Below are 72,089 nucleotides of genomic sequence, written 5' to 3' on the forward strand. Positions count from 1 at the left end.
AGTACTAAAATATCATAAAAATATATAAAACTTGAAATTTTCAAAAAGTGGACATCTGAGGTTTTACCCGTGTGGTCTTCATATATATATATGTATATATATGTATATATATATATATATATATATATATATATATATATATATATATATATATATATATATATATATATATATATATATATATATATATGTATATGTATATATATATATATATATATATATATATATATATATAAATATGTATATATATATATATATATATATATATATATATATATATATATATATATATATATATATATATATATATATATACATAATATATATATATATATATATATATATATATATATATATATATATATATATATATATATATATATATATATATATATATATATATATATATATATATATATGTAAATTATGTTAGTGTATTTTACAAATAGAGTGCTCAACATTCTTAAAGAACAGAGCAATAATAAATTAGTAAAAAACACTTATCTAACTTTCTCTTCTACTTGAAGTTTCACCATTGCTGGATCATCAGGAAGAGTTACTAAATCTCAAAAAAAATTCAATTTATAGAAAAAAATGTATTACAGGAAGTTATAAATTATTATAAAAAAAATTTTAATTACTATATTTTTTTAGTTAACGGGAAGTTACAGAAAGTAATTATTAAATAAATTTCTTTGGAATGGGGATAGTTTAATTTGGTCATTTGTTTTTATAATTTTTTAAGAGGTATTTATTTTCGTGCCTACATTTAGAAATTAATTCAGATTTTTTATTTAATAAATTTTCCGGATTTAAATGAGTAACTATTTCAAACTTTTCTTGCAAACATAGCATACATTTTTTGGAAATGTTATTATAGGCAGGGGCAGATTTTAGAATAGACCATTGTAAATTAAAATTTTTATTTTTTTCTTTTAAATCCCAAATATATTTTGACAGCATAGTCTCTTTTGAATATTTTTTGTGTTTAAACGATTGTTTGTGGTTGGCATAACGTTACATAACAATTACTCATTTAAATCCGGATCAAAACCACGCATGCGGTTAACTATTTAAAAAGATTAGAAAACTCTTCCCCTGTAATGAAATACATAAATGTGTTAAATATATCAAAACCTAATTCGCTTCAAATATTAATATTTATGTATAAATATAAGAATAACTTGCTGCCAAAAGTATTTTCTGATATTTTTACATTGGCGTTTTCACAAAAATACAATCTTCCGTCAAATAGCAACCATAACTATCAATTGAGCAGAGTAAAATCGCAAGTGTCAAAATTCTCAATTTTTAACCAAAGTCCGTCATTATGGAATCAATCAAAAAATAACGATATAAAAGATTTGAAAAGCTCTTCCTCTTTTAAACGAAAAATGAAATTGCATCTCCTAAACTTCTGATATATATGCGAGAATGTTTATATATGTGTGTGTAACTATGTTTGTATATGTGTTTGTGTATGTGTATATGTACATATGAGGATGTATATATGAATTTTTATTCTTCACCTAGTATTTTTTAGAAAAAATATTTTAAAATGTCTTATTAATTTAGTTTTGTGTGTGTTAGCCCAAACAATATTAGCGTAAGAGAGATGACAATGAACAAACCTGAAGTAAAGTATTTTGCATATAACAATGCAGCATTCAAATAGACCAGAATAATTGACTCCTTGTTAATTATTCCAGGTTTGTTAAAAAACCTCCATCTTTTCATGAACCTGTTATGGTGTTTTTACAATCCCTCTTCAATTTTTGAGGGCTCATAAGTTGCCCTTCTAATTCTAAATTCTAACTATAAACCATTAATTCTAATTTTAATTGTAATAATAATTATAATTAACATCTAATTATAAATAATTATTATAGTTATATTGTCTGAACTTTAAATGGATTCATTCATACAATGAAAGTCATAGTGTTTTAAATTTCTATGTCTTTTATTTTTCACACTTTTATTATAATCTTATTTCACACTTTACCCCACTAATATATTTATTTTTCAAAAAAAAATTATTCACGTTTTGTAGCATATGGTAAACTATAAAAAAAGTATAAAAAGTTTCAGGTTTCAATAATTTAAAAATTGTAAACCCTCTCGCATTTACATAAAAAATTTAAAAGTTTTAAAAACACGAAAAAGTAATCTCTTATTTAAAAGTATAATATGGAGAAATATCGACAATAAACTTTATTTGTATGTTTCCATCAGATTTCATTCACCTAGTTTGTTTAGAAATACAATTAGAGTATTTTATTTTTTAAATGGTATACTAATGGATTAAGCATGGGAAAGCATGAGTCTAATGCCATGATTAATACGATTATGGATAAATTACTTTATCTGAACGATAAATTACCACGTAATTTTACAAGACAACCAAGAGATCTTTAAATAGGTGTAAAGCGACTGAGCTCCCAGGAAAAAAATTTTATAGAATTTCTATAAACTTTTGGAACATATGGTCTATAGAAATTCTATAAAATTTCTATAGAACCTCTGTTAATTTTTATAGAAATTCCAATAGAACTTTTTTTTCTACTTTTTATTTTATAGAAAATAAAGTTTTGTAGCAATTTCTATAGAAATTAATAGACATTTAATAGAAATTTTATAGAATTCTATAGAACTTCTATAGACCATATGTTTCTAAAGTTTATAGAAATTCTATAGAACTTTTTTTCCTGGGCTGCGTTCTGTCTTACTCTTACTGCGTTCTGTCTTACTTTCTTCCTTACTGGTGTTATTAAACCTTTTATCTAAAATCTCAAAATACTAAATATTTATATAAGCCCAAGTGATGTGTTTTTTTTATCGATTGATTAATATTACAATTGTTATTAAATGAGCAAACAAAAATTAAAGATTGAAAAAATTTAGTTAAATAACATGGTATGAAGGTTTTAGATGATTATTTGACTAAATCGATTTTCAGGAAGTTGGAAATCCTTAGTCGAATAATTCAACTATTCGATTTTTCAAAGTCAACTTTTAGCCAAAGTCGATAATAATACTAATTATGCGTTCTGTGGATTGTGTCATGATTAGGGTTGTTTGCCGTAAACAAATTCGTACGAAAATTTTGCATTTTTATCTTCCGTATTTCAAGTTGCTATTGCAAAAAAACTGAAAATTTGTGTTAGCTTTGAGGGAAAGGACAACGCTCCCACCGCAACATGTCTCTATGCCAGTGTTTTTATATATTTATATTTATCAAGTACCGACTTTGGTTAACTTCCGACTCGGTTGTTTATTGCCTTCGGTTAGGCAGAAATGGAGTTTTACTATTTATATTCTTATATATAAAAACTTAGTAAAATATTTGGTTCCATTACAAATTTTAATTGAATTTTAAGTGTTGTTTGGCCGTTGTCAGTTCTTACTTAATCTTGCAACTAATTTATTACTACCTCTCAGACTAGCTAAAGCTCTGAATCTCTCAGCGCTTGTATAGTCCTGGTGAGCTTCTACGTTAAAATTTTTTCCAGGGGTAAAGACCCGGGGAAGGGTCGTATTGTACGTGCCCGTTTTTTTGCTATAAAAATCTTGCAACTAATTTTTTACTTCTCTTCGAAACAGCTAGAGATTTAAAACTTTCAGCAGTTGTAAAGTCTTAATAACGTTCGGAATAATGTTGAAAATCAAAGCATTTTCCTGGGCCAATGGTAGAAAGGGCAACAAATGCCCTTAAAAACCTCCCACCCAGACTTTTTTTATTTATTAAGGAAAACATTTAAGAAAAAATTATTGAAAAGGATGTGTTTAATTTTTTTTTTAATTTACTTGTTGTTATTCAGGTAATAAAAGCAAAGGAGCATATAACAGAGCACCATAAAAAAATTGACTAAACATAAAATTATTCCATTTGAAAACAAGTAAGAGCTATTCAGGCATTTTATTATATAATTAAGTTTTAGCATTCATCACTTAAATTAGGTCTTTTTTTGATTTCAACAAAGGAATTGTTTCCCAATTTCGCAATTGCATCCGTATGTTAACGTCGTCCAAGTCTCTACATTATTTAATCCTCATTCATCAAACGACATTCCATAAAGTATATTTTATGAAAGTCTTGATTCCTTCATAGAAGTTTATAACTGAAACTTATGAATATCATATAAGAAATTAGATTTTTAATTACTTAGTTATTTACTTAGTTATTTACTATATACTTAGTAAGTATATAGTAAATAAATAGTAAGTTTCGTTTCGAAAGAAATATGGTTTTTTATCATTATTTTAAAAAATGAAACCTTAAAATGTTCATATGTTGCAATACTGAAAATAAAATTTTATTAAAAACATTTCGGTATATAAAAATTTTCTTTTTTACAATTATATCCGTTTGACCAACAAAATTTTTTTATAGACTTCAAAACGTCGTTTAGCGAAAGAGCTCGTTTCGCAAGTGCGACTTACGTAAGTGCTACTTTCGCATGTAGCAAAATAGTTTTATTTCATAATTCGACTTGCGAAAGGCTGTATTTCGTAAGTTGCATTTACGAAATGAACATTGACGGGTTTTTTTTAGTTTCGTAAAACTCGGTACGAAAAAAAAAATTCCTGGATCTCAATATCCTTCCATAAGAATTTTATTTTTCCAGAATTGTACGAAATCTTCCGGTTAACAACTCTAGTCATGATATCGTTCGATTTAGTGAGGAGTAAAAACTTGTCAACTTATTCTTGTTATCTTGAATAGATTGTTAGTTTCGTTTAAAGAAACCAGGTTTGACAATATAAAAACTTTGTTCTATTTTGTTGGATATTTTAATTTATATTTTTACTAAATATTTTTATTTTAAATTTTTTATTTAATATGTTGTTACTTATTAATTTTTATACTGTTTTGTCATGGTTTTCACCAAAGAAATAATTATGATAAGGTATTATTATTAAGATATTATTAACTTCAACAACAAGGTAATAATTTAAGAAACAAGTTATTAACTTGAGAAACACAGTATTAACTTAGGAAAAACATTGTACATAAGTTCAAAGTGAGTTTAAAGTTAAAAAATACACACAAAAAAAAAATAGAAAAAATTTAATAGGATTTTAGGTTTCAAACTCTATAAGAAAACTTTTAGATAAATAAAAACTTTTGATATTAATGAATTGAACTATTCAAAAGCGTTAAAGTACCTATTATAACAATCCAAATTAAAAAAAAATCATTTGAAGTTATTAAAAAAAATCAGTGCAATATTTTAAAGTCTTTTTATTGTTTCATTTAATGCACATTAATCCGCACATTAATCGGCACATTAATCGGCACGTTAATCGGTAAAAAGATCTGACTACTCTTAATTAATATAGATAACTATAAATGCAAAATATGTGTGCTGGAAACTCACTAAAAATCCTCGGTTTGTGAGGTGATTGCGTGGTCATAAATCAATAGCATCAATCCAGCTAAATGCTGTGGAAGATTAAGAATTACCATTCCGAAAACCGACATGATGCGCCGTTTAGCTGTGAAGGATATTCAGAATTCAAGTTAACAAACACTAACTCAACTACTTCCTAGCGTGAATAGTAGTGCCTGTACATTTCAAAGACATCTTACTGAGAACTTTTATTTTTGATACAATCTTGCTGCATTTAAGTCACCTTTTTTTAAAATAATACATTTCGATTCCCATCAAGAGGTTTATACGCTTATTTACATGCTACTTAAATAATAAGTGGTCAATTACAATGTAAATGGTAAATGTATAATATAAATATTGTATATTATATTTATAATCATAATACAAAATATTAACTTACGGAGTTATTCACACTTGTTTGTTTCATTTCATGACTCTTAATTCCATGTTACAACTTTGCTAAAAAGGATAAAGTTAAAGCTATAATGAGATTATAACTAATAAAATTTAAAACACGTTATTTAACCAACCAAATTAAAATATATATTATTAGATTATTCAAAGCGAATAAGAATCTTTGTATTTTAATAAATTGTTGTTCTTACTACTCATTACTGCTCTTTGTTTCAAGATCATGTAAATATTTTATTAATGGACATTTAATAGCAAAATTTTTAAGGTCTTTTTTTTTATTTTTTTTTTATAAAGCACATCTTGTCGAAATATTTACAATTTGTAACTAAAAAGGCACGTTCTGAACAAAAAAAGATTACAGGGTTTACAAAAGTGTATACATCTTACACGTTTAAATTATTAACATATTTCAAATAAATAAAACACTTTAAAGCCCAATTACTCCTCACTTTTTTCTTATTTCACAGTAAAAGCCTATTAATTCTAATAGTCTAGTATAACAAAAAATGCATTTAACAAATTGAATACATCAGGAGTCGGCTGTTTTAATATAATGTACCATTTTATGAAAATGTAATACCATATAAGATAAGCATATATATATATATATATATATATATATATATATATATATATATATATATATATATGTATATATATATATATTTATATATAATATATATATATATATATATAATATATATATATATATATATATATAAATATATATATATATATATATATATATATATGTATATATATGTATATATTTATATATATATATGTGTATATATATGTATATATATATATATATATATATATATATATATATATATATATATATATATATATATGTATATATATGTATATATTTATATATATATATGTATATATATATATATATATAATATATATATATATACATATATATATATATATATGTATTTATATATATATGTATATATATATATATATATATATATTATATATATATATATATATAAATATATATATATATATGTATATATATATAATATATATATATGTATATATATATATATTTATATATATATGTATATATATATATATATATATATATAATATATATATATATATATATATATATATATATATATATATATATATATATATATATATATATATATATATATATATATATATGTATATATATATATATGTATATATATATATATAATATATATATATATATGTATATATATATATATATATATATATATATATATATATATTTAAACAACTTTAAAAAGTATTCTACACAATAGAGTGCTCAATGTTCTTAAAAGAACAGAGCAATTATATTAGTAGTAGAAAATCACTTAACAAAAATTTTTTCCATTTAACACTGTGTTTCATCAACAAAGATTCATCAGAAATGGATGATCAAATTAATAAAACTTCAATTTATACCAAAAATTAAAATTACAGGAAGTTGCAAATGTCTTAACTACTGTAAATTTTCACACATTTGTGGAATTTGCTGACACTATTATAAAAAGAATTCTTTGGAAATGATTACTTATGCTATTTTTTTAAAATGTTTTTTTAAAAAGGGTAGTTAATGTAAATATTATTTGAACTTATTTATTTTTATAGTTTTTTAAGAGAAACTTATTTTCGTGCCTACATTTAGAAATTAATTCTGATCTTTTGTTTAATAAGCATTCTTGATTTGTATGTGTAATTATTTCAAATTTTTCTTGTAGGCATAGTATGCATTTTTTGGAAATATTGTTATATGCAGGCGCTGTTTTAAGGATAGACCAATTCAGTATAAAATCATCAATATTTTTTTCTTTTAATTCCCATATATATTTTGACAGCATGGTGTCTTTTGAATACTTTTTATTCTTGAAAGATTGCTTATGATTGGCAAAACGTTTTTTCCATTCACCCTCTCACCCTCTGTTGTTTCCTCTAAGAATGTACCTGATAAACAATATATTGGCATAACAGAGGGTGAATGGAAAAAACGTTTTGTTCCAAACCGCATTTCAAGACCCAACAAGTTATATAGGGAAGAACCTTAATGAATGCGACGAGATATATAATAAATCAGCACAATTTTAATATTTATATTTAAAACCAATTCTTATAGTTCCAATTTTAACATATTTATAGTTGCAAGTTTTCGATGTATGTTAAAATCATAATTACCTCTTTGATTATTGGTTATTCGGATGTCTAAAAAATTTTATTTAATCTTCCAATTCAATTGTTTGATGGCAAAAAAAACTTATGAAAACGAAATGACATTTAAAAACTACAAAAATGTATTCGAAAAAACAAAAAGAATCTCTAAAAAGCTTTGTTATGCAAAACTATTAGACAAAGCAAGCGGAAACACCAAAAAACTTGGAATGTAATTTAAGAAGTAATTGGCAAAAATAATTATGCGAGAAACACTCTGTCAAAAAAAATAACAGTTGATGAAAAAAATATTTATGATAAATCAATTATTGCTGAAAAAATAAACAGTTTTTTTATTAATGCTGGTCCAAATTTGTCATCAAAAATCTCTCTGAATTCAACTTCATTTGAGTCTTATTTAAAAAATTACGATAAAGTTATGGATGAACCTAATCTTAAATTAATTGAATTGCGAACCGCCTTTTATAATCTTAAAACTAACAAAAGTCCTGGATTTGATAAAACTAACGTTAATGTTGTAAAATCATATAACTCTTCATATAATCGAACCTTTTTTGTTTCACATTTTTATTCTTTCTTTTAAAACAGGTATTGTCCCGTAAAAATTAAAAACTGCACGAATCACTCCAGTTTTTAAGACTGGCGATGACGATGATTTTTATTTCTAATTATAGACCTATATCTATATTGCCGTGTTTCTCAAAATTGCTTGAAAGAATAATGTACAACAGGCTATTTAATTATTTATCAGAAAACAATATGTTGTACTCAAAACAGTTTGATTTTAAGAAAAAATGTTCCACTGAACATGCAGTGATTGATATAGTCAATCAAATAACAAACGAATTTAGTACTAACTACTTTACATTAGGAGTTTTCATTGATCTGTCAAAGGCTTTTGATACTGTAAACCATAACATACTAATAAAAAAACTTGAATATTATGGTGTAAAAAATAATAACTTACTTTGGTTCAAAAGCTATTTGACCGATAGAATGCAATTCATCCAATATGCGCAAAAATAAACAATTCCATATGCTTTAACTTGTGGTGTCCCTAAGGGCTCCATTTTAGGACCCTTATTATTCTTAGTATATATAAATGAGTTAAACTTAGCAACACACTTCTTAAATTGTATTCTTTTTGCAGATGACTCCAATCTTTTTTATTCCCACAGAGATATTAAAAGACTTTTTGAAACAGTTAACGAAGAGTTGGATAAGGTTAATGAATGGTTTATAAGTAATAAACTGTCTCTAAATGTGGATAAAACCAAATTTATTTTATTTCACAAAGTAAATAAATTAGAAAATATTCCCATTAAACTGCCAAATCTAATAATCAATAACGCTAAAATTAAAAGTGAATCTTCAGTTAACTTTTTGGGAGTAATATTAGATAAACATTTACGTTGGAGTGATCATATAAAAAGCATTGAGAAAAAGTTATCAAAAAATATTGCCATGATATATAGGGCTAAACCATTTCTAAATAATAAATCTTTAAAAAGTTTATACTTTTCTTTCATTCATTCTTATTTGGTTTATTGTAATATTGCATGGGCAAGTACAAATCATACAAAATTAAAAAAATTGTACAGTAAACAAAAACATGCCTGCAGAATATTATTTGGAACTGATAAAATTGTACCATGCGAGCCTCTTCTGCGTATACTGGGCACATTAAATGTTTATAAAAATAACTTACATCAATTTTTAATGTTTATGTATAAAACAAAAATGGGACTATCTCCTAAAATATTTCAGTCCTATTTTGAAAAATAGTGCATAAATACCCGACAAAATTTTCAAATAATAACTGCATTGTCCCTAAATATAATCTATAACAAATTACATATTCAATTCAATATCGTGGACCCTATTAGTGGAAAAAATTTCCTAATATTGCAAATACGAAAAAAAGTTAGTATACATCAGTTTAAGAATGAATCGAAACAGGTGTTTTTACTTATTGATTTTAACATATCCGATTTTAAATGCCTCTTTTAAACTAAAATTCAATTATATAAAATATGTCTCATAATTTATCAACTTTTTTTTTTTGTTTGTTTGTTTTTTCATTATTTCAATTATGGTGTTTCCTCTAATCTTAAAAGTTATTGCTGAAATCTTAGTTCTTCATTATTTTACTTTTTAACTATTAATGAGTTGCTATTTATTTTACTTTTAATTAAAGTCAAGCTTAAGCTTGACTTGAGCTTGAGTTTGACCACAGCTTGAATTGAGCTTAAGCTTGACTTGACTTGAGCTTGAGTTTGACCACAGCTTGAATACAATTAACATTTGAATATCTAGTAAAGTATTTGTGCTGTATTAAATAATACTTTGAAAATATTTAAGATTGTTTGTTATTAATTTTGTACATAAAAATTAAAAAGTTATAAATACTTGTTTTGTAAACTAACTAGCTTAAATACGAGACCTGTGAATTGGCTGGAACTTCAATTCAAGCCACAAATCACCCATTTTTTGCGATAAATGTTAACTTTTTATTGCTTTAGTTATAGTAGTTGGAAGATTTTAAAGTGTTATAAAATTGGAGACAGAAAGCCTATAATAAGTCATCTTGCCCTGTTCACCTTACCAGATAACTAATTTATGATTTTTACATTTTATATTTTATAAGAAGTTGTTCTACTTTCAAACTAATAACTCACCCAGGCAATTATTCTTTATGATAGAACAAAACTACCGAATAAATATTATTGCTTCATGATTGACAGTTTTGCAAAAACTCTGTATTTTTAAAACGTTAGCCATCTTGCCACATCTCCCCCTCTCTCTTCTTTCTCTCTCATTCTCTCTCTCTCTCTCTCTCTCTCTCTCTCTCTCTCTCTCTCTCTCTCTCTCACTCTCTCTCACTCTCTCTCTCACACACACTCTCTCTCTCTCTCTCTCTCTGTATATATATATATATATATATATATATATATATATATATATATATATATATATATATATATATATATGTATTTAAAAACAAGACAAATTTTTTAATTTGTAAAACCATTTTATTAATAAAAAGCAATACATGTTTCGACTAACACTAGTCATCTTTAGTTAAAATTAAATATTTAAAATATGTTAAAATTCCTATAAAGGTGTTTAAAAAAAACAATACAAAATATAATTATTCTCGTTCAAACTAATAATAATATAATTACAAAAATAAAAAAAATCAATTAAAAAGTTTATCATGTCATACTAAAGAAATAGGAAATAACAATAGAATAAGTTAACAAGATACGCAATATGTACAAAAAATTGAAGCTGAACAGAAAGTGTCATTTGTACATGGTTAACCTGTTTATTCATACCAGGTTTTAAACATTCAATGAACATACTTTCTTTAAGATTTAACTCAAACTTGTTATATGCCGAATCTAAAACAGAAAAACACTTATCACTTATTTGCATGAAACAATTTTCATTAGCATGGAGATGTTTATAGATATGAGACTTTTTATCCCTCTTGTAATGTCCAGATATATTTCTTGAGATGACGAGTAGTTTCGCCTATATAACAGAAGTTACATCCTGCACACACGAGTTAATACACCACAAACGATTTAAACTCTAGGGGATTAGGATCTTTAGAAGAAAAGAATTTTGAAATTTTCAGTAAGGTAAATACTAATTTAATATTTGCTGAACGGCAATATATATATATATATTTTTTTTAACTAACTAGAGTCACCTGCAGCTGATACCAGGCTTACAAAGGACCCTAGAAGATAGGTTTTTTTTTTTGAACCTTATTTCCTTTTGTTGCCCACTTAAGGGTTTAATTATGGCTACTTAGCCGAAACTAAGAAGCATTTATTTAATGAATTATTTAAAGATATTTGTTTTGTTTTTCAGTATAATTTTATAATTTTTATTTTGACTTTAATAAGTTTTATAATTTTTTTTTAATATATTTTTTGGTTTGAAATTTTTGTTTTATTTTATTAATTTTAGGTTGAGTATATATGACGACATTTGTCTGATACCATTCGTCTCGATTATTTATCCTATTTTTCTGCCTTTTATCTTCATTTTGCATATATTCTACTTTAGCCTCTTCCATTGTCTTTTGTCAAGCAAGTTTTTCTTCTTCATATGCTTTTTGTCTTGCTAGTGTTTCTTCTTGTCGCCTTTTAATTTTTGTTGTAACACCATACATCGTTATTTGAAATTCTTTCGGGAGTTCAACTCCAGATACATCAATTTTTTTCGTACATGTTCTGAATTTGAAGTAGGTTTATATTCGATGCTATAGTTTTGTACCAGTTGTTCTTTTTGATTTACTTTAGATGATATATTAACTACTTGCTCCATTTATTCTTAATTGTTAGTTTCTGGTATTTTTCGTTTAGGTGTCGAGTTTTAGTATTATTTGTTTTATCTATAGTTAGCGTCAGTTTTATTTTCTTGATACTTGTTGGTTCAAGTATTCTTTCTTCTTCTTGCGATACTTGAGGAATATCTTCGACTCTGTTTTTTGAATACTCCTGTGTTTCACATTTTGTAACTTATAACTCTACAGGTGGTTCTGTTGTACACTTTATAACTAACATATTACCTACTTCTTCCATTTTTTCTTTAGATGGTTCTTTTCATTCTTTAGTTTCTTTGTTTAGTTTCTCTTCAGGGGTACACTCCCCGCTTCCTGCTGTCCGGTATATATTATTCTTACATTGTTCTCTTTTAGTTTTAATTGCCTAGGTATCGGATGCTCTATGTTGTCCATGACAGCCACTATTATTCGTGAACCATAAGGTGTTTTATATTTAGTCGTATGTCTAAAAACCGGTCTGGTATGGATGTGTTTACCATTATCCAAGATCCTCTAATGTTTCCCAACGGGAAAAAACTTCTTTTTGATTGGAAGTCCTATCACGGATACTGCTACTCACTTACTTATATTTCTAGTAGGGGTGGAGTTATGAAAACGGTAGTGTTTACCATTAATAATTAGCCCCTTCTCTTGTAGATAAAGTTTTGCCTTGTCTGATGTCATGACTATTTCCATCATGGACCCGTTTCTTATTAGTTAAAATACCTCTAGTTCTTCACCAGGACCGACATCCTCAATAGCCGATAGAATGTCATCTTCTCCTATCTTTGCCTTTAGGTTACTCAAGAGAGTGTTTTTTAAGACGGTATATTCGTTTGATTTAGATACTGTTGCTTGCACATAGCTTTTTACTTGGACATTATTGTCCGGTATGTTTTGGATTGATAACTTTATAAGTCATAATTAATAATACACTAAGTGTATATTTATCCTCTCGATTGCTCTAAAGGCCAGTAGACCTTTATCTTATAAACACTTTATGCTCACTAACTCTCATACACACTAAAACCTCTAAAGTTAAAGCTAAAGTTGCCTTACAGGCAACCAGTTGTAGGAGTAAGGAAAACCCTCAGATCACTCAACGAGACGCGAAGATCCTACTAAAAGTGTTCACAAGCTGAACGGCAATATCTTCCAGCAATTGAGTTCAGTATTTTTTTAGTTAAGTCAGATATTTTTTTCCAAAAACGGCAGTTTAAAATAAGACAAAGAATCTTTGGTTTTTGGTTGGAGTGGAGTATTTAAATAAATCTTGTTTAAATAGGAGTTATATGTTTTTGAAATGAGCCAAGGGGTACATGTTTCTTTGAAATACTTTAAAGAGGTCATTTATGTTAGAGTAAAACCTATGTTTCACTCTGACATAAACAAGAGGGGGTTGGTGCAGTGAGGGCTCTCTGCGATTGCCGCAGCAGGGGTGCGCTAGTGCTGCGCCTGGATGGGGGTGGGGTAATGATCCTCTTTTAGAGGAGAAGAAAACCAAAGAGTTTTTTTATTCCCTCGTTTTTAATGAGTTGAGTGATATATAATCGTGAACCTAGTGAACTAAGAGCATTTCAAGTAAATAAACTGTCTGAAAAATCTGCATACCTTCTAGACATCCTGCTAATCCTAAGAAACGTTGTGGAAAAAAAGGTAAGTTTACTCCTATAAAAGTAATTCAAAAATGAATTTTACTATAGGTTTTATTAATAGTAAATCCAGACATTTTTCCAAATTAAAAATAAAATCCTCTAAACATAGCAAATACTGTACCTAATGACAAAACGTAGTGAATGTGAGCTACTACATAACATGTATCATGTAAATGTCTAATGAACCATTAGCTAAAATTACACCAGTTAAACCACCTTAACTAAATGAAAATATAAAATCGGTAGGTCATAACATTGATGTGGATAAATTAATTTTTTCTCCATACATTGTTGCTAATCAGCTAAAAAATTTAATTCCTGTAGGAACAGCAATAATTGATGATTGTTAATTAATTTTTTTATTAAAAACAAGTCGTTTTAAATGTAGAAGGTACTACTAAAATTACCCTTAACTTGGGACATATAAAAACGGCAGATGTTGCGCCTCATTGCATTTTATTTTCAGTACAATCAAAAAAAGAAAACGATCATTTAAGCAAAACGTGTTAAAAAACCCTCAAGTTATTTTAGTACAACAAATATAACCGAACCGTTAGTTGTAGACACGACCAGCAATTACAATTTCATCAACGACAAATCTTCAACTTTAGAACTATTTGTAAACGTAACAAAATAAAAAGAAATAACGAATAGAAAAAGTAAATTTACATGTATTAAAATTTTTTTACATGTATTTATTTACATGTATTAAAAGAAGAAAAACATTAACTAAACTCAAAGTCAACGTAATGCATAAAAAGAGAGGAAGAATTTTTGTGCTCCCGTTAAAAGGAGCATGTAGAAGAAATTTAAGAAGACGAATACGCGGTAAATTTTTCCCATTGTTAGCAGCTCTTGTTGCTCCCACTTTATCATCTTCTTTTATACCACGTTAATAAAATAAAAACGAATTCGTGGAAAATTCTTACCAGGAGGTAAAATATAGGATAGGACGCGATAGGAGCAATCACGTCCCAATTTTTACCAAGTCTTTTACCAAGTCTTTTACCCAGAATAGGAAAAGTTGTTTTGGGTGGTGCTATTTCGGAAAGAATTTCTTAGGGAATCAATTGAGTTGGAAAATGATTGTATTACTTTATTAAAAAATGTATTGTTACAAAAATTGTATTAGCATGTTTTTTCTTCTCGATCTTTTTTATAACAATTAATAGTTTCAATAATTACTAAAAACGTAATATAAATATATAACAATTCCGGTACATTGTATTTTAAACAATTCAGGCAACACATCTACTGCAATACCATAAAAACCATATCCAAGTCCTAAAAAAGGTATGGCCACACACTTTAATATCAAGATAAAAAAATCTATAACGTTCTCTAAACCTTTATATACACGAGTTTCTTTTAAAACCATGTTTACAAATTTCTTATATAAATTTTTTCAAAGATACAAAAACCCAAAATTGTTCCAAGTATAATAAATCCAGCTAATAATGCTCCAAAAAATATCCTCTAAGTACAGTTATAATAATAATCGATTTAAGCGCTAAAAACGTCGCAACTATTTTTTTATAGAATTCTTTCAATATTTTTATTACGTTAATAAACTACTTCGACATTGCGAATACGATTTCTATGTAAATCGTGAGTACCACCGTAATCTAATGGCTTGTCTGGTTTATACGGTTTTACCACTGCCACATTTTTTTTTGTTTCAATTTGTTGTAACGGTTTATTTTTTGTTTCCATTCAAATAATACTCAATTTTTTTTCGATTTTTTATATCTTCGTTTACGCATCATTGAACATGCTGAATCAGCAAAAAAAATTATTTTGTAAGTTTATAAGAATTTTAAATTATTTTATTTCAATTTTCTTTCGCGCCGATTTTCTAAATTTTTTTTTCACGAGTTTTAGGCAAACTGCACTGAAACAATAAATTGCAAGAACACCTAATATCAAATAATCATAACAGCTACTGTAAAATAGACTCTAGCATCAACATCCATTCCTACAGTAAACATATGATGAGCTCAAACAATAAAACCTAAAAAGCTATAGCTAATTAAGCATATATAAGTATCCTAAGCATACCTAAGTATCCAAAAACTTAAGAGCTAAAAATAGGAATAATTTGTGAAATGATTCCAAAAAATCAAAATAAATGTTATACAGGATCTCCTCCAGCTGGATCAAAAAAAGTAGTATTAAAATTTCTATCAGTTAATAGCATAGTTGTTCCTCCTGCTAATACAGGTAAGGAAAGGATTAATAAAAAATGCTGTTATTAACACAGATCATACAAATAAAGGAAGTCAAAATATTAGACTTGGTGTTCTCATATAAAAAATAGTTGTAACAAAGTTAATTGCTCCTGTAATTGAAGAAAACCCAGCACAATGAAGACAAAAAATGTATACAGATCCTCTTGAATGAGCTGAAGGCCCAGATTAGGCGGTATAAACAGTTCAACCTGATCCTGCTACTTGTTCTACTAAAGATGAAATAAAAAGTAAAATTAATGCAGGAGGAAGTAATCAAAAACTTAAATTATTTAGTCTAGGAAAGGCCATATCTGGTGCCCCTGTGTATATAGATACAAATCAATTTCCATAACCTCCTATTAAAACTGACATAACTAAAAAAAACATCATTACAAAAGCATGAGCTGTTACTATGACATTATATAAATGATCATCTCCTATTACTCTTTATTGTGCTGAAAGTTCTATTCTGATTAACATACTTAAAGTAATTCCCATCATTCCAAAAAATTCTCCAAAAATTATTTATAAAGTTCCTATATCTTTGTGTTGTGATGAAAATATTCAACGTGTGATTAAATTACGCACTTATTTTTTGAAAAAAAAAATAATTCTCTAATTTTCCTATTATTCGGATAATAAATAAAAAGTAAAATAAACTAGAAATTATTCTGATTAATATATAAGGGTTTTCTATAGGGTAGAACCTAGTCAAGTTAATAAAATAAAATTTGCTGTAAACACTCAATATATTAATTTTCCTATAGGTCTAAAAGCTAATGAAAAAAATTTATTGGTATTTATTTGTAAAAATGGATTTAATGAATAGAATTACTACACTTAAAATTAAAGCTAAAACTCCTCCTAATTTATTAGGATTTATTACAAAGAAATCTAAAAAATCTACCTAAAGTAGTATTATTTACCTTAAATCCACCTCAAATTCATTGAACAATATCATCTCCTAAATAAGGAATTGCAGATAAGAAATTTATAATAACAGTAGCCCCCCAAGATGACGTTTGTCCTCAAGGTAATACATAACCTATAAAAGCAGTAACCATCATTGCTATAAATATAATGATACCTGAAAATCAAATGTTTTTTTTTTTTGATAACCCCTTATAGTATAGACTTTGCCTACATAAATATAAACATAAATGAAGAACAAAGAAGCTCCATTAGTATGAATTGATTTTAATAAAAATTCATAGTTTACATCCCTGCATATACGGCTTATTGATTTAAAAGCTAAAATTATATCTCCACAATAATGCATAGCTAAGAAAATTCCAGTAACTAATTGAATTGCAAAACACAATCCTTATAAAGATCCAAAATTTCATAAATAATTTATATTTGATGGAGAGGGGAGATCAATTTAAGTAGAATTATTATGTTCTATAAGATAATTAGTTTTTTAATTCTCAACATACAGAAATGTTAATATAAGAACTAAGAGTTATCGAATCTATTATTATATTAGGGTTAATAAATTAAATTTATAAAAACTCCTAATAAAATCATAAATAAAGAAAATTTAAAAACTGAAACTATTAAAAACAATTTATCTATAAATTTTAATTTTAAAGGAAATGAAATATAAGCTAAAATTAAGATGTACATAGTTATACTTAAAATAGACAAAGTAATTGTTAAACCTCTAAAATATTTTATGATTCTAGAATGGAATCTAAAATGTACACTTGAAGTTATAACAAATAAGCCTGAAATAGATAAACCCTGATCAATCATCATTAATATTGATTCAATTAGTTCTTCGACAAAATGTGAAAAAAAACCTATAGTTATTAAACCCATATGAGATGAAAAATAAGCAACTCAATGTTTTCAATGAGATACTGAAGAATAAGCAACTCAATATTTTATATCTGCTTGACAACATGTAGTTAAAGCACCATAAACTCAATATAATAATTAATAGATAATAAAACTGAGAAAATCTCATGAAAAGATTGGATAACAAAATCTAATTAAACTATAACCACCTAATTTTAAAAGAATTCCTGCAGATAAAAATGAACCTGCTATTGGTGCTTTTACGTGAGCTTGTGGAAGTCAAATATGAAATGGTATCATTGGTATTTTTACAGCCTGAACTATAAAAAATCCTTTAAATAATCAAAATTGAATATTATATGGAATTTTAAAATTAATAAGTTTTCATAATTATTAGTCCCAGTTACTGAATATATTATTAAAATACTTATTAACATTAATAAAGATCCTATTAGGGTTTAATAAATACAGGTATTAATATACTTTCAAATAAAAAATATAAAATCATAAAATAACTAAAATAGAAAATACCCCAATTAATAAAAATAACTAATATAAATAATAATATATTAATTTCTTTTTTAAAATACTTTAATAATTTTAAACTTATTAATATACATATAAGTATTAATAAAATGCTTAAGCCTATAAAAAATATAGATAAATCATCAATAGAAAGAATAAAGTTTTTTTTTTTTTTTATAATTCACCTCCCCAAGGCCGAGATAAGGTAAGACACTACAGATAAGGAGGCTAATTGTAGTTATAACCCCCTCCAAACTCTATAACTCCGAAACACGAACCTTGACGAACAAGGCCGCTGCGCGGAAAAACAAGTTGAGCGTGGTACTACCAGGGACGTGGTGGGAATCAAACACGGAACCTCTCGCTTATGAAGCGAGCGCTGTACCACTACAACACTACCGCATTAAGTTATTTCAATTAACAAGAATTGAACTGAATGATAATCAATTAAAGTTTAAGTTAAATTGGATATTTGAAATAATGTGATTTAAAATGAAAAGTAATACAAAATAAAATGATAATACTAGAGATCAGAACAAAGAAATATTAAAAATATTTATATTATTTCTTTTAGTTATTAAAATATTAATTATGCTTAAAAATAGAATTAATAAAAGAAAGATTATATACATCATTTATTGGATAAACCTTAAAAAGCTCATAGTAAATGTTATGTTAATTTGATATATTTATGTATACAAATATGTTTTGTATTAAACTATATATATACATCATGTATTTTGTTATTTTGTTATAGATTAGTATTATTATAGCTCTTTTGAGCCAACATAATTAATTTGGTTATTCTTTACAATCAAAAGAGCTAATGTTATTATGAAATAAAAAAAAGATGGAGTAATTCCTGAAACCTGATGGACTTAGTATAGATCCGAACTCAACAGATGCAGAAAAAACATACAACTATTGGTTAAGAACATTTTACAATTTTGTTAATACAGTTGATGATAACTCAATTAATCTTAACCTTCTAATCAACCATATTGAATCTAATGTCTCAGAATTCATATCAAAGTGTGATGATTTTGAACAAGCAACAACTATTCTCGAGTCTATATACATAGAACTAAAGAATGAAATATTTGCCAGACACATTTTGTCAACACAGCAGCAAAAACCGAGTGAATCAATGGATCAATTCCTAAATGAACTTAAAAATTTGTCTAAAAACTGTAGGTTCACTGCTGTAAGTGCTGAGCACTTACAGCAGTGAACCTCAATAATATAAATTAAAATATAAATATAAAAGCCATTTATAAACGTTGCGTTTATTAATGGCTTACTTTCCAACGTAATACGCCAACGCATACTAGTAAACAAGACCTTAGACCTTTCATCAGCCTTTGACCGAGCTAGATCTGTAGACGTGGCCCAACAAAATTCAAACTTATACTCACAATCGACTATACCTATGTCTGCCTTAATTCATGAAATCAAATCACCTTTGCAAAAACAATACATGACTGATAATCACTTAGCTGCTATAGTAAAATCAAAACAAATGTGCTGGTTTTGTGTAAATATAAGACATCCACGTACTAAATGTCCTGCTTGTGAAGCTATATGTCACAAATGTAAAAGTATTGGTCATTTTGAAAAACTTTGCAGGTCATCAATATTTCTGCTACTATTCCTAAAATTGATGATAATTACTTTTGTGCCACCATATCAACTTCAGCAAGCTCTCTCTTCAGAGTCTGTCATAGCATCATTATTAATGAAAAGTATAAAGCAGAAGCTTTAATTGATAGTGGGAGTACAAACAAAAGTTTCATTAACAATAAACTAGTGGCTCTACTCAATTTAAATGTTATTTATGAACAGAGTGTAATCGGAATGGCATCAGCTTCTATATCAGCAAAATCAGATGGATATTGTTATGTTTTAATAACTCTTCAAAACAAAATCTATAACAAAGTCAAGTTACATGTGCTAGATAACTTATGTATAGATATTATTCTTGGCACAGATTTTCAAGAGTTGCAAGAGAGTGTTACCATTAAGTATGGTGGGAAAAGACCACCAATAACATTCACAGCTTTAAAAATAGCGAAAACTGAACCTCCTGAATTGTTTGCATATCTCACGAAAGACTGTCGACCGATTACCACTAGAACTAGAAATTATTCTCAAATCTATAAAGAATTTATTAAATCTGAAATCCACAGCCTGGTCCAAGCAAAAATAACAGAGCCTAGTTATTCACCTTGGCGCGCCCAGTTATTAGTAGTAAATGAAAAGACTAAATGTCGTATGGCAGTTGATTATTCTGAAACTATTAATAAGTATACCCAATTGGACGCATATCCTCTACCTAAGATTAAAACGGTTGTAAGCATAATTTCTAAATACAAAATTTATAGTACTCTCGACCTTCGCTCAGCATACTACCAAATACCTTTATCAAAAAAAGATCAACCATATACTGCTTTTGAAGCTGACAATAAGTTGTGGCAATATATTAGAATGCCTTTTAGAGTTACCAATGGATCTGCATGTTTTCAACGCAAAATAGATAACTTTGTTAAAACATATAAACTGACTGTTTTTATTTTATTGATAACATTACGATATGTGGTAATAGTCAGAAAGAACATGATGAAAATATACTTAAGTTCAGATTAGCTGCCATTGATGCTGGAATTACATTTAATGAAGAGAAGTGTGTATTTTCAACTGCAACTTTAGATTTTTTAGGTTACCGTATATCTTATGGGTTCTTAAAACCAGATCCTCAGAGACTTCTCTCATTGAATTACCCTCACCCAAATTACCAAGTCTTTACAGCGTATTATTAGAATGTTCTCATACTAGCAGCAAATATTAGCTTTTGAAACATTAAAAAATGAGCTTGTTCAATCTTTCATGCAAACCATTGATGAGAATAACCTTTTACTGTAGAGACTGATGCTTTTGATTTTGCCATATCCGCCACACTTAACCAGGATGGAAGACCTGTTGCCTTCCATTCACAAACCCCTCAAGGGAGTGAATTATACTATTCATCAGTGGAGAAAGAAGCTCAAATAATAGTCAAAGCCATAAATCATTGGCGCCATTTTCTTTTGGGTCAACATTTTATTTTCATCACTGACCAAGATTTGTGGCATTTATGTATGATTATAAATCAAGCAGTAAAATAAAGAATGATAATGCATTAAAGATTAGCCTGGTCTCCATATTCTTATGATACCCATTATTGTCCTGGCCAATGTAATAGTGGTCCAGATACATTTACTTGTGTTAGATGTGCAGCAATAAGTTCAGAACCATTATATGAACTGCATGCTTTACTTTGCCATCCTGGTGTTACTCGCCTCCATCATTTTATTCAATGAAGAAACCTCCCTTATTCAGTAGAAGATGTAAAACAAATATGTAGAGATTGTAGAATATTCAAAGATATAAAACCCCAGAACTATCTCCCAAATGACGTGCACCTAATTAAAGCAACTCAGCCATTCAAACGTATATCTATTGACTTCAAAGGTTCATTACCCTCTTCTACCCCTGAACATTATATGCTTACAATCGTAGACGAATACTCATGTTTTTCCTTTGCTTATCCTATAAAGATATGACAACTCAGATAATATTAAACTGTTTAACTGATCTTTTTTCTATGTTTGGTATGCCTAGCTATGTTCATTCTGATGGTGGATCCTCATTAATATCTTCTAAATTAAAGCAGTGGTTCTAATCAAAAAGGATTGCTACTAGCCGAACAACCCCTTACAACCCAACTGGAAATGGGCAAGTTGAAAGATACAATGGAATTATTTGGAAATCGGTATTACTCACTTTTAAATCTCGAAATCTGCCTATATCATCATGGAAAATTCAATTTTTAACGAAGATCATCATCTGGGTTGTCTTTCCAATTTTCAACAAACATCATCATCTGGGTCCTCAATTCCTTCATGGCTTGTCAACCCAGGACCTGTACTTAAAAAAAGAAATACGATGCAAAGTAAATATGAAGATTCAGTAAATGATGTTCATCTCATCGAAGCAAATCCTCATTGTGTGAGATTTCCTAGTGGTTATGAGACTACAGTGTCTACTAAACAGCTGGCTCCCATTGGAACAACTTCTATAATACAAACATCAAACAATTTAGAGGTAACAGCCATCGATAACTATCCCCCAACCCCTAATGGTAGCAATTAAACTCCATTAATCACCGAAAAGGAACAACAGAACAAAATGAATTCTATAGAACAAATCAACATTCTTCTTCATAGATCTTCACAAATTTTTAGAGCACCAGAAAAACTTAACTTACAAATACACCAGAACACTTTTAAGTGGAGGGTGAATGTTATGTTAATGTGATATATTTATGTATACATATACGTTTTGTATAATACTAAACATATACTTTATGTATTTTGTTATTTTGTTATAGGCTAGTATTATTATAACTCTTTTGAGCCAACATAATTAATTTGGTTATTCTTTAAAGTAAAGAACTTGTAACAATAATAAATGATAGACTTAGAGGCACATAAGATTTTCACAAAAAACCCATTAATTGATATCTTAATCTAGGAAAAGAACTCTTTACTCAGATAAATAAAAGTACAAATACAAACATTTAAATAAAAATAACAAAATTATTAATAAAAAAATAATTATTTCAATTTCCTAAAAATAAAATTACAAAAAAAGTACTAGTAAATATTATGTGAAAATTCTCTGCTAAAAAAAAAATAAGGCAAAAGACACTGAAGAATATTTTACATTATAACCAGAAACTAATTCTGACTCACCTTCGGCAAAATCAAAAGGAGCTCTATTAGTTTCCTCTAATGAACATATAAAAAAACATTATACTTGTTGATCACAAAGGAAAAATACAAGAAATACTTCAACTTTGTGAACTTATTAGAGAATAGATATTCAAAGTTCAAGCACATAAAATGCAAGGAAAAACAACTAGACTGGTACAAACTTCTCAACTCATTATTTGAGCTGCAGATCTCAATAAACCTTAGAAAGCATATTTAGAATTACTTGACCACTCAGATAAATTAAATATATGTTTATCAAAGTAATAGCAAAACATAAACATAATTCCTAGATTAAAATCAAAAATTAAATTATTTACTTCTAATGGAATTATTATTCAAATAAGTAATGATAAAGTTAAAGCTAAAATAGGGGAAAACAAATACTGAAAAATAATAACATGATTAGGGATAGCTCTTTTGAAAATAACTTCATACCATCAGCCAAGGGTTGTAATAATCCATATATTCCTACCACATTATGAACTTTTCTATTTTGGCTATAACCAAATTGTTCTTTCTGCTAAAGTTAAGTAAGCTACAGAAATTAAAACTGGAATAACAATTGTTAAAAACTTTATAATTTCTAATATAATTAAATATATACTTTTTATTATCCTTTTCATAAATTGAATAGTTTTGAAGAAAAAGATCCTTTTATTTTATAAAAAGCTATTGTTATTGATAATCCAATAGCTGATTCAATGGCAGCAATAGTTGTTATATATATTGCTATTATTTGTCCTTCTAAAGAAAAATTATTTAATGAAGTCAATATAAAATTTATTGAAATAGAAAAAATAAAATTTAAAAAAAATAAAAAATTTCTATACTAACTAATGTTAATATTAGAGCCGGATTCAGCTTTTTTTGGTCTTTGAGATAGCTAACTTACAGACATCGAGCAAACGCCAAACATTTATATGTTTATACTTATGTCAAGTAAGGATGCTTTACAAAAAATTGCGATGATTGGAGGCTAGGAACAAAAAAGCCCCAAATTTGTTTCCCCCCCCCCTACCCCAAACGTGAGAGCAACAAGTTGATGAAATATTTTTTGTACTGTTCTCAACTAGACTTATATTGATTGATAAATTATCAGTTTCATAGTATTATCTTTCAGCGTTCAAAAATAATAACCATATAGAATTTATAACCCCCTCAAATTGAGGAGGGTTTAAACTTTACATGGTCATAATTTTTGAAAGCTAAATTATTTTACTATGAAATTTAAAATTTATTGATGAATATCAGTCTAGTTAAAAACAGTATAAAAAATATTTCATCAACTTGTTGCTCTCACGTTTGGGGCAGAGAGGGGCTTAAAAATTGGGACTTTTTTGTTCCCAGCCTCCAATCATTGCAAATTTTTGCAAAGCATCCTTACTTGACATAAGTATAAACATATAAATGTTTGGAGTTTGCTCCGTGTCTGGATGTAAGCTATCTCAAAGACCAAAAAAAGCTGAATCCGGCTCTGGTTAATATTATTTTATTAATTTAATAACCTTTTATTAATAACTATTCGTATAATAAACAAAACATAACTATTACCAATAAATTAAAATCATATAACATTATTCTCATTCTAATCCACCTCTTAATCATTCATAAATTATTCCTACAACTAATATAACTATAAATAAATAAATAATATATTGTGAATAGTAATCTATTAAAATTGAGTTTACTGATCATGGAAATAAATAAATTATTTCTAAATCAAATACTAAAAATAGAATAGCAATTTTAATGTTTTATGGTTCTATGGTCATTTAAATAAAACTTTGAAACAACCCCAGTTATCTGGTAGAAAACAAAGTTGTCCAAATTATTTATAACTAAATCAATGATAATAAAAGCGTAAGTCATATGATTAACTTATATCCTTTAGAAAAATACGTCGGATAAAAAAACATAAATAATTTTTTTTTTATAATGACAAAAGTTTCTCTTGAATTATTTCAACCTTTGTTTCAATTCATAAGGTGTACCTTCTGTATCCTAACAAATTAAAAAATCGACTCAACAATATTCTGATTTTAATACTGCTAACAATATATTGCAAAAACAGAATGTTTCAGATGTATTGCTCCAACTCATCAGAGCTTAAATGTTTTATTAGAGGAAAAGAGCTCTTCCAACTCGTCGCGCTTTTAATTGTTAAGTAATTTGCTTGGATTTCCCTAAAAAATAAAATGCTTAAACGTTTGAAATTATTATGTATACTATTCCAGGCTGTTTTATTTTTTAAACACTAATTCGTTTTCAACTCAAAAATTATATTTTTATTGCTATGATGAAACTGTTGAAAACGGATGGTCTGATGTTGTATGGTCAATGATGCATGCTTTTAAATTATCAATTATCTCAAATGTAAAGATTTAAATTAATTTAATAAATTGATTTGCAATTTATATGCTAGGCTAAATATAAAATGAAAAGTTTTAGATTGATTTAATTATCTAGTTCATAAAATTGAAAAACTTGACAGCACTACTGTTTCATTACCATATAGAACTCTGTCACACTCTGTATGGGTATGACACCTCTATAGAATGTGACAGAAACATGGTCATTGCAAATCAAAGGTTTCTTGCAGGAACACTAGACTATCTCACAAAAAACCATACAATTCAATATTATATATATTCATGGTACAAGAAAAATTTCTGAAACTTGCAGAATTACAAAGCTAAACTTCTTGGTTGTTTGTTCATGACATGTTCACTTAAAAAAATTAAAGTAATAAATGCAAGTAAAACTTAATAATATAAAAAACTGGAAATATTTAATTTTATGTGTGTTACACCCCATATATTAAGACCAAAGATCGAAGTGCCTTATAAACTAAAACAAGCACACATAGCTGTTGCCTTTTGTTAGTTAAAAATTTAAAGACTTATTAAAGCTAAACATTTGCTAAGTGGACAAAATAAGACATTATTTGGTAATATTTTATCTTTTGTTCAAAAAATTTATTTTACTTTTCTTTGAAATTAAGAAAACGCATTGTTATTAACGGTGTGTTCTGTGGTAGATTATTCCAGTGGTCTGAATTATTCCAGTTTTTGCGTAAAACTCAAAACGAGGATGCGTTTTTAAATTATAGCCGTTAGAATTGTTCCAAAAAAAGTTGTTTTGATTTTTACGCATTAGGGCGGAATATTTCAGGCGGATGGAATTATCTACGATTATAGTAGATTATTCCATCCGTGTCTGTGTATATATATATATATATATACATATATATATATATATATATATATATATATATATATATATATATATATATATATATATATATATATATATATATATATATATATATATATATATATATTAGGGTGCATCCAACGCCCCATACATTCAAAAATTGATCTGTCCCTATTCTTAAAACTTTCTATTGGTTCTCACAAGACACCCTGTTAAATTTTTTCAAAATTGAATGAGATTTAGGGGGGCCTCCTCAAGTCTGAAACTTGCAACAAGACCCTAAACAGAAGGAAAAAAAGTTTTTCAAAAGTATGACATGTTGGGTCTCAAAAGAAGCAAAAATTTATAAAAATTTCAAAAATAACAAAATTTTACACAAGAATTATTATTCTAAGTTTTATTGCATAAAAATTATTTTTTTTTAACAAAAAATTAAAAAAAACCTTTTTTTTTATGTTTTTGTTAAAAAAATTTTTCAAGGTATTTTTAACAAAAAAATGATAACTATTTTTGAAATTTTTATAAAGTTTCGCTTCTTTTGAGACCCAACATGAATTTGTTCTACAAATTTCTAGTGCTCCCTCGATTGATTTCCACTGTGATGCACTGATGGTCTTTGAAGAAAAAGTATCTTTATTTGCACGTAAGCTGATAATTGCACTCTTTAGATGTAGGACAGAAGCCATGCAATCCAGTTCACTATTCTATCTTGTGTCAACAGATTGACGTAACTGTTTAAAATTGATTCCTTGAGCGTCTGATTCTGATTCAAGCAACTCAGCTGCAACTGTTGACTGGTGAGTTAAAGAAGCCAAATCTTTGCATGTTTGCAACGCATCATCCATTCCAGCAGTCATTCCAAATGAGACTCGAACTGCACATTGCAAAATATGATTGTTGCACAAGAATTGGTCAAGACGCTTTGACAATTTGACTGCAAGTTTCATGTTTCTTGCCTGGTCGTTCACGCAGTACATTGGCAAATCAGCAGGCAAATTTAGTTCTTCTAAGAAAGAATCCAGCTTTTCTTCAATTAAGATACCTGTGTGTCTGCTTGGGAACTGTTGGACATAGAGTGTCCAGTGATGTAGTCTCCAATTTTCGTCAATAGCATGAAAAGTCCAAGAGATGTAGCTGTCCTGAGCTCTAGAAGTCCAAAGGTCAGAAGTAAATGCAGCACTTTTTAGATTTGGTGCAATCTCCGTTATTATGCTCTTCATTCCAGCTTGAACCTCTCTTGACCGAATTGAATGCTTTCTTGAATATGTTGTTCTGTGATGAAAGCTCAGTTTAGGGTTTGCAATGTCAAACAATTTCTTGAAACCTCTTCCTTCGACTGCTGAAAAGGATGCCAGATCAGTGCAAAAGTAATCCAGCATTGCAGAGTCAAACAATTTTTGAATGGAATTGTCATATTTGGACTTTGTTTCAAGCATTTCGACCATGGTTCGTTGATTCTTCTTAGGAGGAGGAAGAAGAGAGTCGTCAGTTTTTTCAAAATACTCAACGTAATCTTGGCTGTGTTTTTTTTTCGAGGTGACGATGAAGTCCGCTTGTGTTTCCATCTTTTGTTTTCAAAGACTTTTTGCACGCCTTGCATTCAGCACCGTCACTTGTTTTTTGAAAATAACTCCAGATTTTGTTTTTTCTTGGTGACATTTTTGATCGTTGAAATGAGGCAAGAATATTTCTTTTCAATATGAACAATATGTGTCAAGTTGAATTCCACTGGTAAACTAATGAAATTAAGTCGAAAGTGCACAATTTTATACAAAAAGTTTTTGCATTTAAAATCGAATTAAAAGTATTTAAAATCTAATTAAAATTTTTTAATTAGATTTTTTAAAAAAATCTTATTAAAAAATCTAATTAAATATTTAATTTGTTTTTGTCAAAAACAAATTAAATTTTTAATTAGATTTATTAAAATCACGGAGTCAAAATATTAATTGATTAAAAAAACAAACTATTAAGCATTTTGTAAATTAAAATAATTTTTTATTTGGAAAATAATATAATATTTAAGTCTCGTTCTACTTCTCGCGAGAATTTTCTATTTCTCGTTTCTCACGAGAAGTCCCATTTCTCACGAGAAACGAGAACGAGACGAGATCTCGCTCATTGATCATCGCACATTGAGACAATGTTTGCATTTTTAAAATGATCAAAATATAAACTTTTGTTTCTGCTAGTGATGGTAATAACTGCTTTAATCAAAACTTTGGTTTAGTCAGAAACATTTAAAAAAAGAAAACAGGCGAATGTTGTGATGGATAGTTTATATTTAGGGAATTCAAAAGCTTTTAAATCGTTTTTACAGATCCACTCTATTCCATTGATTTTTTTATATTTTATGCAAGCAAATTGACTGATGTTAACAAAGTTTACCCACCGTGAGATATAAATATTAAGTGTTTACATATAAATGCAAAAAATGGCTTTATTGTTATGCATCTACCTCATTTTTTAATCATTGATATTTTTTGACTTTGATTAAAAATTGTAAGCTTTTATTATTAACAATTATATCATAATATGCATAATGTTATGTATAAGTTATGTTATTTATATATAAGTTATTTATATATAATTATATATTATTATAAATAGTATCATTAATATACTATATTAATATATTATATATAAAATAGTTACTATATATATAAAATAATATATATAATTTTATATTAATTTATATAATACATAAATTAATATGTATAATATATAACTATGTATAATATATAACTATGTATAATATATATATATATATATATATATATATATATATATATATATATATATATATATATATATATATATATATATATATATATATATATATATATATATATATTATATATAAGTTATTATTATTAATAATAACTTATACTTACAATACTTATACTTGTAAATACTTATAGTATTTAACTTATGTTTACAATACTGATAAAATTTTTATTGATATGAACTTTTGCATTCAAACTTTAATTATAAAACTTCAATTTAACTTGATAACTTTAATATAAATAGCGATAACTAAAAAAAATTATTATAGAGATCATGACCATATGCTTATTTATTATAACCGAGTTATAGTAAGTTAAACACTGTTTTCGTTTTCCATAATTTAAATTTAAAACACTGGGATAAAAGTATTAAGTCCCAGGTCATAGGTCTTATATGATATGTATCTTATGTACATATCTTGTATTTTGCAGCATCTTTAAGAATAGTTCTGCTTCGTGCACTCTGACTGTTAACAATATTTGCATACTGATATGAGTAAAAGTGACTTCAACAACCAGAATGTATTTTTGATAAAAATTAGTAATGAAAGGTTAGTAAATATAATTATAATAATAGTGGTAATAATTTGTTTATAAAAATTAGTGAAAGACTTATGTATGATAAAATTGCATGAACTTTGGGGGACAAATGTAATGGAGTAAATATTATCTTTGTTAATTACCACGAGTAGAGTAATGTAAGAAAATATTATTTTTATCTAAAAAATATTCCGCAAAAATCAATACTTTCTTAAGTATTAAATATTATAAAAAAATACGTATTAAAAAGAACATGTATTATAAAATAAAAAATTAAGTATTCAAGTATAAAAAAACACATGTATTATGATAAAAGTATATACATCACATTACCTTTGTTGTCTATAAGTTAGGGGTTGCAGCTGATATTTCAGCTTCAGCTTTACACTCATTAGCTTCAAATTAAAGTTGAAGCTGATCAAGTCAGTTCAATCAACTTGATAGCTGATAGTAAAAGAGAATTATACTCCATAAATATTTTATATTAAAAAACATGTAGAAAATTATTCAATGAAAATCTAAACTAGTGACAAAATTTAAACATACATGTAAAAAATTTAAAATAAAATTTGCAAAAAGTTTTTGCTATTTATAAATGTTGCTGTCAGAGCCTAGGCCTAGGACTCGCAATTTTGGGCGACCCAATTTGGATTTTTAGAGATTTGTTTAAAAAGTGTTGCCCAAAAACCTAATTCTATTTTTGATTATCTACATATTTTTTGGTAGAGTTCAAAATTCTTCCAAAAGATGGTTTTATCTGTTAAAATATTGAGTATGAAATCAATCTTGCTGTTATCATATGTGATGCACCAGCTAGAGCATTTGTTAAGTATATTAGGGGTACAATGGTTATAACTGATGTAAACGTTGTGTTCAGAAAGGAGAGTGGTGTGGCAAGATAATACTCCCACTTATTTCATCAATTTTAAGCACTGATTCAGATTTTTGTCATCAAAAGCATTCTGAACATCTTAGTGGTGTGTTAAATGTAATTAAATTTTGCCACGGTGACAAAGTTTCCTTTAGATTTAATGCATCTAGTATGCTTAGGAGTATGCGAAGACTCATCAACTTATGGTTAAATGGACCAAAATTATCAATTGCCTCAGATTACAGTCAATACTTTATCTGGCGGATCGTTTCAAATATGTCATTACATTCCAAGAAAATTTTCTAGAAAACCTAGGTCTTAATTAGATATTAAAAAATCAAAAGCAACTGAACTTAGACTTTTTTTGTATACACTGGGCCAGTTGTTTAAAGGGGACGATTTAGCCAAAATCTATTCAAACTTTTTAGTAGTACTTTTAGTTGCAGTTCTAATTTTATAATGTTTGTTGAAAACTTTGTTGAAAAAGTATGTTGATTTTGCTTGTCAGTTACTAACTTATTTTCTGCAGTTATTTGGCAATCTTTACGGTAAGGATCAACTAGTTTACAATGTCCATCATTTAATACATATAGGAAATGATGCAGTTAAATAAATATATACATATATATATATATATATATATATATATATATATATATATATATATATATATATATTATATATATATATATATATATATATATATATATATATATATATATATATATATACACACAGTGGGTTGCATAAATATAGTCACTACTTTGTTTGTGTGAAATTTTTGTTTTTTTCACAATTATCTTTCAAAGCTAGTTTTTTTTGATTCAAAGCTAGTTTTACTATTTTTTGTTTTTGAGGCCAAACTTGGGCCCGTATTAACAAACGCATGATTAAAAGAATTAGCGCTTAAAGAATCATTAGTAATTTTGCGATTATTTATAGTGATTTTTTTGGGAAATCCATTAGTGCTTATGCTTTTTTTATCACCTCTTTCATTTTGCGCCACATTTTTTGTACATCATTTTTGCAGTCAAGTTTTGAATACTTTATAACTGTTTCGAAGACCCGTTTGTAGTTTTTATATTTTGTTTTATTTTCATAAGTTCTTTTTTTAATAAACTTTTTGTATAAGCTTTATTTTTTTATTTTTTTGATGACTTTATTATTCCCGTTATTATCCAAGGATTTTGCTAGGATTTGATTTTGGTAAACTTACTAACAATTGGAAAAGCTTCCTTATAGTGGCTTTGAAATATGAAAAAAGTATCATAAGCTTTCTCTGCATTTTTAATTTTTAAAATAGTTTCCAATTTGTTGTGGATAACAGATTGATAAAAGTATTAATGGATGAATTATTATTTATTCCCTTTTTAATTTTATATTTTCATGATATTTTATTGATGTTTTTTTGTGAAATTATAAGCATTGGAAAGTGGTCTGAAATTAATGATACAAGAAATACACGACATGAACATCGTTCAAACACTTTTCACATGCAACTTACTTGGTGCTCGTAGTTATGTCCCAGGTTGAGAATGGCTGCGTCTGATTTTTTTTTATTGAGTTACTTTTTTGGCTGGTAAGCGGAAGCAAGGCTTTTTCTGTTTTAGAAACTAGAATTTTTATTTTTAGTTTTATTTATTTATTTATTATTTTGTGATGTTAACCTCTAATATTTCACTTACTAAGTATTATAGAATGTATCAGTCTCCAATTGGGTAATATACTATGCACGTAAAGAAAAAATTCTTTTAAAATAATTAATTAAAGAAAAAAAGTTATACTATTATATATATATATATATATATATATATATATATATATATATATATATATATATATATATATATATATATATATATATATATATATATATATATATCTTTTAATATAGTAATCTTTTTAAAGCTTTGCACAACTTTACTGGCGTATCTGGTATCTAAGAAATATCCTTATTTAAGTTTACTTCTGTAAGATCTTTTACATACAAGTATTGCAAAATACTTGTATACCAGAGCAGGAAAACCATCTGCAAAAAAAAAAATAATGGCAGTGGCAGCAATAAACTTACAAACCAGACTTTTAAATTTAGTAGAAAATGAATTCGATAAAAAAGAATTTCTTTAACAGCAATTTAACACAGCTTATCAAGCAAGGCTAGCCGCAGTAAAGACTCGATTAGGTCAGCTTAACGCAGCCCTTATGGCTTAGGGGCAGCCTGGCAATCACACAGAATTAAATATCGCTATCAATGCATATCGAGCTGCTTTAGAAGTAAACGCTAATCCTGTTTTGCTATCACCTCTCCCTGAACTTGTTTTTAACTATCTTGTCCCTGAAAACATTGCTTTTTGTCGCGATTACGCTCTTTGTTGCGATTACGCTCTTGTAGCATTATCTTAAGGGATTTGCGGACTAGCAGCATCTATGCTTTATTAAAAGTAAAAAAACTTAATAAAAAAAAAGGAAAAAAAAATAACCTTACTATTTGTTTCGGCTAACTATTTTTGTTTTGTTTTGTAATTTGTTTGTAGAAGGAAAATAATAAACACCTATAAGCCGGTTAAAGCTCCTCAAGTGACAAACAAATATTCATTAGTTTGTTGTTTTTCTGAAGGTTTGTAAAAATCTGACAACTCATGAGAGCGAGGCAACTAGCAGTTCATGAGAGCGAGGCAACTAGCAGTTCATCCTTATTATTGAGATTTTTGTAGCTTTTCAACAGCTAAATTGTGACGTTTTTTTTTTGTTTTTTTTTGCCGTTTCATAATATATACAGTTTCGAAGCATGTAAATGAAAATAAATATTGGCGGGCAAGAAAAAGACTTATTGAGTCTTTTCACCGAGCCCCATTCTCACGTATTTACAAAAACTGTAATATTTAAATATTTATAGTTAACAAACTATTTAATAAAAAAAATATATAACTAAAATAGATAAGAATTCGTTGTCTTTTAAAGAAAAATATAAAGAATCAAAATTTAAGGAAAGAGTAAGATCAAGTGAGTAAGAAAAAATAAATAAAATATTATCATTTGCTAAAACCTTAAAAATTTAAACTAAGATTTAAAAATAAAAAAGTAAATAAATTAATATACACCATAGAAATAACATAAATAAATTAGTATACTTCATAGAAATAACGTAAATAAATTAGCAAGCGCCATAGATGTAATACCATAATTAAGGTAATAAAAAAAAGTGTAGGTACACACAGTGACATAATTTTTGTATTAAATATTTTTTTGTATTTGAGTTTTAATTAAAAATCCATAAGTAGGAATGCCTGTTTTGATTCATTTTTAAACTTTTCAATACTAGTTTTATGTGTGTTTACAATTTTGAGAAACATTTTCCACAAGTAAGGTCAACGATAAAGAACTGAATATGAAGTTAGTTTTGAATTATATATTTTGGACAAAAAAGTTGTTATTTAAAAATTTTGTTGGATATTTATGAACTATTTTGTCATAATAGGATTGAAATATTTTAGGAGATAATCCTATATTTGTTTTATACATGAACCTTAAAACTTGGTGTAAGTTGATTTTATATATATTTAATGCACTAAATACATGCAGAAGATGCTCACAAGGTACAGTTCTATCAGCTCCAAAAATTATTCTGCACGGGTGTTTTTGTTTACAGTACAATTTTTTTTAATTTTGTATGGTTTGTACTTGCCCATGCAATATTAAAATAGTTTAAATAACAATGAATAAAAGAGTAATATAAACTTTTTAAAGATTTATTGTTTAAAAATGGTTTAGTCCTATATATCATTGCTAAATTTTTTGATATCTTATTTTCAATACTTTTTATATGTAAACTCCAACGTAAATGTTCATCTAAGATTACGCATAGAAAGCTTTCTATGCGAAATCTCAGATGAACATTTACGTTGGAGTTCACATGCAAACTAGTTTACTGAGTTTTCTCTTTTAATGTTAGTGTTATTGATTATTAGATTAGGCAATTTGATGGGAATATTTTTTGATTTATTCACTTTAAGAAACAAAATAAATTTGGTTTTATTCACATTTAGAGAAAGTTTATTACTTTAAAACCACTCATTAACTTTCAATAATTATTCGTTTGTTGTTTAAAATAGTCTATTAATAATTCTGTGGAAATAAAAAAGATTGGAGTCACCTGCAAAAAGAATACAATTTAATAGGTCTGTTGCTAAATTTTAACCAATAATGTACACTAGAAATAATAGTGCTTCTAAAATAGAGCTCTGGAGAACCCCACAAGTTACGGCGATCGGGAATGTTTGTTTTTGTTCATACATTATAAATCGTTTTCTATCGATCAAATAACTTTTGAACCAAAGAAAATTGTTGTTTTTTACTCTATAGTATTCAAGTTTTTTTCTTAATATATTATGATTAACGGTATCGAAAGATTTTAACAGATCAACAAAAACTCCTAAAGGTAAAGTAGTTACTACTGAATGCACTTGATATTTGATTGACTAGTTCAACCACTGCATGTTCCGTTAAATTTTTTTTTTTGAAACCAAATTGTTTTGAATACAACATGTCGTTTTCTGATAAGTGATTAAAAAATCTATTGTACATTATTCTCTCAAGTTATTTTAAAAAACAAGGTAAAATAAATATAGGCCTATAATTAGAGATATTTGAATCATCTCCGGACTTAAATATTGGCGTGATTCGTGCAATTTTTAGCTTTTCAGGGACAATACCTGTTTTAAATGAAAGAATAAATATGTGAAATAAAGAGGTTTCTATTATATATTTTATACTGATTTTACAACATTAACGTTAATTTTATAAAATACGTCGCTTTTGTTAGTATTAATGTAAATAAAGGCGGTTTGCAATTCAATTAGTTTGAAACTTAAAAAAAAAAAAATTCAATCAGTTTTAAATTTTTAAAACAAAAACAAAAAAAATTTATTTAAATATAAAAAAAAAATTAGTTTTAAATTAGATTCATCCATAACATTATCGTAATTTTTTAAATAAGATTCAAATGATGTTAAAATTCATAGGAATTTTTATTGCCAAATTTGGACCGGCATTCCCAGTGGGCACAAGTACGTTTTTCAAACGTTTGGAAAACGTTTAATGGTCGCTTGAACGACGTTTGCATAAGTAAAGCGTTCAAAAAACGTTTAAATATGAATTTTTTTATCATTAGAATAAATATTTTACGGGACCTTAAAAAAACCTTAAAAAAACGTTTTCTCCACGCTAAAAACGGCAAACTGCGCATGTGCAACTTTACTTAAAAATATGAAGTATTTATATTTATTCTACTAAACAGAGAGCTCAATATTCTTAAAAGAACAGAGCAACAGCAAATTAGAAGAAAATCACTTTTCAAACATTTTTCATTTAACACTGTTTTTTTTATCATTAAACTTTATTGATGTGTTTTATTTAAAAACTCATTAGATACACAGTGTTGATGAAACACAGTTTTAAATCAAAAAAGTTTGATAAGTGGTGTGCTCTTCTCTTTGAAGACTTTTCAAACATAATAAATATTTATTGACTTTAGTACATACATAATACTAAGTATAGTTGAATTAAGAACTAAGTTTTTTTATAATCAATGACTGTTACTACTTAATTTAGTAGTAATAATAATTGATTTTAAAAACTTGAAGAACATATCTGTATAATAGGTGGACGAGTACAGAAAAGTTTACTCATTTTATACAGAAATATTTACTTATTTATAATATGCTTTATTTTGTCAATATAAATTATACAAATAAATATAATATTGACAAAACTATATCTTGACTAAAGTATAATAGAAATGAGTGATATAAGCATAAGGTTTGTAATGAGTGATATATGCATAATGAGTGATATATGCATAAGGTTTGTAATCTTTGAGTTCTACTTATTCAAAAATCTTCAAATTTAAAAAACAGTTGTTTTTTTTATATTTTGTTCATATTTATGCAAACTTATTGAAAAATTATGTAAATGTTTGTGTGTATATATATATATATATATATATATATATATATATATATATATATATATATATATATATATATATATATATATATATATATATATATATATATATATATATATATATATATATATATATATATATATATATATACTACACACAATATATATATATATATATATATATATATATATATATATATATATATATATATATATATATATATATGTATATATATATATATATATATATATATATATATATATATATATATGTATATATATATATATATATATATATATATATATATATATATATATATATATATATATATATATATATATCAGGCCTTGTTAAGAAGCGCTACGCAGTCTACGCATTTTGCTTGCGAAAAGGCGATTTGCCTACGCGTTCAGCAGTTTTGCGCTACGCAAAAACTATATCTTTTAGAATATTTAAATTATCTTTTGATTATCGTTAACGTGACGTCTATTCAGAAGAAATAAAGTCGTAAGTTTAACCGCAATTGTAAAATTATAATTTAACCGCAATTGTAAAATTATAGATTTTTTTGTTAAAGAAACAGTTTGTTTCATAATTTTTTTTTTGTTATTAAAAATTAGTTAAAAAAAAAAAGTGTTTTAAGTTTTATCTTAAGTAATTAAATATATAAATTCCTTTTAAATATAAAAATTATTTTTAGTCATAATAAGTTTAAAAAATGCACGATTTATTTTGATGTAAATATTTTATTAATAAGATATTTTGTTTATTGTTAATCCCATAACGTAAAGTTTTAATGACGTTCATTTAATTTATGAAAATAAATTATGATCACGAATATGTTATCGGTAACTGATAAATAACAAAAAAAAACTTTATTGTTTAAAAACATTATTAAAAAGAGTTCACAAATTAAATAAGAAAAAATGTATTAACAGTTAATAAAATAACCAAAAACCAAATATAAAATCATAAGAAAATAAACAAATATTTTACGTTTCATGAAAAAAATATTTTTTTCAAAATAAAATTTAGTTCATATTTGAAAAAGATAATAAAAATGATTTTTTTAATAAGAACTTAGATTTTATTTGTAACTTTTGTTATAGTGAGAAAAAAACAAACTGTTTGTATGATTTTTAACGCGTTAATAAAATAACTTTAATGCGGTACTTGAAAAGACGCTAGTGACGCAATATAACTTCTAACGATTCAAAATATATTTGCTGAGTTGAGTTACTTAGAAATGCGTTACGCGTTTTCGCTACGCAGCGAAATCTCGTAACAAGGCCTGAAATATATATATATATATATATATATATATATATATATATATATATATATATATATATATATATATATATATATATATATATATATATATATATATATATATATATATATATATATATATTATATATATATATATATGTATGTATGTATGTATATATATGCGTGTGAATGTATTTTGTTTATAATTAATTTTTGGTTGTGTGTGTAAAAAAAAATTTTTTTAATATACTGAAAAAGTTAAACTCTCAATTTTGAATAACAAAGATGCAAGTATAGTTACAATGAAATGACCAAAACCTAAAACAAAGTAAGTTTAGGTTAGAAACATTTTATAAATAAATTTTTTAATGTATATATAAAGCTATATCTAAATTATTTCTACTCCTGCTAGCATTTGCTCTACATTATTTATACAAGTAGAACTTTTAGTAAAAATAACTTTGTATACATAATATTGAGCAATCTTTTTTTTTTAGCTTAAACTGAAGACTTTATACAGTAGTAACAACCGTAGATTATAAAAAAATTAGGAATGCGACTATATGTGAAAAAATAGAAAAATATTTATTTCACCTTATAAAGAATGGCAAATATAAAAATTAGCAACATAAATCTTGACTAAAGAACTAAAGAGATGTAAGATGCATGCATAAAGTGATTCATAGACTTCAAGTTCCAAACTTTAAGAATCAGGTTGTTTTTTTAATTTAGCTCATGTATGTAAACTTCTTTATATCTTTTCAAAATTGGTTTTATATGTAATATTTCTAACTAATAACTTCAATGTAAGAAAGTATAAAATGTATAAAAGAATGGAGTGTGCATACTTTTACATTTGTTTTTAGAATCAATTTTAGAACGAAACGTGCAACGTATCACAATAGTTTGCACTATCAGAGAAGCAAGTCCTGAAATTACAGTGCAATAAGTTACCAAATGTAAGTTCATCTGTTTTTATTTAACATTTTATGCTCAATAAAATCAGATAATTATTTTTCAAAAAGTTCAAAAAATGTGTATTTATTTTTAACAAGTTAAATAATAATACATGAAACACTTCTTCAACAATTTTTTTGAACTGTGGATGAGCATTTAATTGGAAGTTCACGCCTCCTTCCTAATCAATGTTACAGAACTTGCCCAGAGGTGGGGTTTTAACCATGGATCCTTTGTTTCTGAGGCAGTTGCGCCATGGTTGCAATAAAGTGCAGAAATGCTTTTAGAGATGCATTGATGCACTTTATTGTTATAATGAGTTGCCATCAAGTTTTAAGCATATGAGTGGAACATTTATGTTAGTAAATGTTGACTTTTTTCATTTTTCAAAAGATACTAAGTCATTTAGTTCACTTTTCAGTTTTCTACAGCAGTTTTCTATTAATATTTTACTATGTTCTAATTCTTTTTTCTTTTATAATAGGTTTTCGATATGCAATATTTGCGTCACTCTCATTGGCTTGTTTATTTTGGGAATTAAATTATTTTGAAGAAGAGTATTGATAAAATTGTTAACATTATTATTGGAAGCATGGTTTATTAGGTCAATGTTAAAATCCTCAACTAAGTAGGCATGACTTCGGGTTTTATTTATATTTGTTAAGAATTGTTTAAGATGAGTTTTAAATTTTTTTAAGCTAGTAGATGGAAGTCTATATGTGACATTTATAATTTTTTTTTTTTGTGGTTTTATTTATTAATTCAAAACATAATGACTCACAATCTATTTCATTTACACAGAGATCGTGATGTAAATTATAACTAATTGAGTTGTGAACAAAAATACATACGCCCCCACCAACACCAAAACCACGTAGTTGGTGAACTGATGAGTAATTAATTAGTTCAAATTGGGCATTGGTTTCATTTCATCTGCAATGGGATTACCAGAAAGAGCAAAAGCACCCATTTGAGTTCCAGTGAAGGCAACGGCATTTGCCTCTATAACAGCAAAGAAAGTCATTTTTTACTATTATTTTGCACTAATCTAATTGTTTTTACTTAGGAGAGTGAGCAATTGTTGCAGGAATCCATTTTTTATCCATAAGCATTTGACACGTTCCTTTGCCTGCAAGTAGAAATAAAAACGCTTTTCCAGAATCTTTCATGTCAAATACGAGTGAGGTGCATTGAGCAATTTTAAATTTCTCAAAGAGAGAACTATAAGCCATAGTTAGGCCTCCACTTATAAAGCTATGATATGCAGTATCAATAGCAGGGCGCATGTAGTTGGTTTCAGTCAATCCGCCTGATGACATCATAATTTTAACAGTGAATATTTTTATGTATTAATATATATAATTGCTCTAAATAAGAGCTGAACGTCACCCCAAGAATTTATTCTAAAGCTTGCAGAGAAATTTTTATCCCGCGGCTAGGTTTGAAAAAGTTGACTCCCTCGAGCCACTTTTCTGTTACAGTAAAGTTAACACAAAACTGTCGGACAAATTCAAAATCGTCACTTTAAACCTTTTCGGAGAATTGCATTGCTTGGTAAATGTTAGGTATAGGAGCAGGAGGTGGGCTTAAGTTTTCCATCATCCATTATAGGTAAAGGTTTTTATATATATATAAAACTTTATCTTTAATAGATGGAAAATTCTATTGAAGGGCATCTAGTTATTGTGGGAGCAACAAATTCAGGTAAAACAAAACTTGTGTTTCATTTGCTCCATTGCAAATACCAGATGCTATAATATTTTTAATATGCCCAACTATTGAATATAATGAAACATACAAAAATAATGAAAATATTGTTCACAGCCAAAGGTTTCATGTCGTGCCCCAGTTTTGGATTGAATGATGTGGCGTTCAGTGCGTTTTAAAACTTATTAGTAAAGTTATGGAAGGATACGAATGCATTTTTATTGTCGATAATTGGTTATGTGAAAATGACTTGGATATGCGGGGGTCATCACTAGCTAAGACTGCCATATCAGGTTGCCACATAAATCACTCGTTGTGGCTTTTAACTCAAAGATATACAGGAATACCTTGGGTTGTTCGAGACCAACTAAGCTGCATCGGCATATTACCACTAAAAGATTGGTCCCCCTTCAAAATGACCATAGAAGAAAACGGTCAACTTTTTAATGATACTCAAGTAACAAATAAAAAATCATCTATATTCTAAACCTTATGCTGCTGCTTTGATACATTTACATTCTCACGCGCATGAGAGAATTGAGCTGCTATGATTTTAGAAATAATAAATTTAGCTTTGCTTGGTTTTTTTATCTTGGGAGTGGTTATCACATTTATTTGGAGAAAAAAAATATTAAAATATATAAAAAACTGTATGGAAGATATTTTAGAAGAGCTTATAGGTGAGGGGGCAGTAGAAGACTTAGTTGAAAACACACTTAAATCTGAAACAGACTCTTTTAGTTTGTATAGATCAAGGCTAGCAGCATGTGTTTTAGAAGAAAACAGTTTAAAACTTCTTGGTAGGAAGCTAACTCACCAAGAGCTGAATAATATAGCCTCTGATGAAATAGTTTCGTTGAATAGCAAATATAAAATGCGGGTGGATAAATGTATGGGTATGGAGTTTCAAAAACGATAACAATAACCTATACAAAGCTTCTGAAAATTTTTTTCCCAAAAAATAATCATGAAGATTTAAAAGCTGATTTTAATAACAAGCCAGTGCTTCAGCAAGCTTTATATATTTTAGCTGGTGAGTTTTACCATAGATTTGGTATGGGTCCTGCACCTCCTGTTGTTATGTCATCAACTGCAACCTATGTTGACGTTACCCGTTCATATTGGACTATTAAGCAAAAACTTCAAGAACCTCAAGAAATACCTTCCGAAAAAATAAACGAACAATCGGAAAATAGTAACAATCAACCACAAAATGTCGAATAGAAGACACTTTATTTACTTGCGCGATAAAGGATAGTCAAGCGTAGTTTTTATGGTTCGATAACAGAAATGTTAAATTTTCTTACAATAGATTTACAACCTTTAATATTTGGTGAACGTATACTAGTTTAGGAAACAATGACTCAATAATAAGCAATCCTTAACAAATGGCGAGCATTCTTTAACAACGTGGCGACTATTCCTTAACAAATGGTGAGCATTTCTAAGCCATGTTAAGCAATTAGATGTAATCTAAAATATTAGAAATAATATGGAAGTAGCGCCTAAAGCTAAATCTGAAAAGAGAATACTCGCTGGGCAAGCTGCTGCCGCTAAAAGAAAAGAAAAACAACAAGCTTTACTTTCTGAACTTTGTAGGTAAAAAGAAATAATTTTAAACTTAGAAGAAAAATAAATGAAAATAAAAGAAAATGAGGTGAAAACAACGATTACAAAAAAAAAATTCTTTCGATTTTGACAGTGCCTGTTTTGCTTATGCTGTTATTGAAATTGGAGCGTTAGCCGCCATTGTATATTTAATGCAAAAAAACAAAGAGCCGCTTCCTCCAACAAAAGTCAGCACCTTTTATTTAAGCCAAAGAACCTTCAATTCAGACTCAAAATTTTTTTTTTGAGGCTCAACGCCGTTTTGAATCGACAAAAAAACTTGTGATTGATTAAAAACTAGATTGATGGAGTGTTTGTTAAACTAAGCCCGCCTTATAATAAGATATCTTTGGATATCTTGAAGTGTTTTTGGTTGATTGTCTACTTCGTTAATTTCCATTTTTTTTAACTCTTGATCGACTCGCTTTTAAAACGATTGAAAACATTCTTCAAGCGTGGTAAACTCATCAACTGAAATTTCTCCATCGTTTAAAGCTCAAGAAATCATCTCTGGAAGAGATCATCCAGTTTTAGCTGCTAAAGTGTATAACATGTGGTAGCGTCAGTTGTTGTTAATATTCTTTTTTCTTCTTTTTTTTTGTTATTCTTTTTGTATTAAACTAAGTAAAGATGAAATTATTCCCAACACCTCAACACCTTCCACAGCTCCACACCTTCCACAGCTCCAGCATCCCCTATGCCTATAGGCGCTCCAACGCCAGTCCCCACGAGACTGCCTCCAATAACTCCTATCAATAAGCCAGTTTTATCAAAACTTAATACTGCGATATATAAACGTATTGATATTTTTTTACGTCGAACACCTTTTTTTCGGAATTCGTCATCAAGACTATTAGCCTTCTGAACATATGACAGAGCTTTTTGAAATTGCGAAGGTGTAGATTGAAGTGGAACTTCTTCTAACAAAGGAGCTGAAGCTGAAATTTTGTCATTAATCTTTAGTAACTCTGAGTATAATCGCTTTTCCATTATTATATTTGTTATTTTTGTTGTTTAATTTATAGCAACATCCATCCTGAATATCAAAAACTAAAACAATATTAGCGAAAGTAATGACTGATTCATCATAACCCGCAAGTTTAAAAGTAAGTTGGTCAATTTCTTGAAAAGACTGTAAAGGGAGCCAATTCAATTCAATTCAATTGTGAAGGCTCATAATAATATAAATCTGATGCAGAAGTTGCAGGTGCAGTATACATAGTAACTATTATTATTCATATTCCTTTAAACGTTGCTGCGTTTGAAGCTACTTTATCGCATTCTAAATAAAGCAGCAACCATGGTAGAACCAGCAAAATAGTATGTAACTTTCCGTAAAACTATTTTAGTGTGTGCAGTTGCTGTTAAAGTAACTGCCATAGTACCTGTAACATTTAATTGGGAAATCGTATGTGTCTGATTCATTTTTTTATAAACTATTTATATTCAAAATCTAATACTTTAGAGCATACACAATGGCAACTATTCCAGCTCCCGCTATTACAATACTTGTCAATTCCTTGCTATGATCACTCCCGGCTTTTTCAACAATTATTGTTATTTCAGTTGTTGAACCCCAGTCGGTTTTTTTGTTTCAGATGTCAAACTGTTCGTTGTTTTTGTTGTTTCAGTTGTCGAGCTATCCGTTGGTTTTGTAGAATTTTTTATTTCGTTTATATTTGTTACACCTAGAGGAGCTCCGACAGGAGCAATAGTTAGTTGATTGTTATATTTAATTGTACTGTCCATATTTAATGCAAAATTGCTTGTAATCATGTAAGCGTTTGAGATTAAACAGTAATCAACTAATCTAGATGCGTTTTGCATTATTGTTTGATAATTAGCTATACCATCTGTAGTATTTTCTTGGCAATGAATACAAGATTCTAGCGCGTTAATAAACTCTTGCTGAGCTAAAACAGCGCTCGCGTTTTCTCCAGTTATTGAACTTCGGGTGCTTATTTCGCTTACAAAAGGCAAATAGCATATTCACGAATACTTTCTGAAATAGCCACAAGACCAGATTTAGTTATCCCATCCGTTTCATCTGGAATTTGACCTACAGTTAAGTTAATAATACAGAAATCACCTGTCTTACCATCTGGAACTAGCTTTCTTGGATCCCAATATTTATTTTTTTCTGGATCAATATTATACTCATCTTTAGTTTTTTCAAAAGTGGTTTTATTAGAACAACATTTAAAAGGATCAAAACGTTTGTTGTCCGGGAATGACACACTAAGGCGCCATAAAATACAGCGTGCAGTGTAATACAAATGAAAGCGAAACAAAGAATATGCGAATGGGTATGTACAATAAAACATTAGTATGTTAACACCACAGGCAGACGTTGCTACATATACTGCAAAATCTAAAAGTGATATATAGCTTACATCACCGTTTGGTGTATAGTCCTGTTAAACGTGAGGCTGTTTAAAGCTATAAGTTAAAAAGATGATAGCGCTGTTTAAAGCTAAAATTTTTATTTACAACAATGGTTGGCATTTCTATGTCTGCAATAGTTAGTGGGCAACTCGACGCCCCTGCTAAAGTGTAATAAATTACATACCTTAATTTTACATCTCCAGCTTGAATAATGTAGTTCGGTAGATTTTCAAGAGGTTTATAAATAAAATAACTCTTATACTCACTACAAAGATAATAATAAGGGCCTCCTCCATTATACCAGCCATCACTTCCAGCCGGTGGCTTATTAACCAAGTTTGGTTGTTTATCTTGATCACTATCTGATTTGCAATAATTTTTCAACCAACTATTCATTTTCTCATAATATTCTGGAAAAGCAAAATAATCTTTGTTTTTAGGCTTTCCAATATTAATCCTTTCGTTGTCAACAAAATAAAGATTAATGGTAAAAATTGTTGTTCCAATTTATTAAAGACTTGAGATTTTATAACAAGCAAAATTGAAACGGGCATTTATAATGATATTATATTTTTGGACTCTGCAAAAGTCTTTGATTCAGTTTTTTTATTGAAATTATGCTGCAAGCTTTATGGTTATGGTTTTCAATCCTATATCCTACAATGGTGTAAATCATTTCTCGATAATAGAAAATAACAAGTAGTTCTGGGTGAGTTTGTTTCAGATTGGCAGGAAGTCACAAGTGGAGTTCCCCCAGGTTCTGTCCTCTGTCCACTCTTATTTATCATATTCATAAATGACTTAAAAGTAAGCATACCAAATAAATTAGAATTGTTTGCAGATGATGCAAAAATAATTTCGGTAATTAATAATGAAAGTAACAACAATGCTCTTCAAGAAGACTTAAATAAGTTATTAGACTGGTCAAATAAATGGCCTATTAAATTTAACGTAGAAAAATATAAAACAATGCACTTTGGTAATTTGAATCATAAATTTAATTACAAATTAGGAGATCACATTTTGCAAAAAACAGAAATTGAAAGAGATTTAGATGAGATAATATTAAATGACTACAAATGGAAAAATCATGTTACCAGTGTAGCAAATAAGGCAAATCGAACACTGGGTTTTTTAAAACACGGAGTTAAATATCTTGATGTTTCCATATTAAAGTTGTTATACAAGTCAACACAGCTTGAATATGCAGTATCTGTATGGAGCCCATTTTGTACTAAAGATATTAAGAGACTCGAAAATGTACAGCGTAGATCAACAAGGATTGAATCATTATTATAAAGAAAGGAGAAAAGTATTAGGTTCACAAACCTTAGAAGAAAAGAGAAGAAGAGGCAACTTAATAGAAATGTTTAGAATATTAAATTCAACTCAATATATTAGATTTAAAGAGCCTTTGAGTTTTTATAACAGCATGTCCAGATATCGTTCTAATAAAAGACTTCATTGACAATATACTAAGAAACTATGTAGGTATTATTATTTAACAAATAGAGTGGTCGACGATTGGAATTTAATGTTACAGGATGCAATCGATTCTGCAAACAAAAACACGTTCAAAAATAGAATAGACAATACTTTGAACTTTTGATAGCAAACTCTATTTACGAATTTTTTTTATTTTATTTACGAAATTTTACATTTAACGGCTGTTATAGTCAAAACTCTACGTAGTTTTTTGACTCACCAAACTTAAATAGTTTGTACAGCAATTTTTATATTGTATTATACATTTTATTATATTATATTATATATTAAAATTTAATGACATTCCAATATTGTCCCATTTAGAAAGAGCAATATTATCGTTTGGCAAAAGATAAAGTTTTGTTCCTGGCTTGTGGTAAATCAATCTTTTTAATGATTAATGTTTTTTTATTTCTAACACTTTATCTTTTTTCTTTATATCTACTAGCTACTCTGATAAATAAAGCGCCAATATTTAAAAGGAGAATAAATAAATTTTTAGCTAAAACGCGAAATATCTAAGATAATATACTTTCAATAATACCTGGAAGGACGGAAGCAATTTTTCCAGAAATCCACCTTAAACCATAAGCTAAATAATCTAAAATATTTTTTTTAGGTTCAGGCTTAGGGCCAGATTTTGAAGAATTTGGGGTACCGCCCAGTTTTGAAAGACTTTCCTCTATAGTTGCGATTATCGCTCCTATAGCTTTAAGAACAGCTGCTACTGTCACTCCTTATTCTCAAAAATTTGTTGGTACTTTATCACCTAAAGTTGATTCTCTATCATTAAGTAATTGATTAATAAAATAGCGTATTTGAGCAAACTGATTTTTAACCCAGCTTGCGTTCTTCCTAATATTTCTATAGCAACCTTGTGCTCTTCATCTAAATTTGTTTCTTGATATTTATCTTTTTATTTTTTTACAGAGTTAAGAGTACTTTTCTATTCACATAACTAAGCATCAACTTTTTTCCTTTCCATTGTTTTTAATTCAATATTTTCTCGAGCGCTTTTTAAAGATTCTCCAGACGATGCAAGCACTTTTTTGCAACTTGTGGAAGTGTAGAAGCATTTGATATTAAACTTTCAGTAAAATCATATACTCCATTTATCATCTTTGAGATTGTTTCATCGTTAATTTCTTTATTTACAACTTCTTTTAATTCTTAAACCGTTTATAAGTCTTTATTCATCTGCTCTGAAGATATTACAGGTTTTGTTGCAAATCTTAAGCCCATATCTTGTAATAAAAATGTATTAACAGATAAAAGCTGTTGAAAAACAAACCCATTATTTTTAGTTATTGTTACTTTCCCCTTTGATTTAACATAGCTTAGTCTTATATAAAAATTTTCGACCATTGCATTTTTTTAATTTTTCACTAGCGTCTGGAGGCTTCAAACCTTTGATAACTCTTTTTTTTTCCACTCTAACCATTCTTCTTCACTATTTCCTAAAGGCGTATACACTACTAAGGAATCGATTTGTTTAACCAATACATCATCCAATTCCTGCAGAAACTCTTTACTACTTTCACCGACTTGATAATCATTTTGGTCAATATGTGCAGTAATTTTGTTGTCAATTAAAGTAGTTTGTTCATTATAATCTTCATCAACAACGCCCCAATTAAAATCTTTTAAACCAATTACTTCGGGTTCAACCACTTTTGATATTTTAGATATATATTTTTATATCTACTATCAGCTTTTGATCAATATATTATAAAGTGACCTGATCTCTAATTTTACTGCACAAAACAATAATATGGCTTCAAGCCTAAATAGTAGCTATGGAACTTTATTAAACCCTAAGCGGGATTTAGGAACCAGGCATGAACCTAAAGGAGATAAACAAACTATAACAGTAAACTTTGGCCCATCAACTATTGCTTCACCATCAAAAACTGTTTTACTAATCTTTTTTTTTCATCTCTATCTTAAAACATGGTCGTCATCCCAGGTTCAATCCGACTAACTTTACGATATTATTTTAACTAGAGGTACAGATATAACTGCCCGCATTGTCACAAATCTAGAACACGCAATAATTCAAAAATTAACAATTAGAATGCAAGGTCAAGAAATGCAATCATTAATGGATTACAATAATTACTGGAGCGTTCGAACTCTTTTCTTACTAGCCACTCAGCGAGCTTTACCTGACAGATTAATTCAAGATATTAATGACCAAGTCGCTCATGGAAATCTAACCCTCTTAAGATCAGGCTGTACATCAGGTAGTACTATCGGACCTAATGCCGCAATTTTGCTCGCTTAACGACGAGGACCAGCTCCTAATGGGTCTAAGTATTGCACTCCTCTCGAGTTCGAACTTTTTAACACAAAAGGCCTATTTCACCCATTAAGTAATAAAGACCAACTAGAATATGAAATTATTTTCAGTAATTGAACTTAATTTATTATTTCTACTGACACTTCTGCAACTCCAAATTATTCACTTAACAACATTGCTTTGCAATACAAGACTGTTTATATTCCACAGCTAGTAAATGAAGTTGCCTTAGGAAGTGTAAGCCGCTTTGAACTCGCTTTTGAACGAATAATTGCCACCGCCGTATTTAGAGTGACGCAACTCAGGCTTCGTGGCTTTTTGATGTAAACATCTCATGTGGAAGTCTCATGTACGTTATCATCTACTGCCCTCAGTCAACCAATTTTATTGAACGCTGTAATAAATGTCAAAAAAGTAGATGTTCTAATAAATTTCAGCCTAACCTCCTTTATTCAAACGGAATGGTACAATACCATTTCTTTGAAGAAATTTTCCGCTGCCATGCTGGTTCATCCCGTAACTCAAGTAATGAAGCAAACATTCTTAACTACGAAAATGTTTTTCAAGCTGTAACACCTAATAGATTTTATTCAGGCACCCAACAATTTTTAGCTATTGATTTTAGATCTGCAAGCGACCAACATCTATCAGGATGCGGACAAAGGCTTGAAAATACAAATGATGGTATCCAAATTACTATTACTCGGACAGCTAGTGCTGGTACAGTCGACGATCTCAAATATCTTGTCATGGACGCTGTCACTCAGTTCGAGCAAGGACGTTTCCGTAATGTTGCTTACTAAAGGCGCAAAGAAAAAGTAAAAAATGAGTGTGGCGTGAAAGTTTTCTACTCCTGCTTTTGTTGCAATAGGTGAACACATTTTGACACCTGTAAAAAATACAGACGTGAAAAGTTTTTTGTACCTGTAAAAAATCCAGGCGTAAAAAGTTTTCTGTACCTGTAAAAAATGCAGGCGTAAAAAAATTAAAAGTAAAAAAAAAGCTTAAAACACACAATACAAATTAAACCCCTTTTTCGAAAATCGTTGCCCTAGAATCCAGGTGGGGATGCTCTTTATTTATAAATTTTTTTTCTTAACTGTAAAAAAAAACTATACCTAATAAGTTTTAAAAAGTAAAAAATATAGCTTAAAAACAAAAAATATATAAATAAACCCTTTTTTTTGAATCGTCACCTTAGACCCTTAGGGGGGGGGGGGGGATGTTCCATTGACGACCAAAGTAATTACTGTTACTAAAAGTTTATTAAAAGTAATATGTAGTAATAAATTTCAAAAGAAATTTAATGAGCTTGTATAACTTTAATTATTAAGCTATTTGACTCATGACTTGAGCTTATTAACAATTGATTAGTATCACTTGAGTTAAGTCATCTGAGGATTTGATAATAAACAGTAATTTAAAGTGAAGATGTACTAACAATTAAAAAATAAATTCTAAATTTTATTTTTTACCTTTATAAATTCTAAACTTAATCGTTTTTTTATCGTTATACTTTTATTGAATATTGATTTAGTTTTTAAAAATTGGTGTTTTCAGAAGACTAACTAATCATTTTTATATACATGCATATCTATGTATATTATATTTATTATAATATATACCTATATGTTATAAAATACATGTTTGGAATATTGTATATTGACAAAGTGCTTAATTTGTTGATTCAAGGTGTGTTTTTTTTCAGTGTTTTTCTATATATAATGCAGACATTATTTACTTTTACTGATTTTTAAACAACTCAAGTTAGGTTAGTTTGTTTCAAACTTGTGCTCCTTGTATATAACTTGCTGCACAAGATGAGATATGGTATAAACGTACATCTCAATATGCTTCTATTATCATATTGATTAGCTAAACCAATGGTTATCTTCCACTGGAAGTTCCTGGGTGTGATTTGAAAAATTGCTTTAGAAAATAGTTGATGGCGGATAGTCAATTCTAAAATGTGGAATAGATTTCATAAAAAGTTGTAGTTCTTTGATTTTCGATTTGTCTGGAATGCTATGTGCTATAAACTTTACAACGAAAGAACAAATTACAATAACATCTTTAATTGATCAAAAACCGTCTCTGCTTTTTTGATCATCAAGTAAACTTTTTGAATTATCATCAAATAGAAATGCAGTGCAGTCCTTACATTTAATAGACCTTTTCCCCTTATGTACTTCACCACTTCTTCAGAAACAAATCCCCCTATGTACTTCACCACTTCTTCAGAATATTCAGACAGTTGTGATAGCTCCATAATACTTAAAATAAAGTTAAATTATCATCATTAAATTTATATTCTTGATGATTCACAATTTTTCTTGTTACAGAAAGTATTCCTGGTCTAAATAATTACCAATTATATGTTTCGTAATGAGTGATGTAGTAACAAACACCGATACGTTGTCATAAACTGTTTTGCTGATGGATTGTTATCAAAACCACCTTGACTTCAAAAAGCACTAAAGAACATTTCAATATGATCTTAACTCAGCTTGGATGTCAACAAGAATTTGAACTGGTTAAATGTTTGTCTCTTAAAGCTCTACATAAATCTTACATTATAAAACATTTACACAGTACCGACTACGATGGGGGAGTCAAGGTGCTAACCTACACTATTTTTCTTAAGGACCTTTTTTTATTATTATTTTAGAGGACTAGGTATTCTAGATATAGAGGACTTTTTTTAGAAAAAGACGATTGTGCCCCTCCACTTCGAAATCCGTGTCGTCGGCCATGATAAAAGTTATTTAGATAATTTATGGCATACTATTTTAATAATACTATTATTTGCATTGCTCTATTTAAAAAGTTTTTTTTTTTTTTTTTTTTTTTTTTTTGCATTTGAAGATCTTATAGTTTTGAGTCAACTAATATTTATTTAGTTTATCTGTAATTAAAATATATATTTACTATTAATGAATTCCAAACTCCTTTGAAGTTATTGTTTAATGAGCAATGCAATGCAAAATATAAACTGATATTAAATTATATACACTGTTTAATATATACGCTGATTAAACTGTATTTTTCTGCCTCACTTACGTCATCAAAGTAAAATTTGCCCGGCTTCAATTATTTTTGCCTAGGGTTGAAAATTTCCAGAAAATTTTAGGTTGAAAATTTCTAGAAAATTTTAGGTTGAAAATTTCCAGAAAATTTTAGGTTGAAAATTTCCAGAAAATTTTAGGTTGAAAATTTCCAGAAAATTTTAGGTTGAAAATTTCCAGAAAATTTTAGGTTGAAAATTTCTAGAAAATTTTAGGTAACTTTTGAAAAATTTTTATAGCAATAAACTAATAGTTATTACATAGTCTTTCAAAACTCATTTCTTTGCTTCAAAAATATGCGTTTTATCATCGCAGTATTTGGATATTCTTTAAATATTTCAACTAAATATATAAAATAATAAAGACCCATAAGCAAAAAAAACACATCGAAGAGTCATATATTTTTAATCTTAACTTTCAATATTTATACTTTATTTATATAAATATTTATATAATTATATAAATAAATAATTTTTAATTTTAAAAAGTTTATCAATTTAAGAATCGCGCAATTTTTCAAAAAAGCAATAAAACGCTTAAGTTGTTAAATGTTACTTTTACTTACTATACTTTTGCAAATCAACAAAAACTAGATGCTTTTCGAGTTAGCTTATCTTTTTAGCTTGTTGAGGGGTGAGTAATATGTTGAGCAGTCGTGGCGCTTTGGTTAGAGTTCTGGCCTAAATAACCTAAAAAAGTAATAAGGCGATTTTTAAGTTTTAGACGGTTTTTTGACAAATTTAGTTGGCTTGTCGAGTATTTCGGATTAATTCAGTCGAATGAATTTTAGTTTTCAGGACTTTTTTTTTAAGGAACCAGTTGGTACTTTTAAAGGATTCTACGAATAAAATGAGAAGGAGGGGCTGATTCACCTATTTTCCCTTCCCCCCCCCCCCCCTCCCTCCTTATTTTATTTGTAGAATCGCCTCTGATTGCATATAACATTTTTAAAAATGTAGGAAGTTCTTTATTTATAAAGGTTGCATTTAAATCATCTTTTATAAAAGGTACATGTTACAAATGCACTAGCTATGTTAGATAATAATAATTTATCTCAAAATGACATTAGAAAACACATTTGATCTTAATGTTTAGTAAAATAATAAAGTTTAATTTGCTTGGTATGAAACTTATAAAACACACACACACACACACAAATCGCTCACTTATCAGTATTGGTTGAAAAATACGGTATACATTTAAATCATTTTAAAGTATAACATAATTTTTTAATTTATTGATTTATAAATTCAAATAAAACCTAGCAAGGTTGTGGCAAGTGAGACTTTAGTCTTAAAAGCACTTATTGAAACATAGTTTCGGAATTTATGATCTCGAAATTATTAATTCTTTGTATTTATTTATTTATTTTTACTTTTTGGCTTTTATTAATAAATAACTTCGTTAAATCATGAAAAAATTGTAAAACACTGTACATATTCAATCAAGTAATTTTATATACAATTTACAGTTTTTAGTAACTTGCTGGCCAATTTAATAGACATTGAAAAAGTCTTTTCCATTTAGGGTTGGGGGTGCAAATTATGTTTAGCCTTAAATAAAGCTTGCTACGGCAACGAACCTCAATATGCTTAGTAAATAACAGGATAAAATAATTTTAGAAAACTTTGAAAACATATCAAAGATTCTACTGTTATAAGCAAAAAAGTGTTTTTCAAAGCTTCCTAAAGTTTTTATATCTGCTTCACAATATTTTACCATAAAATTGTCCATACCAACTGCCTAATCAATTGTAAAATAATTTTTTTTGAAAATTTCAAAAATATAAATTCTAAAACTTCCGGGAAATATTCAACCCTATTCTGCCTATGCCGTATCCAGTAACTTACATAGCTATGGTTAAAAGACCTATACAAATGCCAAAATATATAGAATATTTGTTTTAACTATATAGAAGATTCTATATATATTATATATATATAGAATCTTCTATATAATTAAAACTGTATACAATATAACCTAGTAAAAAGATTGTAAACAGTATAACTTCATAACTTTAGAGAAAAATAACAAAAATACAAAAATAAAAAAATAAAATTAAACTGTAATTAATTAGTAAACTGTAGATTGTTTTTGAGGAAAAGAAGGAAGAAGTTTTTAAAAAGACAAATAGATTTTGGTCGATCAAAATCAATATTTGTCAAAACAAGTATTCCATAAGTGTGGTGCACAATAAGCAAGACAAATTTGATTAAAAGTTGTGTGACAAATACGTTCGTTATTTCTAATTTCTAGTTGCTGGGTTTTAAACTAAAAAGATCTTTAAAAACTAAGGGCTATAGATTGATTTTCCATATATAAAAAAAGCATAAAATTTTAATAATATATAAAATTCTCATTTTAATAAAATAAGGTTTACAATGAGAAAAATGATCAGCTATTTATGCGAATTGCTCGTTTAAGACAACAAATAAGAAAATGTAATTTACTTTTTTTAGTACTTCCCTAACAAAATTGGCAGTAGTGTATATGTAGCAGCGAATAAATGAGAAGTATTATTAACTTAAGTTTTTCTTATTGAGATTAGTCAGACTTTTTTATAAAACTCAAATGTTTTTAGAGACTTCAGTGCATACATAATTAGTATGAAAGTTTTGAAAAGAACATCTTTAACTGTTCAAAGAATTCTATATTCCATTTATTTCATCTGGTTCACGTGACTTATTTTTAAATAGATTTAAGAGACTTTTTAAATTTTTCAATTGATAAATCAGAGGATCATTAGAGAATATGCACTTATCCGAGGGTAATAAGAAGTCACTAAGTAGTCCCATTGTTTGTGCTTAGCATTACAATATTTTATTTACCTTGGACCAGTTTTCTTTTAAACTAACACCAATGCTGGAAGGTTCTGTAATATAGAGTCATTCACTGCTTTCCAAGGTGCTCACCTTGTGTTGCAAAGACATTACAAAGATGTATAAATGTGTAAAGACGCTGCAAAGTCTTTGAACCTTTTCTGCAGCCCACAAATTTCACCTGAAACTTGCGCGTATGACTAATAAAAAAATAAAGTAAAATAAACTCCCACTCATGTGCAATGAGTAAACATTTGATCTAAATTCAGCATCATGTCTTAAATTTCGTTATTATTTGTATAAACTCTTCTTTTTTTAAACATTCTGCAACAGAAGTGCAACACATACCCCATTTTTGACGTGTTATCTGCGCAACATCTAACAAATGCTGCGTACATTTGTTTTACATAGTACATGTACATTGTACAAGTTTTTAGGTTTAAATGTTTACTCTGCCGGTTATATATTCTAATATAGAGTCATTAATACTTTTTTGATTATATTTGCATAAAAAAGACTTCATATGCAATTGTATAAATGAATTGACAGCAAATTAAACAAATTTTACGAAGTATTTATAGTTATATTACTCTTAGGTGCTTAATATACGACGTTTATTAATTTTTATCAACAAAAAAAAAAACATCTCAAAACTAAAAAAAAATAAATAAATAAATATATATATATATATATATATATATATATATATATATATATATATATATATTATATATATATATATATATATATATATATATATATATATATATATATATATGTATATATATAAATTTATAACAAGAAAGAGAAAAGACAATATAAAATGCTTAGAGTTTAATAGAAAATTTCAAAATTTAACAAGCGGTAAATTTTTTAAAATTTTCCGGTAAATTTATCGGAAAAATTTCCGGCAAATTTTACCTTTGCAACACTATTAGGTTTTAATCACTCATTCCGAATCAAATCACTCATTCCGAATCAAATCACTCATTCCGAGTTTTTATCTGAACTCTCTTTCTTATTTTCGCACTTTTGCAAAAGTCTTCTCAAAAAGTCATCTCAATCATTCTTGATGACAAAAACATTGGTTTGTTTTGTAAAGGTTTGTTTTACATTTACAGCTTACATATGTGGGTTTATTAGTCATAAAGTGTTCATCTAACCATTAGTAGATTGCCTACCATTACCTATTAGGATCATAACATAACTTGATTGTGTCAAGAATCTTTTCCATATTCAAGCCGCATAGCCTGATTAATGTGATTATCAAGAGCATCATTGTTGAGAGGTATAATTTTTTCTCTGCACTTACCTTTTCTAAAGAGCTGATAACGGGCTTCGTTTACGTCAAACGTATTCTGTTCACCATGCAAGTCAGACAACTTTTTAAACGTATTACCTTTTTTTCTTTCGCAAACATTTTTGATTTTTGTTATATCTTTTTGTTATATTTTTTTAAACATCTGTTAACGGATATATATATATATATATATATATATATATATATATATATATATATATATATATATATATATATATATATATATATACATATATATATATTTAAGTTACTTGAATAATGAGGGTATATATAACCAAAATCAGTCATTTTTTAACACCCACTCAGCCTGTCACGATGGTCATGTTTCCTAAGACCCAACCACTCCCACTAGCGTGACATAATTTTTGATTTTTACATTTTTTAACGAAATGGGAGTAAACTTTTTTAAGGTAACCTAAACTTAAAATGTTAACATTCAGCCATGTGTAATCACTACTATAATCAAATGCATTTTATCTATTCAATCATTTTTGTAATTAATCGGATCATTGAGATCAGGATATTTTCAAGTTATTTTCTTAATTTACTTGATCATTGGGATCAGGAATCGATGGAAAATTACCAAGCTGTTTCGAAACGATTTCCGAAACAATTTCCGAAACGAAAAAGAAAAGCTGAGATGGTATTAACAAGTTGAAAAACGATAATGAGCAATTAAAAAAACATAAATATGTCCGCCAAAATATTTAGAGTATTATTAAGAAAATAGTTTATAGCCGAGCACTTTTAAAGAAGGCTACGTTCATAAAGTACGTCTGGCCGTTTTTGTCAATTTTTCATCCTCTTCTTCTGGAATATGATACATTATATTAAGTTGTTCTGTAGTATGTCATGGAAATTGCTGTAGGAACACTGTAGTTACTGTAGGATCACTGTAGCTGTTGTAAGATCACTGTATCTGTTTATGTTTTGATGTAGCTATTGTAGGATCGCTGTATCTGTTATAAGATCGTTGTAGCTGTTGTAGGAACACTGTATTTGCTGTAGGATCACTGTAGCTGTTGTAAGATCACTGATCGCTGTTGTAAGATCACTGTATCTGTTTATGTTTCGATGTAGCTGTTGTAGGATAGCTGTAGCTGTTAGGATAGCTGTTAGGATAGCTGTAGCTGTTATAGCTGAATAAGGTTGTTGCTACTGTTGAACTCTTTTTAGCGTGACATCACTTTCAGCATAACTCCCCCGTCCCCTCCTTGTCAAGATTCAAAGGACGAGTGTGAGACGTAAATTTTATAATATAAACCCTTACTATTGTATTATAACTTCTTATTATATTTCACTAAACTGATTTTATATATAGTAGTTGAAACTATTATTTTTTTAGGATTATTATAAAAAATACGTTTTATTTTAAAATGTTTTGCGTTTTTTTGCATTTAAAATAGTAATTTAAGTATTTAATATGATTAAAGGGAAGCTCTGTTTACATGATTTTGAAATTTTAACATTATAGAATTCAGAATTCAAGCTGTTCATTTTAAAAGATGTAGAAAAGAGTATCATGTATAAAATTTCAAATTTAGATTCATAATTCATAAAAATAATAACAAAAAAAGAATAAAAGGAAAATAGCAAGTGAAGAAAATATTAACTAAATGAAATAATTTGAAAATAAATTTGTCTACCGGACGCAAATGTGAAAAAAAAAACTCATCAACAAATAACGAATATACAAATATTTTAAGACAGCTTGCTATATAAGTTTAATAAACAAAGATGTCAAAAATTAAAGAAAAAAACTGCCGAAATATTAAAGAAGAAACTGCCGAAAAATTAAAAAAGAAAGAAGCTGCCGAAAAAATAAAGAAGAAAGAAACTGCAAATAGATTAGTGATTAAACCTATAACAATAAATGAATTTAATCAAGAGGGGTGAATCTTTTTTCAAATGATTATAATTATAGATTTATTTTATAATATCAATAGCATCTGACTAAGTTACATTTACTCAACTCAAATAATCAAGGTAAAATCAAACGCTTCAAATAGAGTAGCTCAAAGTTGAGCGCCTACCACCCTTAGTCACAATGCTCAATTGAAAGAAGTAATGCTACTCTGAAAGATTCTCTCATAGTCTGGATGAGAGATAAGTCACCTTCATTGAGTGTAGGAACAAATTTGTTCAGTGACACATGAATACCACTTTTAATGAAACAATAAAAATGAACCCATGCAAAGCTCTTTTTAGAATTAAACCAAATATTGAACTGGCTACAAATTAATTACAATTTCTTAGTCAAACTCGATTAGGTTCAGACAAAAAGGTCTTGAAGAAATTATAGGCCAAACAAAAGTATTTAAAATTTTGTATTAAAATCTAGAAAATTATAATTAAAGGAAACCAAAAACTATAAAAAATACTAAATAGGTTGTTCAGAAAAGGTACAAGAAGTGATAAAAAAACTATATATATATATATATATATATATATATATATATATATATATATATATATATATATATATATATATATATATATATATATATATATATATATATATATATATATATATATATATATATATATATATATATATATATATATATATATACACACACACTACCGACAGAAAGTTTGAGGCAGGCTGGGAATTTTTAGAAATAAGTGAATAAACAAACTTTTTTAAGTATAATTTATAATTTAATTAATATGATTATAAAAACTAAATATTATTATACATTTTTATCAACAATTTCTAATTTTAAGCGATTTAATCAAATTTTTGATTTGTCAAAATAACTACCTTTATTCTGTATTACAGCTGTACAGATTCTTGGCATACGATTAATTAATTTAGAAAGTTTTTCAGGTTGTACTGCATCCCATTTTACTTGCAATATGTGCCAAAGGTCTTTTACAGAAGATGGCTGTTCTTCTCGCACATTCCTATCAAGTTCTTCCCACAACAACTCGATCGGATTAAGATCAGGTGATTTTGGTGGCCATTCCATTATTTTTAATATTTTCTGACTTTGAAGATCTGCTAAATAAGTTTTGCAGATTTCGCTAGTATGTTTCGGGTCATTATCGTGCATAAAAACATAGTGATCGGAAAATAACCTCTCACCAGAAGGCAGCAGTTGATGTTCTACACCTCTTTTGTCATAATTCCTTCAATTTTGTGTAGGTTTCCAATATTCCCCCCACCAAAACATCCCCAAACGATCACAGATCCACCCCAATGTTTTATAGTGGGTACTAAACATTCTCCCGAATACCTTTCCCCTACAAATCTTCGCACGAAAACACGACGTTTTGAACCAAAAACTTTGAACTTGGATTCATCTGTCCAAAGGACGTTTTTCCATTCTTCAATTGAGCAATGTTGATAATTTTTAGCCCAATTTAGCTTTGTTGTTTTATTAATTGGTCTTAATAATGATTTACGAGCAGCTAGACGCCCATGCAAGCTAAATTTCTTCAATCGATTCTTCACAGTGGAAGTGCTAATATTAAGATCATTAAATGAATTGTACACAGACCCGATTTTTTCGGCGGTGTACCTTCTATTTGATAAACAAGTCTTTTTTATTTTTCTATCTTGTAATTCATTAGTTTTTTTAGGCCTTCCAGTACGTTTTCTAGTTGCATTTTTACCAGTTTCTTTGTGTCGTTGTAATGTCCTTTGGACACAACATCTTGAAATTTTCAATTTTTTTTTAAATTTTGACTTGTGAATAACCTTCTTCATGAAAAACTTGAATTCTTTCTTTTTCAGCAATGTGTAATTGCTTTCGTTTACCCATTTTTTCACTTTTTTTTACAATTTTTAGACAATTTTTGCCAAATTATAAATATCAAACTTCTGTGTTCCTTATTTTTCTTTTTACTACAAAAAAGTATAACACACGCAAAGTTTAATAATTGTCACTCTAGTAAAGGTATTAATAACACTATTTCTTAACAATGGGCTATTTACTGAATAACTGATTATTTTGACAAATCAAAACTGGTACAAGTACAACAAAAAAACACAAGTTAAAATTGGAAATTATTGATCAAAAATGTATAATAATATTTAGGTTTTGTAAATATATTTATTAAAATATAAATTAGACTTGAAAATGTTTGTTTATTCGCTTATTTCTAAAAATTCCTAGCCTACCTCAAACTTTTTGTCGGTAGTATATTATATATATATATATATATATATATATATATATATATATATATATATATATATATATATATATATATATATATATATATATATATATATATATATATATATATATATATATATATATATATATATATATATATATATATATACATATATATATATATATATATATATATACATATATATATATATATATATATGTATATATAAAATACACTAACATAATTTACTTGTAAAATACACTTATATATATAGATATATATATATATATCTATATATATATATATATATATATATATATATATATATATATATATATATATATATATATATATATATATATGTACCTTATAAATATACCTTATAAAAATCGAACCAGCGTTCTGGGTTGGTTCGAGTTGGTTGTGATGATGTTTGTTTTTTGATTTTAAATAAATATTTATAATATAAAGGGTATCCAAAAAGTACGTACGCAGTAAAACTACTGACTAAGGACTCCCTCTTCCCAAACAATTCTCTCCTTCCCCAACCCATAAATTTTTCAAAACATTTAAAACAAACTTTTATTTAAATTAACATATATCTGCTACATAACATAACATTGATTTTTTTAAATCAGGAAACTCAATATTTTTGTTAATAAAAAAAAAACCAAGTTTTAAGAAAAATAGAGAACGAGAGATCTAATTGCGTATGTACTTGCAGTCTTAAATACCCCCGCCCCCTTCTACGCTTGCTTACATTTTTCGGTAACCCCTTCCCCCAACCCTGCGTACGTACTTAATGGAAGATCTCTAACGTAACTTAACTAAATGTTAATAAAAACGTAAAATTTTTAAGATGGCACCAAAGTTGAAACATTTAAGACAAGATAAGATCTTGCAAAGCCATTCGTTGTTAAACTTTAATGCAGTAACTCTTGAGGCCATCCATCATCATAATTTTGAACTTCCGAATAACGTAACAACCTAGTATATAAAGTTAATAGTTAAAAATTAGACGTTTATATTTCAACTTTATTCTCTGAACTTTTTATAATTTTGAAAAATACGAAAATCAGGAAATTGTGTTTGTTTCACATTTCCTGAGCAAAACACCGAGGTAGTTGCGGTATGTTTTGAAATTTTGATACAAACCGTGGAAATCCCCATCTTATTATTTAAGGACAACTTTCAGTGAAAGTATAAAAAAAGCTGCTGATTATGAAAATGATTTAAAAAAAGCTGCTGAAAATGATTTAAAAAAAGCAACAAAAAAAGCTAAAAGTAACTGGTGATTTTAAAAATGTCTTTGCATTATCTTTAGATAGAGGATGAGGTGTCAGCTGATCATTAGATGATCCTGCTAATCTAACTGGTGTTGTAAGTTAAAGATGGAAAATATAAAATTTGCACAAAAGGTATAGTTGATCTTAAGCTGGAAAGAAACAGCTTTGGATACTAAATACTTCAGTTCCCACTAGAATATTTAGTATCCAACCATTAGTCTGTAAACTTTCTGTTGGCTTTTGACAAGGTTTTAGAAGATCTATGGAAAATCACGAAATAATGTTCTAGTTTAAAAAAAATTTACGTGTGCAATTCTTTTTGCCATTGAAAAACTATAATATGACAATTATTATTATTACTTGTTGGTTTTTTTATATGGTTTATAGGAACAACATTAAGGTGGTACATACCCATAAAATCAAAAAATCAGAATAACAAAATGCACAACAATTTACTATTTTTTATTTTATTCAAAACAAAATAATTTAAAAAAATTTAATTAAAAAAATAGTTGATCAGGCCTTTTTGTCTCGATTAATACTAAAAAAAGGGTTACTTTATGACATTTTGTAAATATAAAATTTGGAAAACTAAAAGAGTCTGAGATTTCAAATTTTTACCAGTTCTTTATTGTATAGAAATGCCTGCTATAAACACCAGCTATCTTTGTTGCATGGACAAAACTGATGACGAACATTTTCATCAAAAAAGTTTGTATTGTGAAACAATGTTGCCCATATAGATTTTTTCATTTAATAAATGTTACCAATATTTTGCCTAACAGCCCTACCAAAATAGTTTTGAAGAGTATTGATAGCTTTTTCACTGAGTCTACCTAATCCTGAGACACCTTTTCCATCAGATAACTTTTTATTTTTATAGTTATACGAATATTTCTGCAACGAGTACCTACACGTTTTTGAATGTGTCCAATACATTCCAGCTTGGTAATTAAAATCTCTCCATAAGGTTTAGATAATTGTACTTGATTAAATGATGTAGTATCGCCATCACCAATGTATTCGGTATACATAAGATTATTTTCAGATATGGAACGAGAAAACATTTTAACAGCCCCAATAGCTTCCATGGAACCAGAGCTACCTGCATGATTTGCTTGGCAAACATGATTGAGTTTCCAGTTTACATATTGAGGAGATTGTTTTTTATGTTTCCGCATTGCACAACTATGACACTTTTTTGAAAGGACGTCATAGTCTAAACACTTTCCGTTATTAGTTGAAATGATAGAGACAATACCATTTAGCGAGGTGTGTCCTCTCTTCTGCCATGAACCGTCAACAGAAACTGTACAGGTCATTGTTTCATCACTTTTCTGTTCTCTTAGTTTTGCTGTTACCATGGCTGCTTTAGTCATAGATGCTTCACAAACACTAGTATATATATCATGCAAAACATTAATAATACTATTATAGGCTTTTAAAGAAATAGGTGGTGGCATATTTAATAATGATGTAAAAGATTTAATGGCTCTGTGTCCTCTACCAATTTCTCTAAATGCTATCACCATTTGAACATTGGTTGCAAATAATTTATTGTTACTATATTTAATGACATTTTTTTTGTTTTGAACATAAGAGATACTCTTTGAAGTTTTAAAAGTTTGATGCCATCGACAAGAACTTGAGGCATTTGATAGTTTTAGTTCTAAACAAAATCCTTGTCGCTTAATTTCATTATTTTCAACTTTAATATTATTTCCACAGTCAGAGCAACTAGCTATCTCTTCAACTAAAGATTTCAATAAACCAAAATTAATAATAATGTTATAATCATCTTGGTCTTCAAGAATTATTGGGTTGAATTTTATTTTTCCTGAACTAAAGTTACTAGCTGATTGTAAAGAACCAGGTGCAAAGTTTTGTTTGTTTGTTAAATGATCTTCTCTTTTTTGTGTGTACTGGTTACAAGCAAATGATCTCTTTTTATTTCTAGAATGTGTTCTTGGCATATTGTTTATTCAACGTTTTCAATAAAAGTGTAATAATAACATATAAACAGAGTATGGATTTGCACGCTTTACAAGTCTAAAACTAAACTAAATTGTAATTTCAAAGTATGACTAATAACTTTAACTGAACAAGCAGCTAAAGAATTTATCATCGTCAAAAACTGATCATTAACATAACTTTAAAACCAAGTCAGAGGATGGTTGCTAAGGGCGTTGCTATGTCAGAAAAAATAACTTGTCTTAAAAAAGGTGCTTATTTCACTATTTATGTTTAAAATGTTGAAAAATAACTTTAAAAATGCATTCCTCGTAAAATTTTACGTCTACTATGATAATAATAATTTTTTTCAAAATTTAAATAAATTAAGGGTATGTACCACCTTAAATTTTATAACTAATTTGAAATTAACTTTTTCCTTTATTACTATATCGCTTGCGTTTAATTATTTATATTGAAATGATCTACACTATTATTCCATGGGGAGTAAATCGAGTAGATGCAAGGGCCTAAGAGCGAGTATCACTAAAAAAATAATACAGTTTTTGTGCTCAGCGCAGCTGAATTAACCCAAGTCATTTGACTGAATTAACATAAGTCATATTCTTATGCGTAATAAATTTTTTTTAATTTTTTTTTAATTTTTTTTTCTTCTTATATAGATACATTTATTATCGTTTAAAAAAGAAAACATATAAATATGTTTTTTACACGATATAATTTTGTATATATACAATTTTACACGTAATATTTTTGTATATATACAAAATTATTACGTAATAGATTGATAAAATTACATTATTTAAATATTGAAACAAGCTTTAATATAAATTTTTACATAAATTTTGGTATAATAGCTATAAACTTATTTTTCCAAATTATAATACCTAAAAAAAGGGAAATCAAAGAAGATTCAGCGTTTTTGGATATAAATTCTAAAAAAAGGTTTTTCAAGAATTTCCTAAATAGCACTAAACTATTATGTTAGAAAAAATACCAGTTTGTTTAATCCTGCAAAAAATGTTTAAAAAATTTACAAACTCGCAATTTTTTACAAATAAAATTGAAGTTGTAGGAATTACACAAAGGTTTCGACAAAATTCTTGAACCCGTGTTTAGGGTGGACAAAATTTCAAAAATTCATTTTGAAATTTTTTACACCCTAAACACGAATTTAGGGTGGACAAAAAAATTAATTTCAAAGAAGTTTTTTATTAAATGTTCCTTTCTCTTAAAGTCTGAATTGAGCAAATAAACAATCTTATCTTTACCTATAAGAAAAAAAAAACAAAGCAAAATGTGCAGTATTATAATTGTGTCTTTTGTGTAATCAAGGCCGTCCTCAAGAGATTTTAATAGGGAATGACGTATCTGTTTTTTGAGAAAAGTCAAATAAAAAAATTTTGCCGACTAACTTATCTAAAAAAAAAAAAATAACGTCCTCGTTGGCCGACATTCGCCCACTGCCACCTACAGATCCAGTTTTTGGTCAACTTCAGTGACAATTTGCCGACAAATAAAATTCGTAGGGGGGCTAGACACCCCCATACGCCTCCCTTCGAGACGGCCCTGTGTGTAATGCAATTGCGCGTTCAGTAAATTGTGCAATGTTATTATTTGATTCACTGATGAGCAAATATTGGTAGCTGTTACATAAGTTTTTTTATATATTTACTATATTTTCTACGGCCTCCATAGTCATAATATAAATCCATTTAGAGCGTACAAAGTATAGAGACAGTCTAAGCTATTCGTTGAAAAAAAATCACAACTTTATGAAATGATTTTACTAAACAAAACGTTTACTAAATTATTTTAAAATCAAATGTTTGCTTTGAAATTTAAAACTTGCATAAGTTTATTTCTTTTTTATCAAGCCAATATTTGGTCACTTATTTTGGTTATTTTTATGATGTTACAAATAAACTTTATGATAATTACAGTTTTTAATTATCATTTGTTAGTTTTTTTAGTTTACAATAGTTCTTACTGCCTTGAGTTAGTTAGTTATTGACTCGTTTAAAGAAACCAAATTCGACTAGATAAAAACTAAATAAAACCAACAAAATGTTTTATTTTGTTGGTTTTATTTAGTTTTTTTTAAATAGATTTGGCAAAAAGATCCGAATGCAAGAAATATCACTCCAAAAACTGACACGATACGCCGTTTGGCTGTGAAAAATTTACAACAGAATTCACAAAAATTCTTATTTAACTACCTCCTTGTGTGCTTGCACAGTTCAATGATGCCTTGCCAAGGACATTTATCTTTAATTATATCGTGCTGCATTAAATTAACTCATTTCTTAAAAATAATGGGCTAATCAATAACTAGCCGATAATAATAAGCGTATAAATCTCTTGATGAAAAACCCGATTCCCATCAAGAAAGTTTCTTAAGCTTATTATTTTGCATACTACGTTAATAATAAGTTCATCAATTACTGTGTAAATAATAAATGTATAACTTAAATATTTTATTTTATAATCACAATATCAAATACTAACTTACCGACGAATTCATACTTGCTTGATCTATTTCAAGACAATTCTGTGTTGTGACTTATCTAGTAAAAATTTTATTTTAAGTTAAAATTATAATATCATTTTAACCAATCAAATTTAAAAACACGTTATTTAACCAACAAGTTAATTAAAATAAGTTTTACTAAATTAAAGCAAATCAAAATCTTGGCATTTTGATTCGTTGCTTTTACAACTATTTTTGTTTCAACTTCAGATTGTAATGGAGTAAAAACTTTAACTGACGCATATCTAAAAGTAAAACTTTAAAGAGTTTTTTTATTGTTATTTTCTTTATTAACGGTTTGTACTATTTAAGCAAATAATATTTTTAGTAGTTATTTTAAAAGAAACTAAAAAATTATCTTGTTGTAAAATATTATAGTTTTGATATAAATATATATTGAAGAAATAATGATTACCTTAAACTAATCATTTTTTATTTCTGCCTTATATTTTAAAAAAAAGCTAAAGCAAATTGGTATTTGTTTTATCTTTGTTTTTAAGCATTTTCGCCCTTCAGCTGCGAGTTTTTCAATAAAGTAAAATTAATCCATCGAAATTGAAACTATTCTGATTCATCCAAACTAAAATAGTGTGTTCTTGGAGTTAGGAAATTTTTTTATGAAATATGAAGTTTATATCCGTTTTTTGTTAAAACTTAAAATATTATTGCATCAGCCACTTTATATAGTTTTTATAATTATCAAATTCTTTATATTTGGATCATCATAAATAAATATATTTGCTTCATTTTCCCACCAGGGTGATTTAATAATTTTTCCCATGGTGCACTGTGTCACTAGAGTAATGTAAGCTGAGTAAAATGTTTTACGGTTATCAATATTTTCTTCAATTTTACACAGTTAAAAAACTCAATGAATAAGTTATCCCGATGTGCTAACTTATTTATTGAGTTTTTTGCTAAAATGGTTTTACTAAACTTAGGGTGGTATGCAAGAAGTGAACTTGAGTGAAGTTTGACCTGAACTTTGAAGTCTGACTTTGTCAAGTTAGACTTCAAAAAAATGCATGAGCAAATGCGTAAACGAAACTTGAAAATTTCAAAATCGCGCTTTAGAAAGTCAAACTTGAAAAACTTAAAAGGCGTTGATTTGAAGGCGCAATGGGAAAGAAAACTATGCAACCAATGGCGGCATTGATGTATAGAGTATTTGGGAAGGAAGCACCTATTAAATAAAGCAAACTAACAATATATTTTTAAATAATATATATGAGTTTTATACTTTTAAATATTAACTTAACAAAAATATATTAAAACGTGTACAAAAATAAAAATTTTACTTTTGTATTTTCCTTTTTTAAAACTTGGTAATTTAATAAAAAACACTGGGTTTAATTCAACATGCTCTTGTTACCTTCTGTTTAGTCCAAAACACTAACCACGACGTAACAGCTGCTTAACATACGAATGGCATATATGCTACGTGGATATCAGCAAAGTATCTATGTCAAATACAAGTTTGTTATTATTCATTTTTCTTGTTGAAATTGTTATTTAAAAAAAACTTTACTCAAACAAGGCTACAAACACTAATTACGTTGGAAGTTAGCAGAAAATTAATAAAAAATTATGACAACAGTTTTCAATACCAGGACGAATATGGTATATATAAAGGTAGAGAACAAAATCAGTAGTAAGAAAATGCTTAACACGATTTAGACGTATCGGTTTGTAAACTTTTATAAATCAGAGTAAAAATATAATGAGACAACAAGACCGTGGTTTTACAAAGACGTTTTATAATACGTCAGTGTCTCAGTTTCAGCTTTGCGTTTAATATAACCAAAAGCAAAAACACTACTTCTTAGAGGCTGTTCGTAAATTGTCACTCTAAGAGTTAACATTTAAATAGATGTTGAAGAAAATTGGGTCTCTTTTACAGTGATTTTCAATGGTTATGAAGCGTTATATAACGCTTCATAATCAATATTGCTCAGCGCAAGAAAGATAATAATCTCCTACTTCCGTTTTTAACTTAGCGTGACATAATTTGCGAACAGTCCCTTACATAATATGTAATATATATAATGTATAACTCAATGTAGTTAAGGTACTTTACAAGATATTGCTGTCAGTCAGTTATTAGTTTAAACAATCAAGATATTTCGCTATTAACTTCTTTTTTATCGTAAACTTAACTGTTTTTATTAAATTCTAATGTCGATTTCACCAACATACCTTTTCTTTTTAGGTTACTAAACCTACAAAAATATAATTTGTACCTAATGTTCAAAAGCTTAATTGAATTTACTTGTTAAAGTTTTTAATTGAAATAATGTTTACCTTGAAAATAAAGATTTTATTTGTTGATTACATATAAGTCTTTCAAAAAAAAGTTATTAAATCTTCGTGCAGATTTCTGTAATGTTTGAAAACCGTTCATATCTGAACCAGTAACACCATTCAATCCAGCAAAACTTTTTTGACTTGATGGCTTTATTACAAGCAAGACTTTCCATAAACTTGAATAGGGTAGTGACACATAGTTGTTTTACTTTAATTTTTTTATAGAAAATGGTAGCGTGGATAAATTTTGTCGTCAATATTGGATGCGCTATCTTTTGCTCTTCACCGCCGGTGTATTTCAATTTGGCTATTCCATAAGCAACATCATGCAAAATACTGCTCGTAAATATACAATTTTTAAAAAATGTTTTGTTAGATTTTAAATATTTTGTTAGATTTTATATGATATGATTTTATATTAAATGTTTGATCAAATCTAGAACGAACGAACACTTTCTTTTCCGGAATTGCTAACCTTTCATTAGATGCATGCCTTTTTCTTGCTATTTCTATGCAATCTTTGGTACACTCAAATGTACTCATCATAAACCTTTTGGTATACTTAGTATAATTAAATAATGAGAAGATAACTAACTTTCCCATGGAATCACTTTGTTTGCTTGCGTTTAAATTTAACTTTTGTTGTATCTTCCCGATATTTGTACTTCCTTTTTGATCTTTATAGAATTTTATTAGACTTGCATTAAGAACTTCAATTACACTCTCACTGCTTCTAAGAGATTTGTCCAAATTCTCTCGTGAAACGCTAATTTCATTGAGGTCAAATTCTTTTTCTAGAGTAGCAGGTGTTATATATGTTTGTTTGTATTTTTTTTCTGTACATAGATAGTAGTTTTTATTAACTTTGGATAAAGAAGTTTCTTGTTTTAAATGAGTAAAACACAACATTGCACCAACTGAAAATATTTCATGGTATCGCTTTGAAATTGAAAAGTCAATATGTGTTAGTGATGCCCTTAAAATGGGAGATTTTTTTTCTTCTATTTTAGGTTATGAGTATGAAAAAACCTTTTTAGAGAACTTCTTGCATCACCAAAGGTATACTTGAAAAAGCGCATATTTGTTCATCCTTTTCAAGACTTCATTTAAGTCTATTTGATATAAGTTTGTTCTCATTCCATACATTATTATCGTTTGATATTACCTGAAAACAATTTTTTAAACATCTGTTTTATTTAAAGCATTGTTTATAAAATAGTTTTTTTGTATTTAAAAAAAAAGTGTGTAAAAGACATTGTTGTTATCAATAATGCATAAGTTCAAAGTTCAAGTAATAATTTAATGATTGTTTTCTCAAAGAGAAAATCTTACTTCAGAGTTGTCTCAAGATCTTACTTCAGAATTGTCTCAAAATCTTACTTCAGAGTTGTCTCAAGATCTTACTTCAGAGTTGTCTCAAAATTTTACTTCAGTGTTATCTCAAAATCTTATTGCAGAGTTGTTGTTTGGTATCTAATCATAAAAAATTACAGTCTGCGTACATTCTACAGGTACATTTAAAAGCATAATTAGCTTAAGGTTGTTGAGATGTTGCTTCACATCAATATCTCCCAGCTGATGAATATAAAACATTTTGTTAATAACTTTATGCTTTTTGAATGATTTACAATTTCCGTTGAAAAAGCAACAACAGATTTCATAAAAATTGTTATGTTCCATACTCAACTAAAAAACAAGTTTTGCTTATGCAGCCCTTATTTCTCAATACATATAATAAAATATCTATTCTATTTATGTAAATATTAAAGATCGTCAAAAAAAATTTGGATGGTTAACTAAATTGTTTTATGACAATTCCCCACTGACTGGTTTTTATATAATCGTGATATTGGAGATTCTTCATTGCATTTAACTCCCACAAGTTATTTGCTTATGACGTATGTTCAATTAATTCTTCTCTGATGGTATATTGTATATAAACTATGCAAATACAGCTTGGTGCAGCACCAACGTTACAAAAATAAATAAACTTCTCTGCAAACATAAACATGCTATTAGGATTAATACAAATGAAGGTTGACTCTCTCATACAAAAATACTTTTTAGTAGACTGTTTAGTAAAATGTTTTCAAAATAAATCTTTATCAAATTCTTATATTTATGTTTAAACTTGATAAAAAAACGGCACCGCCTTTATTTTACTCAATAATTAAAAACGTAAATCATATATACAGCACAAAAATCTCAAAAAATAACTTTAGTCGATCCAAAACCTATTATTCAGGCACTAAATACTCAATTACAAATCGAGTACATAAATTATGGAATACAATTTTAAATGATGATCTTAAAACACTCTCTTCGCTTAGCCAATTTAAAACAAAACTTAGGCAAACTCTTCTATTAAACGACAATGAATTAAATTTCTTCTAAGGCATTAAATAAAAGTGCTCTTAAGATTTGATTAATATAATTATGAATATATTTATTGATTTTATATATATACATATAAAAGAAAAAAAAATGCTATTTTAATTTTTACACGATTTAATTTTATCATTTGTTTATTACCGAGGATGTAAAAAAGTTTATAGAATGTAAAAAAGAATATATAGTTCTTGAAATCTTATGTAAAAAGTACTCCCAATTGTTTGCCATGTATTTATATGAGAGTGTGTGCATTCACTTCATATATATACTACACACTACATATATATATATATATATATATATATATATATATATATATATATATATATATAATTTTTATTTATTACGTATTTAAAAAAAAAAAAAAATTTTCTTAATTATTCTCAATCTAACAAAAGAAATTAAAAAAAAAAAAAAAAATTGGAGGATAAAATATAAAAAAATAAATTTTTTTTTCATTTATTTATTTTTTTTCTTTCTTTATTTAAAATATAATTTTTAAGGAAATTTAATTAATATTTAAAAGATTTTGTATTATCTTATACGGTTTTTAAAAGCTATGCTATGTATGGTATATATTACGTTGCTTAGTGATAAGATAACTATAGTTTGCTTTTTGCTCCTGTCATGTAAATTTTTATTTATTTACTTAGTTATTGTAATTGTTGTCGAACGGCGAAATATATTCTACCTATATTGTACCTTCAACTGTAATTTAAATTAAAAAAAATTTTTTTTTTAATTATGTTGCTGTAAAGTATTAGAAATTACTTTAAATAACGCGGGAAGCTTGCCGAAGACCGATGATCTTGTCCTCAAGAAACCGCTATGCGTTACTAATTTTTTTGGATACTTAAATTTAAAGTAAGTTTATATTTTAAAAATGTTATAAGTTTCGACAGAATAAAAATAAAAATGCAAAATGCAAAAACAAAGAATGCAGACAAAAAGTAGTTTTTAATTTTATTTCAATACACTTAAATATGAGTAGGTACTCGATTTGCTAAATAGGTAATATATAGTCGTTCATGTGTTGATAAATAAGCATATTATTTATTATTAGTTTTTTTGTTGTTGTAGTTTTAGAGTTATTTAGAGTTTTTAGAGTTTACATTGGTTTCGTAACAAAGATAGTTTGATACCTAGTTTTAATTGTTTTTGGGTTAATAAAAATTCATAAATTTGCTAGTGTTAAAAATGAGATCTTTTATTAATGTTTTCAGAGTATTTAAGTAGTATTTAAGTTATTCGATTTTCCCAGCTGAGTATTTTTGGATATGAATTGGTTATATAGAAAAGGACCACGGTACGAAATGGAAAAGCGCGTAAGATTAGTTTTTTTAAAAGGTACGTTGAAGTTTCCATTTCCTCTGGTATGGTATCTACTTTTGCTATTTTACAAGAAATTCTTTAATAAGTGAGGAGAAACAAGTCAAAGTTTATATTTAAGCATAAACAACAAATTTTGGAATATATTGATTTGATTTAGGGTAGATTAGGGTAATTTGAGCACCTTGGTAATATGAGCATACTTAAAGATTTCTAAGATGTAAGCAGTGAAGTTAAAGTTGCTATGTATTTTTTGAATCGACTTTATGTGGTGATTACAGGAATCAGTACAATTAGCGTAAATCTATATGCAGTAATTAGCGGCTATCATCTAATTAAAACGACGTTAAATATTTTCCGTTGTTAAAATAATATCATCAAGCATGAATAAATCTGTGGCGCGAAATTTTGGTGCTAATATAATGAAATTAATTTTTTCATAAAGGAAAATATGTTAGCTAAAAATCCGATCCATTTTTGTTTAAAAAACAATGCATAGAACTAT

General features: G+C 27.5%; 1 protein-coding gene and 2 long non-coding RNA genes across 3 annotated transcripts in view; all 3 read right to left on the reverse strand.

Moving 5' to 3' along the window:
- LOC136091407 (mu-type opioid receptor-like) overlaps positions 1–5,873 on the reverse strand; it is a 24,549-nt gene extending 18,676 nt beyond the window's left edge. Inside the window, exon 1 of the mRNA XM_065818927.1 lies at positions 5,794–5,873. Within this exon, the coding sequence (XP_065674999.1) occupies positions 5,794–5,820 (27 nt within the window). The 5' untranslated portion in view covers positions 5,821–5,873. The remainder of the gene's footprint in view (positions 1–5,793) is intronic.
- Positions 5,874–17,145: 11,272 nt separating this feature from the next.
- On the reverse strand, positions 17,146–24,095 carry LOC136091280 (uncharacterized). Its single transcript, XR_010643860.1, has 3 exons — positions 23,960–24,095; positions 23,791–23,875; positions 17,146–17,183 (listed from the first exon to the last, which is right to left on the reverse strand). It is a non-coding gene; the product is annotated as an uncharacterized LOC136091280 (long non-coding RNA).
- Positions 24,096–60,140: 36,045 nt separating this feature from the next.
- On the reverse strand, positions 60,141–66,044 carry LOC136092258 (uncharacterized). Its single transcript, XR_010644303.1, has 3 exons — positions 65,976–66,044; positions 65,543–65,597; positions 60,141–60,760 (listed from the first exon to the last, which is right to left on the reverse strand). It is a non-coding gene; the product is annotated as an uncharacterized LOC136092258 (long non-coding RNA).
- Positions 66,045–72,089: the final 6,045 nt, after the last annotated feature.

The sequence above is a fragment of the Hydra vulgaris genome, chromosome 15 (genome assembly GCF_038396675.1).
Source record: "Hydra vulgaris chromosome 15, alternate assembly HydraT2T_AEP".
NCBI lineage: Eukaryota > Metazoa > Cnidaria > Hydrozoa > Anthoathecata > Hydridae > Hydra > Hydra vulgaris.